This window comes from Abrus precatorius, unplaced genomic scaffold (assembly GCF_003935025.1).
Source record: "Abrus precatorius isolate BTA unplaced genomic scaffold, Abrus_2018 Scaffold6, whole genome shotgun sequence".
NCBI classification, from domain to species: domain Eukaryota; kingdom Viridiplantae; phylum Streptophyta; class Magnoliopsida; order Fabales; family Fabaceae; genus Abrus; species Abrus precatorius.
The window spans coordinates 3,992,149-4,064,237 of NW_020874406.1; the positions used below are offsets into that span (position 1 = coordinate 3,992,149).

The 72,089-nt window shown below is 33.5% G+C and overlaps 3 protein-coding genes across 3 annotated transcripts; 2 read left to right on the forward strand and 1 right to left on the reverse strand.

Moving 5' to 3' along the window:
- Nucleotides 1–11,099: 11,099 nt before the first annotated feature.
- Nucleotides 11,100–11,570, forward strand: LOC113870037. Its single transcript, XM_027506633.1, has one exon. The coding sequence runs from the start codon at nucleotides 11,100–11,102 to the stop codon at nucleotides 11,568–11,570; it is 471 nt and encodes a 156-aa protein (XP_027362434.1).
- A 16,280-nt stretch (nucleotides 11,571–27,850) lies between these two features.
- LOC113869886 (peroxidase 5-like) lies at nucleotides 27,851–29,030 on the reverse strand. Its single transcript, XM_027506392.1, has 2 exons — nucleotides 28,839–29,030; nucleotides 27,851–28,621 (listed from the first exon to the last, which is right to left on the reverse strand). Exons 1-2 carry the CDS (start codon nucleotides 29,028–29,030, stop codon nucleotides 27,851–27,853), a joined length of 963 nt encoding a protein of 320 aa, XP_027362193.1.
- A 5,646-nt stretch (nucleotides 29,031–34,676) lies between these two features.
- On the forward strand, nucleotides 34,677–47,913 carry LOC113869690 (dihydroorotate dehydrogenase (quinone), mitochondrial-like). The gene is made up of 11 exons (XM_027506140.1): nucleotides 34,677–34,923; nucleotides 35,298–35,380; nucleotides 36,061–36,384; nucleotides 39,260–39,509; nucleotides 40,421–40,501; nucleotides 40,587–40,694; nucleotides 40,775–40,804; nucleotides 41,170–41,307; nucleotides 46,976–47,013; nucleotides 47,137–47,236; nucleotides 47,611–47,913. The coding sequence occupies exons 1-11, from the start codon at nucleotides 34,798–34,800 to the stop codon at nucleotides 47,683–47,685; spliced, it is 1,353 nt and encodes a 450-aa protein (XP_027361941.1). The 5' UTR covers nucleotides 34,677–34,797; the 3' UTR covers nucleotides 47,686–47,913.
- The last annotated feature ends 24,176 nt before the right edge of the window (nucleotides 47,914–72,089 follow it).

A 72,089-nucleotide genomic window follows, 5' to 3' on the forward strand; every position in this document is an offset into this window, starting at 1 on the left:
AGTCGTATTTCTAATTTTTTTAAAAATTAAATAACCAATCATTTCTTCATTTTACTATACAAATTTTTGCAACATCAATATGTGATTTACATTGCCTTTGATTGTCTAATAAATTATAAGAGATTAATGTATAGCTTATGCTATCTTTAATTCTCTTTTAACATTAATCATAATCAAAATTAAAATTCAAATACGTCATTTACAAATAAAATATTTTTTAACGATTTGCAGTATAGTTATGTGATCTTCCTTCACTTTCTATATTGTTTCTCGTAAGGTACATGTATAACTGCGTTATCTTGTATCCTAAACATTATAATTTTACGAAAATAATTTTAATTTCAAAATAAATTTTCTTTTATTAAAATTATTTTAATCAACCAACTTTGCAATTTTTAGATAGAACTACGTGGCTTTGAGTTTCCCATTGCACCCGGAGATACGTAGTAGCAGGAACTGAACCCGTCAAGTCAAAATAATTTTCAAAATAAATTTTCTCTTTATTAAGATACTCAAACAATATCTCAATAAATAATTTTTCTTCTTCTAAAGTGAAAATAAAAAAAAAATTGTTGTTTAAGGGTTAAATAAATATTTTTCAAAATCAAGATGAATTTGCACAATTAATTTAAGGTAACTGTTTTTAAACAGACGTTGTAGGGTGCTAATACTTTCCCTACACGTAAATGACTCTCGAACTCATTTTTGGTTTCAAAGATTGTATTGTATTTAAGTTTTTCCAAGGTTTTTCTTAAAATAAACTTTGGTGACGACTCCTCTACTATTTTGAAAACATTTTTTGCCATACCATTTCGACCGCCTGGTTGCGACATGATCATAATAAGAAGTTCACGATTTAATGCTTAATTGTATGCGTAGCTTGTTAGTCACCAAAGTTAATTGACTTTGAGGATTATTTAAGCATATAATTGTGTGTTAGAAAATATTCAGAATTGTGTGATACTGTAAAGTAATATGAAATTTGGAATGAACAATTTAGCTCATTAATTATAATGTTAAGAGATCACCCAAAGGTGAATCATTGCCTATAATTAATGACATTAAGGATACATGTAAGCATTCCATAATATGTGTTTGTATTTCCAAAGATGAATTGCATATTAGTTTGAGTGACTAATAGTCTATTAAAACTTGAATGTTTTAGCATCATTATAGATAAATTATGTATTTAGGTACTCTCCAAGGTGAACATAGATGTATAATTGATGTTGGTTGATTGTTTCAATCCATTAAGTTTATTCAAAGGATAAATGTTAAGCGTGTATTAAATATTGCAATCTCTATGAATATGTTTGGCACAATCAATGGCATAGTGAAGTTTAATGGACTGAACTATGATGATTGGGCCAAGCAAGTTCGATTTCAACTAGGTGTTGGGGACTTGGACTTGAACCTATAACGTCCTTGAATTTTATATCTCAAATACGTGTAGTAATCTATAACGAAGGAAGAAAATAAAATAAATTATTTTCATATGTATAACTTAAAGACTTAAATAAAAAGGCAAAACCTACATATCTTTATTTTATCTATGAAACTCAAAAATGTTTACAATTTCAAAAGAAATTTTTTTGAAATCTTTAGATTTGTAAAAATTAGAGTGGAAACAACACTTTATATCGTATACATTTAAATTTAAACCGAAAATAACTGTTGATTAGGAGGGTAATTTTCTATCTAAAACAAAATATAAATTATCATTAAATTAACTATCAATATTACAAACACTTTGAATTACTTATCACAACAAAATTTAACTAAATATCACAAATTCAAAACAAATTTACATAAAAAAATATCTATAAACTTTTGTCAATTAAAAGTAGATTTTAACCAAAATTATTACAGTCTTCGAATTAATCTAAACATTATCAAAGTAACTCTTTCTTACAATCTCACAGAGAGTATGATTCTAGATCGAATCAACATTCCTTTACTCTTTGATGAAACTTTGATGAATTTAAATTTTGTTAATATTTTACTTATCTTTTTAATAGAAAAATGAAGTTATAAAATGTATTTAACATAAAAATGTTAATTCTATTATTAGTTTCAATTTTCTTAATTTAGTTCAATTTACATAAATTTTATAGTCATTTTTTGTAATTGTGCTAATTAGAAATTTTTTGGGCAATTATCCATGGGATTTGAGCTTTTAAGAGAAATTTGAGTGGAAGTAAGCACTTCTAGCATCCAAAGTGACTACTCCAACAAGCACCCTCTAAAGACCAAGTGGAAGTAATCACTCCCAGCATTGATAGTGAACATTTCAAAGCCATTTCAGAGAGGCGAGGCTATGTGTAATCATTTTCACCATTCATAGTATTTACGCGCAAGCCTATTTTGCTGACGAGGTTGCACATAGTTACTCCCAGCACTTATAGTAATCACTCCAGTCAGGGCAACATTGCAAGATGTTCTTCTGTGTAATTACTTTAACCATTCAAATTGATTACTCTAGGAGGGCATTAACTTTACTATAAATAGATTCTAAATAAAAGAGAGAGACCATTTTGCCATTTCTTGTAAATTTTCATTTCCCCACTTTCATAAGATTAGGGTAAGAGTTTTGGATGGTTGCCCAGAGCTCACTTTTTAGGGTTTCCATTTCTTTTCCTTTTTTCACTCTATTTTTTTGGTTTTCCAAACATTGATTGCTTGTAATGTTAGATTCCATCTTTATGGAAGGCTAGATTTTGAGGATTAATTCCTAGTATAGTTCACAATGGTTCTTAAAGTTTGGGTTTGATTGTTAATATTAATTTTCTCTTGCACATATTTTATTTTCCCTAATCTCTTGAAATCTAAGTTAGATTTGAACAAGAGTTATTTTCTTAATTCAATCCACATTCTTTTCTTAACAAGGGATTCATAGTTCAGTTTGCTTATTTTTGAATTAGGTTCTGGGTTTGCTTAATTTCAAGCACCAGAGATTAGAGATCATGTAATTTGCTTAATCTTGCATGAGAACCCAAGAATTAACTGACGCTTCTTCCAACTATGGATGAACTAGGGACTAATCTAATTTGTTGATTGATTTTCTTAATTTTGTATTTCTATTTTGAATTAATTTTGTAATTTTCTATTTATCAAACATCATGCATCAAGACCTAAAATTCTGTGGTAGGGTAGGCATATTTTAAATGTCACTAGATCTATCTTATTTCACTCTAAGCTTTGATAAGTCTGTATTAGACCATCTTTTACAGCCCATATATTCATGCTTGACCTTTATTTTATTTGTACTTTGCATTAATTTTTATGTTAATTGTGCAGTTTAGTATAACGAGGCCACAAATGAATTTATGGGTGTGTTTTGAATCCAAATTGATGAAAGATCAGAGCTTCGTAGTAGTCATCATGCCCAGACCCTTTCAACAAGCATAGGGATGCTTCGAGCCCATAAACACTCGTGCTTATAGCCTTGCACGACCGTGCTCATCTGCGGGAAGCCCAATTATGAAGAGCTTTTAGAGTTTTCAAACCCTATAAAAGAGAGACCTTAAGCATCCAAATAGACATCTTATCTTTTGCTCTTGGATAAACCTTTCATCTCATCTCTTTTGCACAGAATCTTAAGCATACTCTTGGTAGGACTTTGAGCTTCGAACGATCGTACTTGAAGACTGCGAATTCATCGTATTCAAGTTTGCTTTTTTCTATGGCTTTGTTTATGATTGTTTTAGTTCTTTTCATTAGCATGAGTAACTAAGTCTATAGCTAGGGTTATGGGAACTATTATTCATGAATTTACGGGATTTTAAAGTTTGAATCTATGTTTGATTTTCGTATGTGATTAGTGTTTATTCTATTGCACATAATTGTATAATTCTAATTAATTATATCGTTAGGCAACTGTATCTCGACTAGGTAATGGATCTATAGGATAAAATGAGACAAAAGATTAGGTGAACTAAACCAATCTTTCTCTTCCAATCGTTAGTAGATTAACAAGTTCATAGATGCTTTATGCTTTTTTTAATTAATGTCTTACATGACCATTGGAGATGTTAATTTAGAGAAAAAATTTAATATTGCATGACCATTAGATATTTATAGTAATTGTATGAATGATTAGTAATCACATGGAGCTCAAAAATACAATTTTACAAGTAATAATTACTTTAATGAAGAATGTAGCTAAATAGTCTAGACCCAATATTAAAACCTAGACTAACAAAATGAATAAAGGTACAATCTTCACAGAAGTACTTTGACTCCACACCTTCCTTAGCCAGATCTTCTAGCATGAGAAGTAGATACAACACCTGTCACTTCTGCTCACATACCACCATACGATCATTGCAACACACACACCCCAACATAGATAATATACAAGGATGAGCTTATGAAATAAAAATCATGATCAAATATATATCAGAATACGAACATAAATATTTGTACAACTTATTATTTCAACCGTTCTCAACACTTAACACAACAATACAACCCTTTATCAACTCATTTAATGCAACAACAACAACAACTCAGCTCCAACTAACATCACAGCCTTAGTAAATCCAAAAGGAACCTACAATCTTTTGGTCTAGGAGCGACCCATTCCAGTACCTGGATCTAGATAAAGCACAACTCAACTCAGCATGTTTCTCAACTATTACATGCCTACGCCATCAACTCGACATATTTTCTAATCGTCTCATGCCTACGCCATTTTTAAATATGTGACTTGGCCCTAGTATGACAACATTTCATACAATTACAACACAACCATATAATAAGCATGTCAACATATTATTTTACAATATTTATCAGCTAGTCTCAGCACTTATACTGCAGCATCAGGTATTTACTCAACCAATATCAACATTTACCAACTAATTTCAGACATTTCATTATAGCATTTCAAACATGAGCAGATTCACAAGACAGCAGAAAATCCCATCACACACACATTAGGCATTGTTACATTCATCAACAATGGTCAACCCACTCAACCGTGTTTACACTAGGTCCTATCCTAAGGTTTGTTCATACATTAACTCCTTCTCAGTTAAAACAAAATTATACATGTAATTATCTCAGCGTCTAGTAAATAAATAAGGCTAGTTTAGGCAAGCTCCCTTTAACTGAAACTAGGTTTCTTTAAATCGAACTCCACACTAGTTCTAAGGAAGAAATAACTCCTGAGGGAACATATCTTCTCACTATTAGGACAAAGGAACTTTAGAGAAGAGAAACTCAAGAAACAAGATGTAGAGTTTGAGAACGAGGTTCCAAGAGCTCATCTAAATTCACACTAAGCAGGGATTCCCACTTAGATCGAAAGAAGTTCGGTCTTGAGAAGATTTTTTCTAAGGGGAGAAGGTGAGAGAACAGAGAGAAAATGAGAGAGGAAGGTTGTCTGGTGAGAAAATGGACGTTTCTTTGCGCTAGGGTTCCTTAAATACCCCTCTAGGCCCACGCGCTCTCGCTTGAGCGGGCTAATCCTTGCTTAAGTGAACCCTACTCTCGCATGGGTGAGCTTATCTTAGACTAGGCAAGGAAACCAGACAATGAAACTCCCTAAATTTCTGCTATTCTCGCTTGACGGAAGAACGTCTTGCCTGAGCGAAATTGGGTCCAGAGAGCTACCATTTTTCCTGCGACTCCTTGCCTAAGCGAGCTTCTCTCGCTTGAGCGAGGTTGCCTCTCGCTTGAGTGAGATCCCTTCTTGGCTAGATGAGGGGAAAATTGGGGTGATAACACTCCAGAATGCTTAATTTTACACGACTCAGTCTCATTTGAGTAAGAACTACCTTGTCTGAGTGAGACACTCTACACTCAGAACTCTTAATTCTTCCTAGAATAGAGCAATACAAGTTCTTGGCTACAATCCTTAGGTTATTATATACCTAATGCACTCAATGATGTTAAACACAACAACCACTCTACAATGCAATTACTTAGCTCCTAAATCAACCATGATATAGCTTTCGTATTCATATTCCTATGGTTGAAAAATCCATACACTTAAAGTATACAACATAATTCAAAAGAAATAATACATATATGAAAATACACTGATCTGATAAAATCAAATTTAGAATTAAATAAAAAAATAACATAAAGGATTGAATGAGAAACTCATATGCCGTAGGTTCCTCTTCGATAGGTTTAACCAAGATGTGTATTGTATTTCTTGTTCTTAGTTTTATAATTGATCTTATGAATTCTTGTTTTAATCTCATATCTTTGAACCTCAAACAAATGAATTAGAAAATTCTTAGTAGTTGGAAAACAATCCTTGTGAAACGATAATTCAGGAACTTAATTTAAGGATCCTTTATTACTTCTTGACAAGTACACTTGCCCACCGAACAAGCTTCCCATGTCTTTTCGGTATGTTGTATCTCATTCCGTTCATCTTATTAATAGACTACCATCTCAAGTGTTAGTACGAAAATCACTTTTTGAAAAACAATTTGGCTTGCCTTCTACCTATAATAACTTGAGAGTTTTTGAAAGTTTATGCTAGCAAGCACTTTGTCACATAACTGAATAAAATTAGAACCTAGAGTTAGGAGATATGCATTTATCAATTTTAAATAAGGAATAAAAAGGTATATTTTACTTGATTTAAAAATCGGAGAAGGAATTTTTTTTAGAAATGTTATTTTTATGAACATTGTTTGCCTTTTCCTGTGTGTAAGGATGACTTGGTATGTAGTCAACAAAATATTGACTTCTCACAATTTTTAATCCATGATGTTGCTTTATCATATGATAATACACAAATTAATCCTAAACTCACTAATAATTCCACTAATACTTTAAATATTGATAATAACTCTAAACTCATAGAAAATACAACTCCTCAGCCTAAACAATCTAGTAGGCCTAAAGTAACACCTAGTTACTTAAAGGATTATCATTGTAATTTGTTAACTAAGTATTGTACCTAAAGTTAGTGAAAATGTCAAGCATCCTATCCAATACATTCTTTCTTATAATAAGCTTTCTTCACAACACTATCATTTTGCATTATTTATTACTACCCATTCAGAACCACAAAGCTATCATAAAGCTTTCAAGTCCGAACACTGGATCAAGACTATGCAAGATGAGTTTCATGCTCTAAGACAAAATAACACTTAGACTATTACAACATTGCCTCCTAGTAAGGTTCCAATTAGTTATAAATGGGTATAGAAGATCAAACGGATCCGACGGAACAATAGAAAGCTACAAACCAAATTAGTAGCCAAAGGTTATAGCCAAATTGAAGGTCTTGATATTTTGATACTTTTGCACCAATACCTAAGTTGACCACTATTATACTTTTGCTTGCTATAACAACTTCTCAAAACTGGTATCTCAATTAATTGTACATTGACCATGCATTTCTTCATAGAGACTTGACTGAGGAAGTTAATATGAAAATTCCAAATGATGTTGAGTGTGACGATCCTAATATGGTTTGTAAGCTTTATAAATCTCTGTACGACCTCAAATAGGCTTTTCACAATGGTTTGCCAAATTGTTCACTTTTTAAAATCACTTGATTATGAACAATCTATAAATGATCACTTTTTTTTTTACAAAACATCATAATGGATTATGATATACTCTATTGGTTTATGTTGATGACCTTATCATTGTAAAACTAACAATTTAGAAATTAATTATATTAAAAAAAATATTGATAATCAATGCAAGATTAAAGAATTGATTCATTTAAAGTACTTCTTTGATTTGGAGGTTGTTGATCTAAGGCTGGGATCACAATTTCTCAAAGAAAATACACTTTAGACTTATTATCTGACTTTGGTTGTCTTAAAGCAAAACTAGTTGTCACCTTAATGGTTAAGAGAACCAAATTACATCAATAAGATGGTGATCCTTATGCAGATGCAGCTAGGTATAAAAGATTAGTTGAAAAATTATTCTATCTAACTACTACTCGACCATATATTAGTTTTGTTGTTCAACAATTGAGTCAATTCATGTTATGTCCTACCAACACTCATTTCAATGTTGTTGCTCATGTTCTACAATATTTGAAAGGCTCTTCTGGTCAAAGAATTTTTTACCTTGCTACATCTCCTTTGCAACTAAGGCTTTTAGTGACGCTAATTGGGCATCTTGCATTGACACTCAAAAATTCATCACTAGATATTGCATCTACTAAGGCGACTTAATTATTTCATGGAAGTCTCAGAAACAAACTACCATCTAGAGATCTTTACTTCAAAGGTTGAATATCTAGTCTTAGCCAACACAATTTATGAGCTTTAATGACTCACTTACTTACTAAAGGATTTATTAGTCTTTTTTTTTTTTACCTTTATTACCTTATTATGATAGTGAATCAATTAGACATTGCAACAAATGTTGTTTTCTACAAGAGAACCAAACATATTGATATTAATAAATGAATGAGTGTTAAGTGCTAGAAATTCATGTTTTATCATTCATTTGACACTCTTTTTGGGTTAAAATGTAAATAATTCTAGGCATATTAATCTCCTAAGTAGGTAAATTAATCTAATTCAAAAAGTCACCAAAGTGGTAGTATTTTGGTTTAAAATATATCTCTTTTTGTGTAGAATTTGATGAAATCTGAAGTCCAGGGTTACAGCCCCAAATCCACAGCTGCAGCCATGAAATTATGCAACAAAATGAAAGACAATTCGTATCTCAACAACGGTAGCCGTGAATCTGTAGCTATAATGGTGGAATTAAAAATTATAAATTTCTCTTATTTTGAAGACACGTATAAAAGGGGATTTTGAGGGAGACTTAAGAGACATACATATATGGAAAGAAAGAGAGACCCAAGAGAAAGCGGAGCACAAGGAAGACATGGGGAACAAATTGCTTGGGAACAATGACCCTTCTCCATTTCTTCCTCTTCTTGTAATTTCATTTTGTATCTTGCTATGACCCTCACCATAAGTGGCTGATTTCTCTTGGATTGGATTCAATGTAACTACTAACTCTATTTCTTCTTGAGTTTATATGATATTTAGTTACCTTACTTGTCTGTGATTCTAATCTTAATGCTTATTTTGGCTTGATCACCTATTTTATGAACTAGGGTTTGGAATTTTGTTGAGAAATATTTTCTTAATTTGAACTGAATCATCACACCTAACAAACTCTCATACTAGGAATAGACTTAGGTTTGTGACTTATAGTCAAGTTATTGTTCTTAATATAAGGTGTTATTCTTACTCATAAATGAATCATGTTTTAGGATTAACTACCTTAAAGACTTAATTTTGAGGGATCTAGTTAAGTTACTCAATGAATGTGGAAGTAAGATAGTTGAAATCATATTTACTCATTAAAGATAAAGTGTTAGCAAGTGCATTTGAATCTAATCTCTTTCTTGCATAAGATTTTCTACGAAATTTTACTTTATTTTGCTTTCGTTTATTTCTGCAAATCACTATTTCAAACATGCTTTTCATTTATGTATATAAACAAGAAAGGAAATCACTATTATTACCAAATCCCTGAGGACAATATCAATTTACTAAACCGAAAGTTGGTTCACTTGTCAAGTGTTACCAAAAATGTCACTAATCAGTTAAACATTGCAACAAATGTTTTTTACGAGAGAACCAAAGATATTGATATTGATTGTTATATTCTTCTTAGAAAGCTCTAAGTAAAACTTTTTCATTTATTCTCTGTTGCTAGTCAAAATCAACATATAAATATTATGATTGCTTATAAATCTTTTTATTTTTAATTATCTTTTATCCAAATTAAAAGTAATCAATATATACTCTCCAACTTGTGAAAGAGTATTAAATGTAACAACTAAAAAATTAAATAAGTTATTTAGTTATTAATTGAGTTAAATATATATATATATATATGGAACAAGATCGTCTTACACTGGTTCTAATATTGAGAGAACTTATTAGAAAGTTATAAGTAGAAAAGATAGGTTCTAATATTGAGAGAGAAAAAAGACATCTTTCCTATGCCTTTTTTTTTGTATGTGCCAGTGTTATGGACTTATGAATTACAGGGCATAGGAAATGGCATCCAATATTCGGTCGGTTCATTTTCGATGGGTTGGGTCAAAATTTTCTCACGTGACAGCAATGATGGTGAAAGAGATGAAGCTAATTGAGGAGTTTCAAGACATTAACTTGGTTATGAAGGTAAGGCCAAGGAGTTTGCATTTCGGAATGACAACAATTCATAACAACTTCTTGGTGTATGTCCGAGATGCGCAGCAAAGAGATGTTTTCCTCCAAGACATGATGAGACAGAAGGGTGAGGGAAAGGACTTAGAGTTCCACTATTATGAGAATTGGGTGATCAAGTTTTAGAACCAAGTGTACGTTCCCCAAGGGGACGAGTTGAGACAGATGATACTTGAGGAAGCGCATAAGAGTAGAATGAGTTTTCACTCCGGTGCAACCAAGATGTACTAGAACCTCCGAAAGACCTTTTGGTGGAATGGGATGAAGAGGGATGTTGCAAAATATGTGGCTAGATGCCTAACTTCTTAGAAGGCAAAAGTAGAGCACCAACGTCCACCTGAGTTATTGCAACCATTGGAGCTCCCTGAGTGGAAGTGGGATAGCATTTCCATGGATTTTGTTTATGGGTTGCCAAGAACCAGGAACAACCATGATGTCATTTGGATGATTGTGGACCAGTTGACTAAGGCTGCACATTTTCTCCCGATCAACATGAAGTATAAGTCAAAGAGATCGGCAAACATATATGTGAGGGAAATAGTCTGACTGCATGGAGTGCCAACTAGTGTGGTATTCGACAGAGATCTTAGGTTTACCTCGAGGTTTTTGGAGATCCTGCAGAGGGCATTGAGTACTAAGTTAAGACTTAGTTTGGCTTATCATCCACAGACCGATGGTCAAACAGAGAGAACTATCCAATCCCTAGAAGACTTGTTGAAAGCTTGTGTGATTGAGCAGTAGGGAAATTGGGAAGAGTGCTTACCGTTGGTGGAGTTCACGTACAATAATAACTATCACACCAGTATTGGGATGGCACCATTCGAGGCTTTGTATGGGTGGAAGTGCAGAACTCTTCTGTGTTGGTATGAGACTGGAGAGGCGACTCTATATGCACAACAAAACAAATAGATCAAGATGATTATGAAGCAGATAAAGGCTGCACAAGATCGGCAGAAGAGCTACTATGATAAGAGGAGGAAGTCTTTAGAGTTCCAGGTTGGTGACCATGTGTTCTTGAAGGTCTCATCTATGACCAAAGTTGGGAGAGCTCTAAAATCTCGGAAGCTATCTGCTAAGTTCATTGGGTTGTTTGAAATGCTGAGTAGAATTGGTCCTGCAGCGTACCAAATAGCACTACCTCCGAATCTCTCAAATCTACATCCAGTGTTTTATATGTCACAACTCAGGAAGTATGTGTCGAATCCTTCTCACGTGATCGGCCTTGACCTGGTTCAAGTAAGAGAGGATTTGTCTTATGATGCATACTTGGTGAGGATTGCAGACTACCGTGTTAAGCATTTAAGGGGCAAGGAAATCTCATTGGTGAAGGTAATTTGGAGCTCAAGTGATGAGGAAGATGCCATAGGGAAATGGAGAGTAGAATGAGGGAGTTGTATCTGGAATTGTTTGTATAGTTTAGTTGAATTTCGAGGACGAAATTCCCTAAAGAAAGAGAGAGTTGTAACGCCTCAAATTTTGTAAGGATATTTTATATATTAATATAAATTGTGGAATTCTATTTGAATGTGTATTTGATGTATATGATGATGTGAACATATATGATGACATGGATGTGTATGAATACATGAATATCCGTATAAGTGTAAATGTTGATTCTGTACTGAGAATGTTCGACTGTAGTTGGCTTGGATTGATTGATAAAATAGGCTAAGTGTATGTAACTCATAATCATATTCATTTTTTTTGTTTTTTCTGCAATATTTGAGTTGCTATAATTATATCACTAATATATCATATCTTTATTTAATTTTTTTGTTTTGACTATTTCTTTAAATCTAGATAATCCGAAGCAATGAGTTGGTTATTAGTTCTTTTTAATTAATTCATATTATGAGTTGGTTTTTTTTTTTTTTGTTGAATTTTAAGTATTCTAAAAAAACTAACGAGTCGCACACTAAGCATTGCAATTATATCAATATCAAATGATTAATTGAATTTTTTATTCAATTCAATCTTAGGGGTACTCCCGCTGTAGCAAGAAGGCCTTAGGTGAGAAGCGTGATTCTATTGCGTTCTCACTAGAGTGAGTTGCAGCAAGAAGGCAATAGAAGAGGGCACATTTCTGGGTTGTAGTCTCGTTGTAGTAAGAGGGCCTCACTATAGCAAGATTTTGCAAAAACTAAAGTGCAATTTCCTCTGATATTTTTGCTGTAGTAAGAACATTGCGACCAAAGGGGTATTTGAGGGGTTTAGGGTTTGGAAAATTCATTTCCTATTCCTCTTTTCGAAATCTCTTTGATTTTCTCAACTCTCAACCCTATTTCACTGTTTAAATTGCCTCCAAAGTCGTTTGGGTGTAATATTGAAGGTTGGAATCACGTTTGGATCGTTAAGAGGTATGTTTTATGGGCTAGGGTTTCGTTCCTTCGTCACTTTCTTCGTTTTTTGGAGTTCTCATGGAGATTTTCTGATATGAACCCCATTTGCACAAGGGCTGACTTAAGATCTTTAGGGTTAGAACCTTATAGGAAAATTAGAAAATTTAGTGATGAATTTCTGGGCAAATTAGGTGTTGGATCTTGGTGTTAAAATGAATGAAAAAGGAAGCAAAAATGCTGGTTTGGTGGTGGTTGAACAGAATTTTAGAAACAACTATATCTTGAGTTATAGAACTCCAATTGAGGTGACTCCAAAGCGAGGTGAAAGTTCTCCTTCTAAACTTCAATTTAGGCTCAAGAATCACTCAATTTGGATGAGTAAAATGAAAGATATGATTACGAGATAATTCTGGACAGATTTGAGTTTTCTGGAATTTTGGTGAAGAATTGAATGGAGGAAGGAAAGAATCACTCTTTCCAAGAAAGGCAACACACAAAGGGAAGTGAAAGCCCTTTGATACAGCCAAGGTATTCTTGAATCACTCAAGAACTTAGGAGAATCACTCTCACTAAGATAAAAGAGATAAACTCTAGTATTTCTAAATAAAACTTAACTTGCCTTATTGATAAAAATGGTTTAGCTTATATAGAAGCTTTACCATCAGAATTACAAAGGTTTTCAATAAAGGAAAATAAATTCCACTTAAGCTAGTAATGATCCACTAACCTAGGGAATGAAAACTACTTAATAACTGATTTTAACTGAAATTGTGGTAACCAAAAGTCACCTAAAAGCCACCAAGTATGCGCCTCTTGGTCTCCCAAAGGCTAATGCCTAAGCTGCCAATTGGGCCCTTATTACAACTTGAAATAAAACCAAACTAAAGCCCACTAGTTGATTAATCCCAAAACATAATTTGGTCAGCCAACTTTACAAAGGATTGGGCCATTATTTAAAACAAAATAAACACTTAAAAACTGAAGCAAAGTGGCGCATTAGTCCTCCTCCATTTGGGCCATGATGCAATTCACAACCTTGGTCTTTTCTCCTTAAAACTTGGGCTTGTATTCAATTAATATGGATAGCACTTGTTGAGAGCTTCCTTTACTCTCTTTGCTCTAGCCCTTGTTATAGGTCCTCCAAGTCCTTCAAGTGGATCCTTGCCCTTGCTCATGGTCATGTCCTCATCATTCTCTTCCCCTTGAGAAGGGTTTGTCCTCAAATCGGATTCTCCATCTAAATCAAAAAGAGATAAGTCAGACACATTGAAGGTGAAATTAACATTGTACTCATCGGGCAGCTCAATTTTGTAAGCATTGTCATTGATTCTTTCAAGCACTTGGAATGGACCATCTCCCCTTGGTTGAAGCTTTGACTTCCTTTGTTCCAGAAACCTTTCCTTTCTCATGTGCACCCAAACCTAATCTCCGGGTTCGAAGATAACCTTCTTTCTCCCTTTGTTGGCTTGTTTAGCATAGCTTTCATTTCTCCTCTCAATTTGATTTTTGACTCTCTCATGAAGCTTCTTTACATAGTCTGCCTTTGCTTGACCTTCTTTATGCTTAAAAACTGAAACATTAGGCATAGGCAAAAGATCAAGAGGAGTTAGTGGGTTAAAACCATAAATAACCTCAAAAGGAGAACAATTAGTAGTGCTATGAACAGCCCTATTATAAGCAAACTCAACATGAGGTAAACAAACCTCCCAAGTCTTTAAGTTCTTTCTTAAAATTGTCCTAAGCAATGTTCCCAATGTCCTATTAACAACTTTTGTTTGCCCATCCGTTTGTGGGTGACAAGTGGTTGAAAATAACAATTTAGTGCCCAACTTGCCCCACAAGATCCTCCAAAAATGGCTTAGGAACTTAGAGTTCCTATCACTAACAATGCTCCTTGGCAAACCATGGAATCTCACAATCTCCTTGAAAAAACAAATTAGCCACATGAGAAACATCATCCACCTTTTTACATGGAATAAAATGAGCCATTTTAGAAAACGTATCAACAACCACAAAAATTGAATCTTTGTCACTACTTGTTTTTGGCAGCCCCAAAACAAAATCCATGGATAAATCAATCCAAGGATACTCCGGAATTGGCAATGGAGTATACAATCTATGAGGCTTTACCTTTGACTTTGCCTTTTTACAAACAATGCAATGTTCTCAAAATTTCTGCACATTCTTTTTCAAATGAGCCAATAAAAATGCTCTTGTAATGTTTTTAGAGTCTTTTGGACTCCAAAATGCCCCATTAAACCTCCTTCATGTGTTTCACCAGCAAGCAAGTTTCTTGTAGAACATTTAGGCACACACAATTTGTTTTCTTTGAAAAGAAAGCCTTTATGTCTAAAAAAACCATTTTCTAAAATTTTTTCGCAATTTTTAAAAATTTCACCAAAAGTTTCATCACTTTCATACATGTTTTTCAAACATTCAAGACCAATCAATTTTGTTTCAAGCATAGAAAGCAAAGCATGATGCCGAGAAAGAGCATCGGCTACAATATTACCTTTCCTTTTTTATGTTTGATAACATAAGGGAATTGCTCTAGAAATTCCACCCATTTGGCATGCCTTTTGTTAAGCTTGCCTTGTCCCTTGATATATTTGAGGGACTCATGGTCACTATGAATGACAAATTCCTTCGGATAAAGGTAGTGTTGCCATGTTTTCAAAGCCCTCACTAAGGCATACAACTCCTTATCATAAGTTGAATAGTTAAGGGTAGGACCACTTAGCTTTTCACTAAAATAAGCAATTGGATGGCCTTCTTGCAACAACACAGCCCCAATCCCAACATTTGAGGCATCACACTCAATTTCAAAAGATTTTTGAAAGTTTGGCAAAGCAAGTATAGGGGCATTAGTTAGCTTTTGCTTAAGAGCATTGAAAGCTTCTTCTTGTTTCTCTCCCCATTTGAAACCAACATTTTTCTTGAGCACTTCATTGAGAGGTGCTGCCAATGTGCTAAAATCATTCACAAATCTCCTATAGAAACTTGTTAAACCATGGAAACTACTCACTTCGGTCACGGACTTAGGTGTAGGCCATTCTTGAATAGCCCTAACCTTTTCCTCGCCACTTGTACTCCTTTTGAACTCACAACAAAACCAAGAAACATAACATGGTTAGTACAAAAGATGCATTTTTCAAGATTGGCATACAATTGTTCTTCTCTAAGCACACATAAGACATATTTTAAATAATGAACATGCAATTCAAGTGAAGTGCTATAGATAAGAATATCATCAAAGTACACCACAACAAATTTTCCTATGAATTTTCTCAAAACATGGTTCATTAATCTCATGAAAGTGCTAAGAGCATTAATTAAGCCAAAAGGCATAACCAACCATTCATACAAACCATATTTTGTTTTAAAAACGGTTTTCCATTCATCCCCTTCTCTAACCCTAATTTGATTGTATCCACTTTTTAAATCAATTTTAGAGAAGTAACATGCACCATGCAATTCATCAAGTAAATCATCAAGCCTAGGTATAGGATGCCTATATTTAATGGTGATGTTATTAAGGGCTCTACAATCGGAACACATGCGCCATGTCCCATCCTTTTTAGGAACCAAAATTACCGGGACAGCACAAGGACTCATGCTATCTCTTACCCATCCCTTACCAATGAGTTCATTCACTTGTCTTTGGATCTCCTTGGTCTCTTGAGGGTTACTTCTATAGGCTGGCCTATTAGGCAAAGAAGCTCCCGGAATGAGATCAATTTGATGCTCAATAACTCTTAATGGTGGCAACCTACTTGGTACACTTGTTGGAAACACATCTCCAAATTCCTACAATTCACACTAGAAGGCAAATCAAGGTTATCAAAAGTGTTAGTGGTCAAAACATAGTTTTTGCAAATTAACAAAAATAGGGGCTGTTTAGATAGAAACAACCTCTTAACCTCACTTTTTGTAGCTAAAAAGCTTTCCTTCACCTCAAGTGTTTCACTCTTCTTTTTCCTCTTATGTGTTTCTCTCTTTTTGTCCTCACTTTTTAAGTTCTCAAGTGTTTGGCTTTCTTTTTCTTTCTTTTCTTGGACAATCTTTTCTCTCATTTTTCTTTGATCCTCACACACCTCTTGTGAACTCAAAGGTTTGAGCACTATCTTCTTGTCTTGGTGCATGAATGAGATTTTGTTGGTGAAACCATCATGATTGGCTCTTTTATCAAATTGCCATGGTCTCCCCAAGAGTAAGTGGCTGGCCTCCATAGGAACAACATCACAAAGTACCTTATCATTGTATCTTCCAATAGAAATATCCATCTCCACTTGCTTCCTTACTTGCACCTCTCCATCCTCACTAAGCCATTGAAGCCTATATGGCCTAGGATGTGGCTTTGTAACTAAATTCAATTTAGACACAAGTCTTGCGCTCGCCACATTGGTGCAACTCCCTCCATCAATGATCACCATGCAAAGTTTACCATTGATCAAACATCTAGTATGGAAGATGTTTTCTCTTTGGCTCTCCTCCAAAGGCTTCAATTGGCTACCAAGTAACCACCTTATCATCAACAAGTCTCCCTCTAGTGTTTTCTCCACCTCCTCCTCCACGTCCTCATTCTCCTCTCCCTCTTCAATTTCAGACTCACTCATATACTCTCCATCTCTAAGAATCATGATTTTTTGTTAGGGCACTCATATGCATAGTGTCCTAAGCCTTGGCACTTAAAGCACTTCACATCCTGACTCCTTTTAGAGGGTTGCTCTTGAGTTTTTAGAGGAGTTTTTATTGGTGTAGGTGCTGCATTAGAAGTGGCAGCCCCTTTTCCCTTATCCTTCCAACTAGAAAAACCAAAATTAATAGAGCTCCTTTTGGCCACACCTTTCCTCTTCAATTGTTGCTCCACTTGGATTGCTTTATGAAGCAAGTCCTCTATTTCAACAAATTCCTGCAGCTCAACAATATCACGAATATCATTATTCAAACCACTAAGAAATCTAGCCATAGTTACCTCCTTATCCTCTTCTATCTTGGCTTGAATCATGAGCATCTCCATTTTCTTGTAGTACTCCTCAACGCCTTTGCTACCTTGGGACAATTTTTGAAGTTTGAATTTTAAGTCCCTAGAATAGCTTGCTGGCACATATCTCTTTCTCATGATCCTTTTCATTTCAACCCATGTATCCACCAATGGCTCCTCATTCCTAGCTCTCTCCTCATCCAGGGCTGCAAATTTTACCTTTTGGGCCTCTTCATAGGTATTACAAGTGAAAATATGCTCTTTTTTCATCTCTCACTCCAAATAAGCTTCCAGATCACTTCTTCCTTTGAATGGAGGAATAGAAATTTTGACTCCATCGATTCGATTTTGTCTAGGAGCACCGTCATTCCCTCCTCTCCTCCTTTCTTCTTAATCACGACCTCTATTCTCCAATTGGTCCAATCTTTTATGGAGCTCATCATTTTGTTGCCTCATCAATCTCTCCAAATGTTGTGTCAAGACTTGCATTTGGAACTGAGAAAGGCCTCCCCTTGATTAGGATTTCCTTCTGCCATCACAAACAAACAAATTCAAACATAACAAGCAAATAGAAAGTAGAATTTGAAACCTCACCACACTCAAGTGTATCACACAATACACTCAAGTGTATCACACAATTATGGCTTTTTTTCTAATGACAACACTCTTGCCTTTTACCACTCAAATTCTCCTTGGGTTCTTAGGCAATTCAAGAGATTATGGCCACAACAAAGAACAATTCACCAATATGTGCTAGGTAAGGCTACGTAGACAAAGAAAAGGCTAACAAATCACAAAAACAAAGGGGTAAAGGAAAATTGGTAAACAAGAGAATTAGAAACAATCCTTTAAGAACACCAATATATTACCTTATAACAAATTGTTCAAAAGCATGAATCATTCAACCCAAAATTTCTTCTTTTTTTTTGTTGTTTTTTTATACGATGTTTTTTTTGAATTTTCACAAGGGCCTAACTTTTGCAATGGTTCAGCACAATCACAAATAATATGAACAATAAGGTAATCAATTGGCAAAAAGAGAATGAAGGAAGGATGTTACCAATTTGACGTTCAAACCCTTAAACTGGAGCTCTGATAACCAAATGATATGAACCCCATTTGCACAAGGGCTGACTTAGGATCTTTAGGGTTAGAACCTTATAGGAAAATTAGAAAATTTAGTGATGAATTTCTGGGCAAATTAGGTGTTGGATCTTGGTGTTAAAATGAATGAAAAAGGAAGCAAAAACGCTGGTTTGGTGGTGTTTGGACAGAATTTTAGAAACGACTATATCTCGATTTATAGAACTCCAATTAAGGTGATTCCAAAACAAGGTGAAAGTTCTCCTTCTGAACTTCAGTTTAAGCTCAAGAATCACTCAATTTGGAAGAGTAGAATGAAAGATATGATTACGAGATAATTCTGGGCAGTTTTGAGTTTTCTAGAATTTTGGTGAAGAATTGAATGGGGGAAGGAAAGAATCACTCTTTTCAGGAAAGGCAACACACAAAGGGAAGTGAAAGCCCTTTGGTACAGCCAAGGTGTTCTTGAATCACTCAAGCACTTAGGAGAATTACTCTCACTAAGATAAAAGAGATAAACTCTAATGTTTCTGAATAAAACTTAACTTGCCTTATTGATAAAAATATTTCAGCTTATATAGAAGCTTTACCATTAGAATTACAAAGATTTTCAATAAAGGAAAATAAATTCCACTTAAGCTAGTAATGATCCACTAACCTAGGGAATGAAAACTACTTAATAACTGATTGTAACTGAAATTGTGGCAACCAAAAGTCACCTAAAAGCCACCAAGTATGCGCCTCTTGGTCTCTCAAAGGCTGATACCTAAGTTGCCAATTGGGCCCTTATTACAACTTGAAATAAAACCAAACTAAAGCCCACTAGTTGATTAACCCCAAAACATAATTTGGTCAGCCAACTTTACAAAGGATTGGACCATTATTTAAAACAAAATAAACACTTAAAAACTGAAGCAAAGTGGCGCATTAGTCCTCCTCTATTTGGGCCATAATGCAATTCACAACCTTGGTCTTTTCTCTTTGAAACTTGGGCTTGTATTCAATTAATATGGACAACACTTGTTGAAGAGCTTCCTTTGCTCTCCTTGCTCTAGCCCTTGTCATAGGTCCTCCAAGTCCTTCAAGTGGATCCTTGCCCTTGCTCATGGTCATGTCCTCATAATTTTCCATGTATTAGGGATGAAGCACAGTGTGGGAAACATTTTTCTGCTATTATTTCGAGTTGGGTCTTCATTTTGAGGTAAGGGGGCTCTACCTTATCTCATTTTGCTTGAAAATCTGTTTACATGCTATTTGTAATATGGTTGAGATAGAACATAGGAACATGTGTGTTTCAATAGATTTTTGTGCTAGAGATGACGTTTTAGACGTTGGTTGATATTATATGTGTTGAAATGGTTTGATTGTGATTGGGTTGTAAGGAAATTTCTGTGGAATGCAATGTGATTGAATATAGGCATACGTGCCATGTGCGAACATAAATATTATAATGTGATTGAGAATATGGGGGAAGTGTGTAGACATTCCATTGATTGATGTTGAATAATATGAAATGATTGAAAGTGTGTGAAATGACATGTTGAACATGAATGTGGACATGTTTGAATATGTTGGAAAACTATGAATGGTTCAGCGATACACTGGGGTGTGGAAGATAGGGGCAGTAGAAATACCTTGGGGAAGAAAGGGTGGTGGTGACACCAACAGTGAGCATGGATACACCACAGGTTACACACTCTCCTCCTGACTCAGCCTCTAACTAACACCTTCGCTTGGGCTCTCAATACCGCACATGTTGTATCTGTGGAGCAGGAGCTATCTAGCAATCATCCATGGTGTGAACTGAGTAAGTCCCTCAGGTTGAGGATGTCAGGACTCTGTGATTACAGTGCCATAGTGTGCGTGGCTGCGTGCAGTGAGCACACGTGTGTGTGAATTGTTTGATGGTACAGTGAGCGCACCTGTATGTGAATTTTGAATGAAATGATAGAAAATGTTATTTTGCGTTTGTCTGATGCACATTTTGAATTATGTTAGTAAACGGGTGAAACGTGTGAGGTGAGTCTCTGTGCTTGTGTGTGATAGTGTAGAGTACTGACCTTTGCATTTATTTTTCAGGTAACCAAGATGATCAGCACCGAGCTTAGTGAAGGAATGGATGAAAATGCTATAGGACTTAGAAAGTTATTTTGAAAACTCTAATGTATTTGAAATTGTCCTGTAATAGTCATTTGATATAAACTTGTAATCCATCCTTATTCTGAATTACTTTATTGAACTATGTATTGGGAACCGTTTAAATTAAAATTTTTACTATTCCTGATTTTATGAAATTTAGTTATTTGAAAATTAAATTAAGGTGTTACAATTTAGACATCCAGGTGCTAGGCAAGGACGGGGAGTGATCGCTGATGCATGATAACACGGACAAAGAGCGGCTCTTGGCAAGTTTCCATGTGAGGGCAAAGAGTGATCGCCGGTGCAATGTGGCATGGACAAGGAGTGGTTCCTGGCAGGCTTGTAGCAGTAAGGGACAAATAAATGAATCAAACTTACACCGGAATGAGAGGGATCCAGAGACTGTATATATAGTTGAGGATAGCTTAAAGGAATTGATTAGGACTACCTATACCAACAAAATGCATTTACTTTTTGGTGGCCAATCACTTAAGAACTCCAAAGTTAAGTGTGCTTAACTTGGGAAAATTAGGAGATGAGTGACCTTTTTGGAAGTAATCGGGAAGTGTATGAGTGAGGACAAAGCACACTGAAAAGTTTTATGTTGGTTTGTGGGGACAATCATCAATCCTATTAGTTTGTGGGGACAATCATAAATCCCGAATAAGTTACCGGTGTCACGACTTCTTCTTTTTTTATAAAGGGTTAATGACATTCTACATTAATTTTTCATGATTCAATTATTTACTTATAGAATAATGTACCTATAGAATAGGGGTATAAGTTTTTTTAAAAGTTGAATTTCAGTATCTCAATCAACAGGATAATAATACTCCGATCCTCATATAATTTAAGAATTTACATGAATATGTTTATACATATACAAAGGTTGCTCTACGAGGAGCTCAAAATACAAGTTTTTGAATAATAATAATTACATTATTGAAGACTGTAATTAAATAGTATAGACCCACTACCTAGACCTAGACTATCAAGATAAAAATTACTATCTTCACAAAACTCTTGACTCCATGCTTTCCTCAGCTAGACCTTCTAGCATGAGAAGTAGCTACAGAACCTGTCACATCTGCTCACATAGCACAGTACGATCATTGCCAAACACACACCCCAACATAGACAAAATAGCAAGGGTGAGCTTACGAATTACCAAACATGATTATAGAAGAAAGTGGTGAGTATAATTGTTCATACAACTTATTATTCTACGATACAACCTTTTTATTAACTCATTGAGTGCCAACAATTATGACGATGACAACAATAACAACTATATCAACAGCAATAATAACAACAACTCAGCTCCACTGGTACCACAACATTAATAAGTCCAGAGGAAGCCTACCACTCAGCACATGCCCTACTACTCATCATATTGACCTACCACTCAGTATATTTACCTACTACATTTTCATACAATTTCAACATCATCACATAATTAACTGTTTCAACATCATAATACTCGTCAATCAATCTCAACATATTGTGCAACCACTCTTTCACAGTTTTCTCATCTTTATATTTACCACATACTGAAACAGCATAAAACTTCATCGCAAGCACATCCAACTCATCATACACATCAATAACAATAAACGGCTCAACCATATTTACCTTGGGTTCTACCCTAAGGTTTTGCTCATACATCAAACTATCCTTAGTCAGAATGACATCTTTATATATTTACACATTTCTATATTAGATGGTTAAATCAAGCCAGTTAGAGTAAGCTCCCTTTACCTGGAATGAGTTTTCCTCATATTAAACTTCTTATGGATCCTTCATGAGAGAAACAATGCTCGCAATTATAGATTTCCTTACTATCAAGAGTTTGAGACTTTAAAGAAGAGGAACCCAAGAAATAAAACTCAGAGTTAAAGATTAAGGTCTCCAGATTTCACCTAGATCCACACTAAATAGCAGTTCCCACTTGGATCGAAAAGAAATTTAGTCTTAAGAAGGTTTTCTCTAAAGTAATGTGGTGAGAGAATAGAGAGAGAATGAGAGAGGAAGTTGTCTAGTGAAAAATGAATATTTCTGGGCGTTGAGGCCCCTTCAATATCCCTCAAGATCCGCGCACACTTACTTGAGCGAGCTAATTCTTGCTTGAGCGAGCTCTACTCTCTCTTGGGCGAGCTCATTCTCGCCTGGGCGAGGAAACCAGACAGTGGAACTTCTCAGATTTCTACTATTCTCACTTAAGCGAGCAACACGTTGCTTGAGCGAGCTACATCTCTCCTGGGCGAGATTGGGTCCAGAGAGCTACTCACTTTTCCTGTGACTCCTCGCTTGAGCGAGAACCTCTCGCTTCAGCAAGGTCGCCTCTCGCTTGGGCGAGAGGACAATTGGGGTGATCCTATTTGCTCTCTCTTGATTATTATAACCTTTTGACCACATTATAACCTGTAAAAGACCTTATGATTTTTAATTGCATTCAATTGACTTGGTGGAGAGTTGGTTTGTCGTCAAGCCTATAGTAGTATATTTCTTCATAGAGGGACTGAGCGTTCTTTATTTTTGTCCTTATACACTGAAAGAGAGAGAGAGAGAAGAGAGTAGAGTTTCAAAGCTTGATGATCAAGCAAGAAGATAGAGAATATAAAATTATAAATGCCTTTTAATTACTTGAACTCAATGATATTAGTGTTGTGTTATTTGTATATCTGTTATTTTGAGTTTTTTGTTTTGATGATATGTTTCAAATTGTTCCTTTATTCTTTAGCCAAGACTTTTGCTTGAGGGCAAGCAAATCTCAAGTATGAGAGGGTTGATAAGTTCATATTTTGATATATTTTATAGCTTATATTTATATACTTAAATTCTATTTTATATATATTTACATTAATTATGTTATTAATTGTTGCAGTTTAGCTTGAAGTTGTTATTAGTGCATTATGGAGATATTCTAAATAAAAATTATATATTTTTAGTCTTTGGCTGTGCTATGTGAAGCTGAGTTTGAATTTTGAATTTAAAATTTAAACTTAAATATGAAGATTTGAAGCGATTCTAATTGTGGATAAAACTAATTTGAAAAGATAAAGCTCAACTGACTAGAAACTCAGGATGCAGCCTATATAAAGAGGCCTTATGCTCCACACTTGGGATACTTTTTCACTTCTCTACACACCTTCTTTCCTTTCTTATACACTTCTCATCTCGTTTCTCTTATACGGGATCTTTTGTATTCTCTTAGCAGGACTTAGAGTTTCGAGCTATCATACTTGAAGATCAGAAACTCATCTCACACTCTAGTTTGCTAATTTTTTTTATTATGGATTTACTTATGATTGTTTTAATTCTTTCCTTTAGCATGAGTAACTAAGTCCATATCTAGGGCCATGGAAACTATTGTTCATGAATTTATGAGATTTTGAAGTTTGAATCTATAGTTGATTTCTGTTCGTGATTAGCTTTTATCCTATTACGCATAATTATAATCCTAATTAATTATATCATTAGGCGATCGTACCTCGATTAGTTAATGGATCTATAGGGTAAAACGAGACAAATGATTAGGTGGATCAAACCAATCTTTCTCTTCCAATCGTTATTAAATTAACAAGTTCATGGGTGCTTTATGCTTTCTTTACCTGATGTCTTGCATGATCATTGGGGATATTAATTTAAAGAAAAGAATATTAGTATTGCATTATCATTGAGTATTAATAGTATTTATATGAATGATTAGTAATCACAAGGAAATTAAATTTAGAGTTAAAACAAAAAAATAACATAAAGGATTGAATGAGAAAACCCATACGCCCTAAGTTCCTCCCCTATAAGTTCAACCAAGACGTGTGTTGTGTTATTTACTTTTATAATTAATTTTATAATTAAATTCTGGTTCTTATTAAATTTCACATCTTTTAGGCTCAAATAATTGAATTAAGAAATTCTTAGTAATTGAAAATCAATCCTTGTGGGACGATATTTTGGAAACTTATTTTAGAATCCTTTATTACTTCATGACAGGTACACTTGCCCAACGAACTAAAACAAGACAATAGAATCTTTCAGATTTTTGCTATTCTCACTTGAGTGAGCAACACATCGCTTGAGCGAGCTAAGTCTCTCTTGGGTGAGTAGCATTCTTGCCTTGGTGAGATTGGGTCCAGAAAGCTACCCACTTTTCTTGCGACTCCTCGTTTGAGCGAGAACCTCTCGCTTGAGCGGGATTCCTTCTCGCTTGGGCAAGAGGATAGTTAGGGTGATCCTATCTGCTCTCATTTGAGCGAGATTAATCTCGTTTGAGCGACACACCCTGTACCCAGAACTCCAAAATCTCTCTTTCAAGTGAGATAATACCAATTCTTAATCCTACTTTTTAGATTATCCTACATACAACACACTTAATAATCATTTTCGACTCACACTGTACTTTATATTCAACAACATCACAGAGTACAACAATCACACTGCTCTTAATCCAGCAAACATACAACCCTTATTTATATACATTCCAACATATGAAAATTCATACACTTTAGATATACGCAATACAATTTCAAGAGAATAATAAACACATAATTAAGCTGATTTGACAGCCAAGCTGTTACAAGAAACTTGTAAACTTTACAAAAATTAATAAATGTTTACAAATTTAAATTTTGCCTCATCTTAATTTGATAAATTTATTTTTAAAGTAAAATAACTTAATTTGTAGAATTGATAGAATTTTTTATATTTAAAATATAAATTTTATTTAATTTTAAATAAAATAATTTAATAAAAATGATGAATAAACACATGTGTCTTTTACTAAAAAAATGAAATAATATTTATTAATTACTCTCTAAAAGATGAATAATTAATCCACCTCTAACTTTAATCTTAACCTGCTTTTTTTTTTATATATTAGAGTTTAAGATTAAAGTAAACTTACTATATATGGAGTTTAAAAAAATGGAGTTGCGTAGTGAGTTATGTGGAGTGGGCTGTAGGTTATAGCTTATATTGACAACTCTTATAATAACATGACCTTTAAATTCATTAGTGTACATTTTCGGACCACGTTTAATAATGGAACCAAATCAAAGATTTAAATAAAATTTATAAATGACAATGATAACAATGATTAGTTAAAAATGGAAGTGATATTTTAGAGTCAAAATCTATTAACGCATTAGCTGTTAAACTTAAATATTTACAACACCTAATAACTTATTAAAGAACACAAGATTCATTAATCTAAATGTTAAATTGTCTTTTTTTATAATAATATATATCAAATTTTATATAATTTGAACATTTATAAGTATGGTGTCTAAAACTTAACATTTACTTATATTTTAAAATATATTATATATTTAAATGAAATAATACAATAAAGTATTTATTATTTTTTATATAAAATTTTATAAAATTAATTTATTTGATAAATTTTTTTTAAACTTACGGTTAAATTAATTAATCTTACATTTTATGAAAAGTTATTAAGTAGTGTAATTGTTCGAATTTGACACAAAGTATATCGGATCTAACTTTTTATTTTAAATACTTAAAACTATTTAAAGTATTTGTTTTTAAAATTTATAGAATGAATTAATGATAATTTTTTTAAAATTTTTTAGATGGATATCAATATTAAGTATTAATGTATTTTGAATTTCTTAAAAATTTGTTTGATTCCATATGTTAATTTTTTTAACGTTTTATATATATACATGTGCATATACCCACACACAAGATAGGCTTTCTGAGTGAGAAAAAAAATTAATGATTTATTATGCAAGTTGACCCATGTAAGTTCATAATCCTGGGCTTTCTTTGTCCAGTCTATATGAGCATTCAACCATATCGGTTAAGTTATTAATAGTTCTAACGGCCGGATTTGTTTGTTTAAAGTCTGTTATATAAGCTTCCAATTCTCACGGTTAGAAGAAGAGAACATTACTACTGTAGTTGGCTGAACACAAGATCAGGGCTGAAGGTATTATAGATTTTGAAGACCAACGTCTTATTATTCCACTGGTTGCATAGTCTAATGAGAAGAGACAAGGAAAAAGGGTCAAACTCCCACTTTAGTCCCAAATTATGTAACTTTGAGTAAAATTAATTCTCAAAATTTAAATTTTGAAAATTTAATTTTTAGAATTAAAAATCGTTAATCGTTATTATTTTTAAGAAATATTAAAATTAAATAACAAAATTGATGATTTGTCATATTAAATAACACGTGACAGTTTATTTTGAATACAAAATTTATCTCATTTTAAAGTTTTTAAAAAATAGTTTATTTTCTTTTTAATTTTTAACATTTCAAATAATAAAGTCCTTTCTTATTTTCTGTTTCACTTTTTTTATGACGTCTTCTTCTTTCTTTTGACCACTGTAAATATGGAAGAAGATATTACGGAAGAAGGCGGGATAAAGAATAAGAATATTAAAAGTTAAAGATAAAAATAAATTATTTTTAAAATTTTTAAAATAACATTATTCTGTGTTAAAAATAAATTATTATGTGTCACTTTAACATGATAAATTATCAGTTTGTTACTTAATTTTAAAGTCTTCTTACGGCAATAACTACCTTAAAATTTCAAATTTAAGAAATTAATTTCAGCCGAATGAAACCTAGTTGAGACACACTTAGATTCAATATGGTTTATCTCCTCGCACCGTGCAACCGCTGGAGAGAATCTAGGTCTGCATCCGCTCATCGACATGTTCGACAATAAACGAAATTGTATACAGTTGCATGCACGCAAAATCACCATGGAACAAGTACATTATCTTGCGGTATAATATTAATATGTACATTGTATACATTAGTTAATCATCAGTGTCATAGTTTTGACTACTTCACTAATAAGATAATGCGAGATGCAAAATTGAATACTAATAATCAATTTACAAATCGAAGAAGCAATTTAACTTGTAATGAATCCAAACATAATTCAAATGGAAGGAAAAAAAATCATCCAATACAAAAACAAACACGTACGAAGCCAACTACATATAGAACATCCATATACACTTGAACTGGCCATAAACCTTCAAATTCGATCATAAGAATAAACAATGAAGAGGTTAAAAAACAAACACGTGTAGCAGCAAATTAATTTTCCAAATTTTCAGGGAAACAGTGGTGCAGCTTTAGACTAATTAACAAAGCTACAATGCCTCCTGATCTCACCATCAGAGCCAGTTAGCACTTCAATGGAACCCATGTGTACCATTGCTTGTGCAAACTTCTGAGCCCAACTTGCACCATAGTATGCATTTCCTACAACCATTTCCTTTGTGGATTCGCTGCTTAACAACGTTTGATCTGATGTCAACAAGCCACGGTGGTTAACAAGTCCCTCATAGTAGTTATTGTCCAAACGAATTGATGTGGAAGCATCAAGAGGCACTGTTGGATCTGTGCTGCTTGGTGGCGGAGGACATTTTATTTTCAACAATGCAGCATAAGAAGGGTCCATTGAGGGGTCTTGTGTAAACGTGTCGTTGAAAGAGTATAAGCGTTTTGAGAATGAGGAACAATGCGATACACCTATTGAATGTGCACCTGAAAGAGTCACCATTTCATCTGCTGACAACCCCTTTCGAGCAAAATTGTTAACAAGTTCACCAGCACTGAAGGTTGGTGCAGGTAGATTCGTTAGCACTTCATCACCGATAGAGATGAGACCGTCTCTGCGTCCCGATGGCACGTCATAGTTTATGCCACCAGCTTTGAGGGCACTGTCTCGTGCTGCGAATGCAAGAATGTCAGCACATGATACTGTTTGAGGACATGCAGCCTCTAATTGCGTCTTAGCATTCTCAATCACCTCGAAGCCACGTAAGCTTGGGTTGTTGATAAAGCTGTCTCTTTCAGCTATTGGGTTACCCGGTGTGGATGCTAGTAACACAGAACCGTCACAACCCTGTTTATATAGAGGACCCAACAGCTTCATCAGAGACTTGCACAGTAATTGGGTAATTAGTACTTGTTTACTTCAAGGACAAAATTTGGGTACGTATAGTCTTTTAGGTGCTTTGGATATTGTTTACTAATTAAAAAATAGACTAATAATAAAATGTGTTAAAAAGAGTGTACCGCTGACATTGTTGTGTTGAAAATTATAAATATTGTGAACTTACCCTGACAAAGCAATCATGGAAATGCATTCTGATGAGACCAGCAGCTACGCCTGGGTTGACAGAAATTGCTGTGTTTACGGTGTTTCTCACTATTGTCTCAGCAGATGGACATGTGGAGCTATAGAAACCCACTTGCAGAGATGCTGAGGCCAACGATGAAACAGATAGAATCAGAGCCACGGTAGAGAGCATCATGTGTGGAGTAACATCCATTTAATATTATGTAGAACAATGAAAGTTGCAATTTAAGGGCAAGACAACAGGAAGTCTATTGTGTTATGCTTGTATATTTGATGTTGTTGATTACAGAGGAAGAGGTGGAGAGAAGTTGTACTGAAACGAAGGTATTTATAGGTTCATCTTGAAAGAGGTGAATGTGATAATTATTGACTAATGGGGTTTTGCTTTGGCAAACAAAATGAGTGTAGTTGTAAGCAGAAAATTAAAATAGGTATTAGTTGAAGTTTTCTACCATTGAACAATTCTCTTCCGGTTCAACGTTACTCTCTTTCCTTTTATATAGCTAAATATTGTTACATATTACCATTAGGAAAAGACAATATATACCAGCTTGAGGCCAGTGGAATTTTTATACGCTTTAGTGGTTGCATATGGCATTTAGCTCTAGTACAATTTGATCAGGTGTTGACATTAATTTATAATTTAGTGTAGGATTTGGAACTGCCGCTGTATACACGTTGGTTATAAGAATAAGTTAGATTGCTTACGAAGAAAACGAATACTACTATTTCGTATAGGACATTATTAATTATTATCAAATTAAGGTAGAAATTTTCATGGTAGTGCGGAGCTATGGAATCGTTCTAATAGTAATTGATTAACATAGGGTTGAACCTCTTGTTGTATATCTATCGTTGAGAAGTGTTCAAAGTAACGAACAAAGCCACCGTACAAGACCCATCTATGTTCAGATTCATGATATTCACTTTTGTTTATTATTATTATTATTAGGTTTGAAACTTAAGGCATAAAGGTCACGTTTCAATTTCAACGCACCAGCATAAAAATTCATAATGATATTTGTTTGCCTCCGATCCGAAATCATTGAAACGATTAGAATATTTTTGGAAGAAATCAAATCATGCATCGATCCAATCTAGCCTCAAATCATATTGGATAATAATGTGAAACCTACTTGTGATCTGTGAAATGAGCAAAAGAAAGCAAAACAAAGATCGATAATGTAATGAAAATAGAAAATAGAAAATAAATAATATTAATATAAAGAATTGTAAGAAAAAGTAAATATGAAAAGTTCAAAATCTAATTCTATTAAACCAAATTTATGCCAAAACTAAAGTCAATGAAATATTTTTTTAAAATAAGTTGACTAGCATACTCTTATAATTACAAAAAAAAAAAAAAGAATTTAATCTAGTTTTCTTTTTTCAAGTATTGAATGTTCAAGTACCTAACACGTGTTTCACGGAATAATTTAAGTTTAGCTGTAACTAAAAAGCTACATATTTTTAAAAATTAAAGTATAATAAAGGTATTACCCCCTATTAGTCCTCAAGTTAAAAAATAATATTAAAAATAGTAAAGTTTTCTTACTAAGTTTTTGTGTAATTGCCTTTTTAAGTTTCACTACTCAAAATTAACACCTCACACATAGGTTATTTAAAAATATATCTTAATCTAACAAACCTATTTAGAAACAAACATGTGAAATAATTATTTTTTTTAAACAATAATATGATAAGTTTTGCAAAAATTTGACAGTTTTATACGTATTTTCATCATTTCAAAATATTATGACATGTGACCATCAATCTATAATTTATGTATCATTAATAAAATTTAAGACTTATATAAAATCAATATTAAAACATATATTGTATAACTAAATTAAAAAAGCAACTCCTTAATAATGATAGAAAATCTAAAACATAACAAATACAAAGAGAAATAAGGTCACCAAATAATAGAGGCTTAGCAATCAATATATTATTGGAATGAGTTGATGTTGCTAATAGCTTACTACTCTATTATTTGATGATATGGAAATATTATATAAATAGAGAGTAAGTCACGTAGTCTCAAAGATGGCATAATAATTATAATAAATAAGAAAAAAAAATAACAAATGAGTAGTTCACAAATATAAAACATATTTATAACACATTATTTTAAAAAAAAGTTCATTTTAACTACTATTTCAAAAGTTTGTTCATAGCAAACGTTTACAAATTTATATCGTTATTATTTCATACACAAATTAAATAATAATAATTTCTTAAAACATTATAAAAACAAATGTCAATATAATATTATAAAAATCACTCATGAAAGAATAAAATTTCAAGGTAGTTCCACCCACTGATAGCTCTCTCCAAGGGCAGTCTCTCTCTTATAGTAGCTTCATCTAACAGGTAACTCTCTTTTGTATACATTATGTTATAATTAAACTCAACAGAAGTAACTTTACCTCATTGATAGTTCTCTGTTGCATTGATAGGTGCATCTAGCTAGACCATTATATTTGCTAATGATTATGGGATTATAATATAATTTCTCCAAAAAAATATTTATGTTGTATAAAATCATTCTTATACACAAATTAAATTTATTTTCAACAATAAAAATATTAATTTCTCATAATTAAATACTATAAAATAAAATTAAAATATTTTTTCCTTTAGACTTTATAAATAAATTTATATAATTTAAAAAAATCTATTTCACTATAAGCTTTCATATGATAAAAAATAATAATTTTTAAGACTTGTTTTTCTAAACAAATAATTTATAGACAATAGCACATGATAAATAATAGAAAGTATAATTTAAAAATATATCACTATGATCATTATTCACTTATAACAGCATTATTCACTTATAATAGCAGAGAATCGCTAAATTATTTTTTAAAATTATTCCAAAATCACATGAGAGCTAATAACCAACGAATATTGACATTATCAACATTCATCAAAACTTTAGAAAATTATTTGGATCTACATTTATACTCAAAATTTTAAAATATATCTTTCTTACAAATAAAACATGTCATGAATTAATTTATCTTATATCCTAAGTTGTGAGCGTAAGTTTGGATTTCAATTTTTTTTCTGCATAAGTAATACCCCTTCTTCTTAAAGCACTATTCTTAACTCTAAAAATTTCATCTAAAGTTATCTATGTCAAATAGAAAAATAAATAAATAATAAGAGTTTTTCTAAAATCTCAAATAAATAAATAAATGAAAATTCATACATAAAGGAAACTAAATTTGAGATGAGAATGTAAAGGAAGTTTTGCAACCACGTAAAGAATTGGAAGGCACTGTCTAATGAAACAAAGAGGGGAAACAAAACTTTTCATTAAGGTTTAAATTAAAAATTATCAACTATTAAATGTTAATCAACTAGTAGAAGTGTTGTTCTAACTTAGAACGTAGTCTTGAGTTTAAATTTCAATAAATACAATTGTGTTAAATATTTAGAGAACGAGCTTTGTCTCATAGTAGTCCTATTAGGCTCAAACAAAGTTGTCTTTACAAAAAGATACTTGTAATTTACACAAAATAAAATTAAAAATTACTAATATGGGTAGTATATAAAAATATATATTAAAAGAGGAAATATTAAAGCTATAAATATATAATTAGTTAAAATTTAAAAATAAAATTTAAATAAGAAAGATTAAGAAGAACGTGTCATTCTTTAACGGAAAATAGAATAAAACTTTAAGCAATTCAGGTACTTCAATCTAATAAACATAAATTGCTTAGAACTATGAATTTGAAAGTATGGACCATTGTCACTTCTCAAGCATTTTGGCTTGCATTCAAAGTGAGTTTCAACTATAGAAATGAAATTTTTTATGAAACAAGATGTTTCAGATTTCAATTTGATGAAATAGACCCACATGATCTAGTTCTATCATCTATACATTAACTGTGAGAAAATTGTGGGGATCAAAGATGGAAGGAAAAAGGACCCCAAAAATGTGTATTATCTCAAAGGATTCAACACATTTTATATGACTATCTGCAAAGAGTAATTTCTTTTGTCTTATCATCTATTTGAGTTGTGTTGGATACTTAGTTAGAGGAAGCTTGAGATAGATAGGCTTGGAATGTTCATTGCATATTGTCCATGCCATTCTTCATTTTAACAACACAAATCAGCTTTCATGTACGTGAGTGAATCTTATACGAGACATTTATGCTGTATTTGGATGCCACGAATATGCAAAGAATAAAAGAGAAAACTAAAGCAATATGATTTTAAGAAGAAAAATAATTATTTTCCTACAGCGCTTTCGATCACGACACACAAAGAAAGTGTTACACTGAGGCGCGCAACAAACTTTTCTCTCAATAGTTTTGCGATCTTCGAAGGGGAGTGTGGACTTTTTTTTCTTTTTTTATTATAATATAAACAATCTTTAAACTAATATAGAACTTTAAAACAACTATTAAGAAAAATAATTATATGAATAATTTTATTTTTAATTATTATAATTTATAAAAATATATTTTATACAATCTACTTAATTCTTTTCACTCTTTTTTTTAACTCGTCAATAAAAGAAGATATCTTTGTTTTCATTTCTTTCTCTTTTGTTTTTACTCATCTAAATAACAATTTTAATGTAATTTGAAAACCAAACCAAATTAAATTACAAAACATTAGTTTATTTTGGATCAATTTTTCAGTTTTTGTTTATTATTAAATTATTTTATTTTTAAAATTTTATTTATTATTATATGACTTTTTATTTATTTTTACTACTTAAAAATTAAAATGAGTTTATTAAAACAAATAAAAAAATAGAGAAAATAAATAATGACTAAAAATATAAAATTATAAAAAGTTATAAATTATTGATAGAGAAATAAAAAATCTTTAATTAAGAAAAATGAGAATTTAAGGAAAATAGAAATGATGCACTATATATTTATACAATGATGATAAAATTGAGTAAAAAAATTTAAAAAATATATAATAAAAATTATAAATATTTTTAGGTTTAGTTTTAAGAAGGAGAACAACAAATTTAATCAAAACGCACGATAAAATGTAATTTTTAGTTTAATCCATTTTTAATTTTTTTTATATTGTTTTAGCAGTTTGAAAACGGTTTGTTTCAATTTTCAACACTCACTAGCAAGTATGTCATATTAATTATTACTTCATCAGATTTAGGTAAAATTTAAAGTATAAGAATTGAAAAAAAAAATATATATATAAGAGATGTATACATACATAATTCAGGTTGAAGATAAAAAGAAAAAAAATGACAGGTCTCATTATTTGAAGGAAAATAAAGAAAAAAAAATAGTTTTGAAGATAATGTACTTTTTGGTGGTACGAAAATAGTGTACGTTAATATTTTAAAAATTGGTACAACTGAGATTTGAGAAAGTAAAACTAAATTTATGATAAAAATAAAAAATATTAAAAATGTAAGTAATTGAGGTTTTTGAAATGATATAAAAAATTTTGAAATTATTAATGTGAAAGTATAAATAATTGAATTTTTTAAAGAATAATATAAAAGAAAAAATAAGTGAAAATGACAAATATTTTTATAAAAAATAATAATTATAAAGCAAAAACAAAGATCAACTGGCAAAAAGTTGTTTCAGTTTAAATTGCAGAGAATATCTTTAAAAAATAAAATAAATGTGTTTCTCAAAAGAGTTTTGAGTTACTTTCAAAACTAGGGAGGCTCTTGCATTGAAGAAGGCAGAGTCCACTTTAGATTTGAAGTTACGAAGGGCAAAGTTTGACAAAGACAAATAGTAATAGCATGTTGGATTGCTTGAGGGGCCCAATGTTGTTACGAGAAAAAGAGAAGGCTTTGCTTTGTTTCATTCAACCGGACAACAAGGGGAAGCAAAGCAAGTGGTGCCGCTTTATTACGCCAACACAACCCATTTAGAATCAATCGCATTCAGTTTCTGTTCTGCTTATAGAGCCAGAGAGTGATGGCCACACGGTCTTCTAGAAAGTTCCTCAGACACGTTTTGTCACTGCGCTCAACTCCACTTCATCGCTTCACGCACTTTTCTTCTTTTTCTTCACCTCCTAAAGTTCCTCACTCTTCCAAGAAGGTACGCATTTTCTCCTCTTGCGTTCTCTTCAGTAGTCTCTTTCTTTGTTTCCATGCTGATACTTTGCAACATTGATCCTAGTGACTTGTTGCAGAAATTTTGTGTTGCTTACTCTCAGTTAGTTCTAGATTGACTTTACTATTGTTGCTAAATATACAGTATTGTGATTAAATCTAGACTAGTATTCTAATCATTATGTTTTACGTCAAACATGGTCTAAGCGATTTGATTTTGGCTAATCATGTTGATTTTTTCTCTGACCTGTTGAATTAATAACTTCGTGGTATCTTTTAATAATGTGATGTTTGTTTATTAGTTGATGTCATTTTTTCTTATCCAGAGGGACTTGCCTTGATTATCAATTTGATTTGTAGGGAAGATTGTTGACTGGAGCTACCATAGGCCTTGTTATAGCTGGTGGAGCTTATGTGAGTACTGTGGATGAAGCTACTTTCTGGTAATTTTCTTTTTAAGTTAGAATTTTTTAATGGAAAATATTAACATTAATTAGCCTTTAGGACTAATTTTCAACCATCCAAAAGTGTTACAGTTTTTTTATTATAAAATTAAGTATTTATTACATAAAAAATATAAAAGTACAATAAATACTTTATTTTTTAGTAAAAACTTTCTACTTTTGTATGCATAAAATCAGCCTTGTGAGCTGATGTTAACAAAACCATTTTTTTTTATCTATTATATTTTTCCTTTTGAATTATACCTTATATATATATATACACATACACACTACAACAAAGATTGAACTCTAGACTACTTGTTCATGGAGGCGTTGATACCATTCCATGAATCACTACACGACAAGCTAAATTAAGTTACAGGAGATTCTGATTAAACAATCAGGCCCTAATTAAGTTATCTGTGATTGATAATTTGACACTAATTTTTGGAGCTATTATGAATTGTGATAGATACCGATTTTATGAGTATGTTTTTCCTTATTAGTATTCTTGTAGTTTAGCTAAGATTGTTTCCTTTCTTTATTCACTTGGTAAATATGGAATCAACCCTGTTTGCGGTACCACATGGAGATACTCTCTTGCATATTTTTTTATCAATTTTATGAAATTGCACACCTCACAAATGAATGGTCCTAATTTGATGTTATGCTCTTTGCAGTGGATGGTTATTCTCAGCAACAAAACTTGTCAATCCTTTTTTTGCTCTCTTAGATCCAGAGGTTGCCCATAGACTAGGTGTCTCGGCTGCAGCTCGTGGTTGGGTTCCAAGGGAGAAGAGGCTTGATCCATCGAGCTTAGGGCTAGAAGTTTGGGGAAGAAAGTTCTCCAATCCACTGGGTCTTGCTGCCGGATTTGATAAAAATGCTGAGGCTGTAGATGGGTTACTCGGTTTGGGCTTTGGCTTTGTAGAGGTTGGTTCTGTTACACCTCTTCCCCAAGATGGCAATCCAAAGCCCCGCATCTTTAGGTTGCGAGAGGAAGGGTAGGAGTTTCTATTTTGTTTCTTTTTCTCTTCTCTTACTAATTAATACTTTAATAATTTTTGTATCAATTTTATCTTGTCATCATTTGTTATTGTTGAGGAGAGAAACAAGAAAACGTAGAATACATAGTGGTGCTATCTGTTTATAATGATAAGTCATAAGGAATACATGATTTACAAGTATCTAAAATCACACTAATTACATAGCTGGAGCATATAAATCTTATGCACCAGGGTTGATACATATATAACTGATATGAGGCTCCCTCCAAGATTTAGTGAAGATATATATTAGTTGATCATTATATTGACGAATTGAGTAATAATATCTTCAAATAAAATCTTTTTCTTAATGAAGTGACAGTCTTTCTCAATGTGCTTGGTCCTCTCATTAAAAACTAGGTTTGAGGCATAGTAGTCAATAGTGGGTGCAATCGCGCGGCTCCCTGCCGCAATTTTGGGGCCATTGTGTCATGGTTTAGTGTAGCAGCTTTTGCGCCATGATTCGCGGCCGTGAAAGGGAAAAATTGTGGCCATCGCGGCTGTTATGTCAAACAGTGGCAAAAGGACACATTTGCCCTTCCTTATGTAAAAGTTGGAATGCTTTTTAAGAGGGCAAATTTTGGAATTCCGTCCCGTTTTATATCACGATGCTCTGTGCTTCTTTGTCTTCACAAGTCAAGATGAAACCGTACCTCCATCCCTCGTTCTCTTGCTTTGTCCTCCATCATTGGCGTCACTTTCTGGTGCAAGTCACCATTTCTGACCAAGTTCCGGTCGTCTTCTTCATTTCTGGCGAAACTTGACTTATTTCTAACATGAGCAGAGAGTAACACAATCATTGGTGAATAAAATAACAATCAATAATACAAGTAAGAGACAATGGATATAGTGGATTAAAAGGGGATCTAAGGACATAAAAAAAGACATTATCAATAACAAAAAAAGAAGAATGGATACAGTGTCAATAACTTGAGGCTGTGTTTGATAATCATTAGTCATAGTGATTGGGAGGAAGAAAATCTTAAAAAAATTGATTTATTACCACTAATGTGATCGGTAGCTTCATAATCAAGAACCCAAAGATCAAGAGAAAGAGAATAGGAGATGCCAGCAAAGGAATTACTGGTTTGCACAACCAATACAATAGAACTAGAAGTTTGACAGACTTCACACTACTTCAGAAGTCATCATAAAAAATAGTCAGTATCTAAGGAGCAGGCAATAGACTGAAGAATCAGAAAGGACCTATGGATTAAAATGAACAACATGAGCTATGGAAGGAGGGTGACCATGGAGAGTATAACAGCAATAAATGGTGTGACTAGACTTATATGACAATGATCACACTGAATGCATGATTTTCCTGATTTGCTAGAACGAGTATAGTCACCCTATAGTCACCCTAATGAAACACCATAGAAGAGAAGTCCACAAGAGGACGAGCCACCTCAACAGATGTCTTAACCATCAGAGCAAGAACTGTTAAGAAACTTGGGCTTAACTTACTCCCAAAAGCTAGTTCATAAAAGGAGGACTGCCCTAGCCCTTATAAAAAGTATTCTAGCTTTATTCCTAACCAATTTGGGACATCTTAACACACCTCCCTCACGCCTAGAACTGAACATTTGATGCGTGAAATTTGCAGGAGTGGACATCTGCATGGGTGGACTCAACAAGATTGGACATCTGTGAGTAGCTTAACTTTCAAATTGAATAGGCTTTGATACCATGTTAAGAAACTTGGGCCTAACTCACTCTCAAAAGTTAGCTCATAGGAAGAGGACTGCCCTAGCCCTTATAAGAAATATTCTGACTCTATTCTTAACCAATGTGGGACATCTTAACAAAAACAATGGGGCACTCCAAGATTTGATCACGAACATTAGAATAAGTCACAGGCAAACCATATAGGGCCAGTAACATAAAGAATTATTGGTGTTGCTCAAGCTCCTTGCCAATTTTGTCCACAAGAAGTAAGAGCTTGTTGAAATCAAGAAAGAGACCAAAGACCCAAGCAAAGTAGGTAGCTATGCAATCATCAAGAGAACAAGCACTAATACCAATCATAAATTTATGAGACTCATGACAAACCACATATAGTCATTGAATGTTATTGGCATATAGGGACTTAGTCTATGCCCATATAGCTTACATTTCTCATGGGCATGGAAAAACAGGTGCAACAAAGTTGGCATCAATCTTCTAACAAGGGCGATCAGCTTCAGCAATAGTTTTAGCCTTTGTGGTGCATCCTACAGGCCAAAAACAAATATTAAAAGCCCAAGCAGCATAATTTTTACCATCCAATTGCTCAATAGAGAAAGGAGCAGTGACGTGGTTAGTAAAAATGGCTGGTTCAGCCTTGGAGGGGTCAGGAGCAGTTATGGGTAGTGTGGAAGAGAGAGAAAAAAGGCCATGAACAGTATCAATCAAAGAGAGAATGCACTGGAAACAAACAAAAAATTGGGAACAAAATGGTTTCTGAAAATTTTTATCTCAATGGGCATAGGTCCACCAAGAAAGCACGAATTAAGGTTGCCCTCATCAGGGTCTAGATGCTATGTTAAGGAAAGAAATAAGAAGGCATAGGATGAATTCATGTGTTTTGAATATATGGCAGAGCTATCTATTTATAATAAGTCATAATAAATACATGATTTACAATTATATAAAATCACACGAATCACATTGTTTCCCTATTTACCATATCATCCTATTTATTTTCATTAATCTCTGGCATTTATATCACCTTCAACACTGGAGGAAGTGACTTTGAGATATGAAAATTGTTAATTTTGATTACATGTACTGTTTTTAGGTTGTTTATGCTGTCTTTTCTTCAAGACTGATCAAGTTAATGTGCACTGTGCAGCGCTGTTATAAATAGATGTGGCTTTAATGGTGAGGGAATTGTTGCTGTAGCAAGGAGGCTGGGTGCTCAGCATGGTAAGAGGAAATTAGATGAAACTTCAAGCACAACTTCCAATGATGAAGTGAAAAATGGGGGAAAATCTGGCCCTGGCATTCTTGGTGTCAATCTTGGAAAGAACAAGACAAGTGAAGATGCTGCAGCAGACTATGTTCAAGGAGTTCATTCATTGTCCCAGTATGCTGATTACTTGGTAATCTTTTTCTACATATTTTTACTCAAAAATAGAAATGAAAAAGAGAAAACTAAATTTTTTAATCCTTCCCTGACATTTTTGTGTACAGTTGATTCATGTCTTACATGGTAGGGATGTCTTGAGGTTAGATAAGATAAGATAGGTTCAGTCAATGATTAAGTAACCTTCTCTGTTCCCTGGGCTTGAAATGTATGTCATGAAATTTTAACTTGTTATTTTAAAGAAGAAAGGTTTTGGTTATGCTGAATTTCTAACAACAGAAAAGAAAAGCGGAATTTTCTTCTAAATAATGGGGAAAGAAGAGGAAAAAAAGAAGATAATTAAGGAATTGATGGTAAGGGCTACCCAACCTGATATGATAGTGTGGGCTCTTATTGGGTTAAGCCAAAAAAGTACCCAATTAGTCAGACCTCTAAAATAGTAGTCCAGACCCGAGCCAATGTGGGATGGCCTGCATAACAACTCATTATTTCTTTTTTGTTTAAAAATCTATTTAGTGTATAGTTAAGTTAAGCCTATATTTTCAACATAAAGCATTCAAAAAATTAATATATCCGATCAAATAAATTTAAAACATTCAAACACATTAAAACCCAACATATTAAAAATAAAAATCCATCATCAATCCATCTAGTAAATTTAAATGTATCTAGTATCAAGGTGAAAATTCAAATATAATTACTTTTGTACTTAGGGAGAGACCGGCCCACATAAAGTGACATAAGTAGCGGACTTGATGGCAAAATCAAATGACCAATTGATTCTAGGCTAGAACAGTACAGCACATGACCCACATAAAAAGAAAGATAAATATGTGGCCTGCAAACTTGATGCACTTTGGATAATTTGGAGTCTTTGCTTTTGGTTAAAATACTATATTTGATTAGACTTCTTTTATCCCTTTCCAGGTGATTAATGTTTCATCACCCAATACCCCTGGCCTGCGCACACTTCAAGGAAGAAATCAATTGAAGGATCTTGTGAGTAAGGTAGAAACTACTATCTGAAGCTTTCTCTGGGTGCATATCTGGCATAATTGAGAGATTGACTTTAGCAAAATATGCTTTCCTGAAGGTTCAAGTTGCTCGTGATGAAATGCAATGGGGTGAGGAGGGTCCCCCTCCATTGCTTGTAAAAATTGCTCCAGATTTGTCAAAAGATGACCTTGAAGATATTGCAGCGGTAAGTATATGCTTGTTAATGGACTTGTTCCAATTTCTATCATGTCATATTCTGTATAACAATTTATATTCTGATGATAGGTTGCCTTGGCTCTTCACTTGGATGGACTGGTACCTCACATTCTCTCTGCTGTAATTTTATTTATATTCATATGTGGATATGCTGTCTATTTCTGTTGCTTTACTTTACTTTATTGATTGACCAGCCTTGTTAGGAGACAGTGTAGAAGATGCCTAAATGGATTATAAGATCCCTATACCTCCTTGGCTCTCAAATTTGTATGATAAGCATATAGAGATGACAGAAGGGAAATAATATACATTGTTTTACACTTTCACTTGTGATGAAAACTTGCTGTCAAATTTATTATTCTATCCTGCCTGTTCTAGTATACAACTCATTTATGATACAGAAACCATAGAAGAACATTGTATAATATCCATTTCGTTTTACCTTAATTTATTTTTGTTTGTAGATAATATCAAATACAACCATTTCAAGACCAGATTCTGTCAGTAGGAATCCAGTGGCTGCAGAAACTGGCGGCCTGAGTGGGAAGCCTCTCTTTGATCTCTCTACCAATATCCTGAAGGAGATGTATATCTTGACAAAGGTATGGATGTTGGTTTATATTGTAAGTTTGTTTTAAACACTAATGAGATAAAATTTCGTTTAGTTCATGCCAATGTTATCAATTGTTATCAATAGCAAATGACAAGTCATGGTGGAAAGCCAAAATACCACCATAAAATTATGGCGGGTGCCATGACAGCCATAATAAAATAATATAATATATCTACAAAAATATATATATAAAATAAAGGTGCAAAATGTGATATAAAACCGAAAACTAAATACGCGTCAAAATTAAGAATCTAATTGATAGTAAATCATCAAATAATATCTATGCCTCATAACAAGATCTCATAATAACATAATAGCATAAGTCTCAAAAGTTCAATACAAACTAAAAGCTATCATACCTAACTCACTCCCAAAAGCTAGCTCATAGGAGGAAAGAATACTCTAGAGCTCTATTCCTAACCAATATGGGACATCTTAACATATCCCCCTACGCCCAGGCTTGGACATATGGTGCGTGAAATTTACAGAACTGTACATCTGCATGGGTGGATCCAACAGGACTGGACATCTGTGGGTAGCCTAATGTTCAAATTGAATAGTCTCTAATACCATGTTGAGAAATTTGAGCTTAACTTACTCTCAAAAGCTAGCTCATAGGAGGAGTAGCCCTTATAAAAAGTATTCTGGCTCTATTCCTAATCTTAATCAACGTGGGACATCTTAACAAAAACAAAGTGATAAAAAAGAAGAAAAATAGAAAGACTAATTAGTGAAGCTTGTTGGATTAATCTGATTAGCTGCCTTTGAAGAATTTGAGGAAGCCTGTTGCTAGGCCATGTTAAGGAAAGCACTTGAAATTCTGAATTTTATTGTCATTATACATTGTAATTTACATGTATATATAGGATTCTGATCCTAATATTTACATGAGAGAATATCCTAGATTATCTTCTAATAATCATAGAGATAATGACAAATAATTACAAAGATAATAAAAATAAATAAGTACTATAAATCATAATAATTAGGAGACATTCTCAACACTTCACCTCAATATGGTGAATGAATATTTATCATTCCCAGATTGCATGAAAGATCTTGGAATTGCTTAGGCTCAGCTGCCAATCCCTTAGTGAATATATCGTTAGTTGATTTTTGGAAGGGACACAAGTGGTAGTTGAGACCATTATCCAATTTCTCTTTAATGAAATATCAATCAAACTCTATTTGTTTTGTCATATTATGTTGGACAAGATTATGAGCTACGTTGCAGGCTTGTTATCACACGACAGTTTTATAGAACCACTGAACTTTTAATTTAAGGTCATCAAGAATGATCTTCATCCATAGATGTTCACACACACCTTGAGCTATAGCTTGGAATTCAGCTTCAGCACTTAATTTGGCTACAACACTTTGGTTCTTGTTCCTTCATGTCACTAGATTTTTTCCTAGAGATATTTAATATCCTGAAGTGGATCTTCTGTCTACAATGAAACCTGTATAGTCAACATCTATATATATCTCCAAGGAGAAAGATTCTCCCCTTTTAAAGAGAATGTCCTTTGCAAGACTTCTTTCAGATATTGGAAAATTTTGTTCACTGCTTGTAAATGTCTTTCATGTGCATCATGCATGAATTGATAGACAATGCTAACAGCATATGTAATGTTAGGTCTAGTATAAGATAGATAGATTAGCTTTCCTACTCGTCTTTTGGTATTGGGCTTTGTCTAAAGTAGGACTCTCCTATTCTCTTGTTCAATGGTTTTGTTTTATAGGTACTCTAGACTATAGTAGCCTTACATTCCAATTTTCCAATTTTCCAATTTCTGAGAAAATCTAGAACATATTTGTTTTGAGAGATAAAAATTCTCTATTTTGAGTAAGTAACCTCAGTTCCCAAGTACTTCAGTCTTCCTATATCTTTCATCTCAAATTGAGCAGCTAGTTTCTCCTTTCAAGTTCTATTTTTCAATCTCATCTCTCTTGCAATGATCATATCATCCACATAAATTAGCAAGTTTTAGTTCACCATCTTGTGAGTGTTTATGAAAAGAATATGATCACCTTGCTGTATCCTAAGGACACCATAGCTTGAGAAAATCTCTCAAACCAAGCACGGGGAGATTGTTTAAGCCCATATAGAGCTTTCTTCAATTTGTACACTTTGTTTCCACCATCAATAGTGGCAAATCCTAGGGGAATATCTATATATACTTCCTTTTCTTAGTCTCCATGCAAGAATGGAAATTTTATATTAAGAATATCCCCACCAAATAATCTTGCTCAATTCCCTTCAACAATCCCACATATTACTCAAACTATTCTATGTAATCCTCTATGGTACCCATTTGCATCAATTCAATCTGGTTTTTCATCCTAGTAAGTTGGAACCCCCTTACCATTGTCATTTTGAAAGATTCCCAAGTCGAATTTGGATTACAAGATTCCCCCACTGAAACTAGTTTAGGGCCTTTTCTTCCAATGCTATCATCACCGGTTGGATCCATTCCTCCTTTGTCACCTCTTTGAAACGGAAATATCTCTCCGATTTATTTGTCCACCCATATCCCTCTCTTTGAAATGGAAATGTCTCTCCAATCTATTTGTCCACCGATATGCCTCCTCCCCTGCAAAAATGGGTATATCGAGTTTTTGCCGTCGAGAATTGTGGCTTTGTTGTAGTCATTTGCTCTCTAACCCTGCACTCAAACCCTCGTCATCAGCATTTTGTGCACAATTTTGTTTCTATCCTTGTGACAATACTTGTAGGTAGCACATGTGATATTCCTGATTATATCTTCGAGCTTTTGGAAGCACTCATGTTGGATGTTCTCTTGATGCTCTCTCACTATTTGCCTTGAAGTGTTTGCTCCAAGATCTCAATCCTTGATTCCATCCCTCTATTCACCATAGATTTTGACCGGCACCACGGTACCAAGATCGGCGCTATGATACAAGTTGATAGATGATGACAAACACGATCTGTATTGCCAAATTAAATGATCTTGAATTGAATTGTAGACAACAAAAAAAATAGAATTATTAAGATAAGAATAAGAATTGAAATAAGAAGAAAATAATAAAGCGAAAATAGAATAGAGATGAAAAATGATACCATAATTGCAAGATTGATAAGTTAAAAGAACAATCGCCACAAGAGTCTTACCCTCTTGTTAAGATTAAGAAAAATTGGCTCATTGAAAATTTAGAGTCACATACTCTCACAATAGTGTTTAATCTCAAATTGTATTCAAAACTAATTAAAAGTGTGTCTACAAGAGCATATGTATGTCTAACACTCATAAATCAACACAAATACAACCCTAACGGCTTCTTGTGCTAACAAGCCCAAATCCAAATAACTAAATTAAAATAAGATTTTATTCTAAATGAAAGCTCAAAGCAAGTCATAATGAACATTAAAATAACTAAATTAAACATAATAATTAAATTCTCATGAGACACATTGGAATCTAAGTTCTTTTAAGTATATGTAATTGACTATTTTAGGTTCTTTTAACACTAAATTGGGTTTACTTTTAAATATGACAACAACTATCTTTTCTAGGTTTTCTTTTATCTTCTTTGTCTTTACCTTTGTCATTAGTCCTTGAAGTCTTTTCAATGCTTTCAAGCTTTTTTCTTCAATGGTCCATCTTTGATTTTCATCAATCCCTCCTTCAAGAGAATTTGTCCTCAAATTTGACTCTTCATCACCATTCTTTGTCCTTAACAAACTTACAATGAAATTCATACAAACATCAATTTGGAACAGGTAATGGAGTAGATAAACCATGGGAATTTATCTTCGATTTAGCCGTCTTGCACGCAACATACCTTTCATAGAATTTATAAACACAATGTTTCGTTCTAGGACAAAAAAAGTGTTCTTGCAAGATTATTAAGGTTTTAGGTATACCAAAATATCCCATCAAACCACCTTCACGAGCTTCCTTTACAAGCAAGTCACAAATTGAGCATTTAGGCACACAATTTATTCTTCTTAAACAATGAGTTTTTTTTTTTACAAAACGCATATAATTCAGCAAAGTTATCACGCCCATAAAGTTCTTTTACATGTTCAAATTCAAGCAATTTTGTATCAAATATAGAAGGCAAAACATAACGTCTAGATAATGCATCAGCCACTACATTCATTTTACCTTACTTATGCTTAATAACATAAGGAAACTGTGCTAAGAACTCTACCCACTTAGCATGCCTTTTATTTAATTTCCCTGGACCCTTAAGATACTTCAATGATTCATTCATGGTCATTATGGATCACAAACTCTTTAGGTAAAAGGTAATGTTGTCATGTTTGAGTGTCCTAATCAAAGCATAGAATTCTTTATCATAAGTAAGATACTTCAAACATGCCCCATTAAGTTTTTCACTAAAGTAAGCAATAGGATGTCCTTCTTGCATCAAAATAGCCTCTATTCCAACATTAGATGCATTATACTCCAATTCAAAAGATTTAACAAAATTAGAAAGTGCAAGTATGGGTGCATACATAAATTTATTCTTCAAAGTATTAAAGACTTGTTTCTTTTACCATTTAAAACTCACATTTTTCTTGATAACTTCGTTTAAGGGTGCCGCAATGATACTAAAAATCTCATAAAGCGCCTATAAAGCTTGTTAACCCATGAAAGCTCCTCATAAACCAACACAAACACAATCCTAACAAACTTCTTGTACCAACAAGCCCAAATCCAAATAATTAAAGAAAATAACAATATTTTATCCTAAATAAAAGCTCAAAGCAAGTTATGACTAACATTAAAATAATTAAATTAAACATAGTAATTAAATCCTAATGGAACTCATTTGAGTCTAAGTTTTTTAAGTATATGTAATTGACCATCTTAAGTTCTTTTAACTCCAAATTGGGTTTACTTTCAAATAAGACAATAATAATTTTCTCTAGGTTTTTCTTTATCTTTTTTGTTTTTATCCTTGTTATTTGTCTTTGAAGTCCTTCCAATGCTTTCAAGTCTTTTTCTTTAATGAACCTACTTTAATTTTCATCAATAGAACTAGATAAAAAATACAAGAAAAGAACTTCTGATTTTATTGAGAACCCTAATTCCCAAGTCAGTATCAGAGTGATAGTGATTTAGAATTAGGTGAAAGAATTACAATTGTTTACCACGAGGTTATTTGAGAGAATCCCACTCTCCAACGCCTACTCAAATATCAATGACAGAAAACATAACTGCCCAACTAATCCATCATATGACTATTTATAACATTAATTAATACAAAATTACATCTGTCATAACCTCTAAAATTGATTAGTTAGTGAGTTTCCCACCTATTCCCTTCCCTTCTTTCTACTCTACACTCCTGGATCTATCATCTCACTGATTTGTTTTAGTTCTTTTTTATGCAGCTAGGATACAGTGTATTTGGTTTAACTTATTTTAAAGAAATACTCACTTATATTTTTAAACTTCATAAGAGAGATTTTTTGAAAAATTAGCGATCATTTCTCTAAAAATTAGCAATTCCAAACATGCACATACTATTTCCTCATTTGGCTATCTTACTAATGCCCATCTACATTAGTTGAGCTCTAATTTTCTGTGCTCTAGTGTTTTGTCGTATGATGTTCTTTCTTCAATTTGGTTTGTTTATATACATGTTAGTCATGCTTGACAACTTGATAGTTTCATATTTATCAGGGCAAGATTCCTTTGATTGGCTGTGGGGGCATTAGCTGGTAAAAGCTACATTTCCCAATCATTCTCCTTCATTGCTGTAGCTCTCTTTAGTATTCCTTATGAATAATTTTAAAGGATAAATAATAATACAACTAATTCTCCAAAGCTTTATGTCAATGTAGTGGGGAGGAGGCATACAAGAAAATACGAGCTGGAGCAACTCTTGTTCAGCTTTATACTGCATTTGCTTATGGGGGACCTGCACTTATTCCTCAGATAAAGGTATTAGCCGTACACATCTTAAATACTGGCTGATTGATGACTCTAAAATCAAATACAATTACTTATTCACCAAAATTAAGCCTCTAAAATGAACAGTATAAGAATGGAATGTTTCTATATGTTGAGTATGGTGTATGTGTGAGGTTTGTCTTGTTTCATATTGTACTTTCTACTAGACCAATTGCTACATTTTATTCAGAAATATTTTAGCACATATATGGTTACAGTATTGTTATACGTGTACTTGCGGATAAAAAAAGGTATTATTTAAAGTCTATGTGGAGGGGATTACCCATTCTTCTCTTTTTGTGATCAATGTTTTCAATATAAGATTTAACTACACAACGTGACACGTTTTCACTCATTGGTTTTAGGGTGAATTAGCGGAATGCTTGGAAAGAGATGGTTTCAAATCCGTTCAAGATGCTGTTGGTGCAGACTTCAGATGACTTTGATTCGCACGTGAATGCTGTGCTGTCAGGGAGATGCTATCCGTATACCAATGCTCCACTTGATTTGTTTGGTCTCCTTATTTATAATTAATAATACTTACCCGATTTTAATTCTCTGTCTTGTTCTAATACTGGGTTGTGTTTGGCGGTGTATTCCGCTGTGTCCCTATTGGATAAGGATTGACTAATTTTACAGGTCAGATTTTGACCAAAAAACAAGGGCAATTGGGTAATTTACTTTCTGCTCGTGGTGTCCAAACAACCATGCCTCCTCAGTGATCAAGAATTCAAAAACAACGATCATTTTATTCAAAGAATATAAGGTGATCATATGGTCACGAGGCCAATTAATCCAAGTTCATTAAATTTCATGGGTTCAAATATTTTCATTGAAAATTTACATTAAAAAAAGTTTGCATGTCCTGGGCGGCAAAGAGAAATATTAATGGAGATATCAAATGTTGAAAGAATAAGAGAACAAATATGTTCTGCAGATGATTGTCTTTTCTATTATGCATTAGCTCTTATAAAAAGTGCAGAGTCAAAATTGAAAACAAATACATTCCTTATTTTTAAGCATTACTAACAGTATTCTAAATTAATAGAAAACAAAATTAAAAGCTCCTAAAGACTAGGTTCTAAATTACAGAAAATTAAAACTTTTTAAAATTGAATTTTGGAAGACCCTTTGTTAAGATATCTCTACATTTTGATCTTCAGTCTTGCAAAACAATAGCTTGACTTCACCTTCTCTCCGCACCTCCCTTAAGAAAAACAAACATGATCTTTAAAATGTTTAAGTCTTGCCATGAAAAATATGACTGCTAGAAATTGAGATTGCAGCTTGATTGCTAGTAAAATTCTGTGTTGGTATACTCTGCTCCATATGTAAATGTGAAAGTACTTTTCTCAGCCAAATGGTTAGATTCACAGCAGCTAAATATTCTGCCTCATTATACTTTGAGCCATGACATCTTACTTTTTTTTAACACCATGAAATCCCACGAAGTTGAAAATTTTGAGAGTGAGTATACTTGACGTCATAGTTAGCAGCTCTAAAGCATGAGTATACTTCTTTCCTTTAAGTACTTGGGTATGAGTACGCAATGAGTATGTACTCAGTATGTATCCACACAAAAAAAATGTGAGTACATAAAGTGGATACACATGTACATTCGTGGTATGAGAAGGAAAATTTTTTTAAGAAAAAATTAAATTTTTAGGTTTTTTTTTTGGGCCCAAAAGTCTAAGTCGGTTCCTTTCTCCTCACATATTTGCAGTCTAGCTTCTAGCCTCCACTTCCCTATACCCATACACTAGCCTCCATCCTCTGGTGTGTAGTGGCAACGTGCATCCAACGGCGAGCATCCATTAGCAACATGCAACGGCAGCAAGCGTCCAACGTGCAGTGAACGCTTGCAGTGGCGGTGTGTAGCTCCATCTTTGCTCTATCTCTGCTCAAAGGTAAGCTTCAAATTTGAAATGAATCTCATGTGAGGTCATGGTGTGGTTTTGGGATGTATATAAACATTAAGCTTTTAACTTTTTATCCATAAAGCATATTATCAAATCTGCTCCAAACATTTGTGTATTTTAGGAACACTAAACTTGATTTGAATTCTAAAATAAATTAGTGATTCATATTTATTAATTTATTCTATAACAGATGCAATCACAACATTCTAGTAGTGGGTTTGATAGTGGTTCTGGGACATCTTTGACTAATAAATTTGCTACAGGAAGAGGGTAAAAATCTTTTCTAGGGTCATGTAACTTTACTACAAAGTAAAAAAGATGGAAGAGGAAATGCAAGTTGGCGTTAAGAATCTACAAGGGTTCTTATTTTAGAGTGAAATCCCATTTATTAAAAGAAAGGAGACATAGGATAGCTACTTGTTTATTTGTGTTAGATGAATATTTGCAAGAGATTATGCTTATGTCATTAGAAATTTTATCATGAATCATTTTATGATACTAGCCATGTTTAATCAATTTATGCATTTGAAGCTACTTGCAATTGTTGAGACTATATTTGCCTCAACCATTATTATGTTTAAAAAATTGAGAATTATTAAGCATGGTCTCTAATCTATGATTATTAGTGAAGAATGGTCTCACTATAAGAAAGAGGATATTCAAAAGACTGCTTTTGTAAAAGAAACAATTTTAAATAATAATTGGTGAAATAAAGTTGATTATGTTCTAAACTTTACAAAGTCTATTTATGATATGCATTGTTCTTTTGATACTAATAAGCCAAGTCTTCACTTAGTTTCTGATAAATGAGATTCTATAATTGAGCAAGTGAAGTTAGCAATATATCAAAAAGAGGGCAAGGAGTTGAATCAACATTCATCCTACTATGATGTAGTTTATAACATCTTAAAACTAATTTGATTCTTTGCAAGATAGGTGGAGCTTAAAACTAAAGGAATGGTTAGTTATGTATGGAGTTGCAATTCTCAAACTTTAGTCCATTGCCTTGAAGCTTCTATCACAACAATGTTCTTCTTGTTGTAATAGAAATTTGAGTACATATTCCTTTATCCACTCTTTGAAAAGAAATAGGTTTAATCCTAAAAAAGTTGAAGATTTAGTATTTATACACACAAATCTTCGTCTTCTCCTCAAGGAAAAATAAGAATTATACTGAGGGTGAGATTACAATGTGTGATATTTGTAACGCTCCGAGTTTTGTAATATATTTTTGTTTATTAATATATGTATATTAAGGATTTATAAGTAAATGTGCATTTTGATTTATATGATAATGATGTTATTATGTGTAAATACTTATGGATGTGTATAAATGTATTTGTATATGATGGTTGAAATGAGAATGTTTGACTTGTGATTGGTTTGTATTGATTGGAAAATAGGCTAAGAGTGTATTGCAGGGACATTCTCCCTGTAGCGAGAAGGCAACAGAAAGGGGTGCATTTCTAGGTTGCAGTCTCGCTATAACGAGAGGGTTTCGCTGTAGCAAGATTTTGCAGAAACCAGCGTGCAGTTTCCTCTGATATTTTTGCTGTAGCAAGAAAGGGTGTCGTTGTCTCGATGTAGCGAGAACATCGTGACCAAAGGGGTATTTGACGGGTTTAAGGTTTAAAAAATTCATTTCTCATTTCTCTTTTTGAAATCTCTTCGATTCTCTCAACCCTCAGCCCTATTTCACCGTTTAAATTGTCTCCAAAGCCATTTGTGAGAAAGATTAAAGGTTGAGATTGTGTTTGGAGCGTTTGAAGGTAAGTTTTATGGGCTAGGGTTTTGTTCCTTTGTCCTTTTCTTCGTTTTCATGAGTTCTCATGGAGATTTTCGATGTGTTTAGGACGAGATCCACGTGGGGAGCCTTTTCATTGTCGGTTTTGTATTTGGGTCTTCAATCTTAAGTAAGGGAGGACTCTACCCTATCTCATTGTACTTAGAAATCGTTTATTTGGAAGTGTATTGTAATGTGGTTAGAATGAAACGTAGGAAGAAGTGTATTATGATGAAAATGGTTTGGTTGTGATGGAATTTTGATGGAAATGTGGGGTGCAATATAATGTGATTGCTATTTGAGAAAGGTGTATGATGGATAGTGAATGTTGTGTGTGATGAAATGATGTTGAAAATTGTGTTTGAGTATAATGTGGTTGATATGTGTGAACATGCCATTTGTTAATGACGAATGATATGAAATGGTTGAGAGTGTGTGGAAATGACATGTTAATTGTGATTGTGATTATGTTTGAATATGTTGGAAAACTATGAATGATTCAGCGATATATTAGGGGTGTGCAAGATGAGGGCGATAGAAATACCTTAGGGAAGAGAGGGTGGTGGTGACACCAACAGTGAGCATGGGTGCACCACAGACCACATGTAGCGACCTTTTTAGTACTAAAACTCTGATACCAACTTTTATATCATAGTAGTTCAGAAAACACCAAAATCTGGTAAATTTTTTTTCTTATATATACAAATATAAGTATAGGTTCCCTTTTTCTAGAAAGAGAGAGTTAATATGCATATCTGAATTACATCCAACACCTTGTCACTTCATAAATGAATTATAATATCAAAATCTCCTAATCGATAGTATACTAGAGTGAAATCAATCATAATACCATGATCTGAAAGTGCCTCCATATATTATAATCATCAGTTGATCCATCAAGAAAATTAGTCATAGTTTAAAATAAGATAACATTATCCAAATATAGTAACATAACATAACTAGACTTCCTAAGAGCAGTTCCCCTAATACATAAACAAATAAAACATCAGTTATAAGGAGAGTACTCCTTAATGGGATCAAACCGCTCAGAAGAAGTAAGCGAAGAAGAACTAGAAGCAGCAACAGTAGTAGCAGAATCTTTACTACTCTCCTCAATCCATCCAGTAGTGCGAGGAGATGAACGAGTGATAGATATCTTCCTCAGAAGGTGGGATCCATACCTTCACCTTGTTCTTGTCCCTCTATATAGATAAAAGAGAAGAACGACACAATACAACACAATTCAAAGGGATGAGTTCTCCACGCACAAACAATAATCAAATAGCCATACCCCAAGGAAGGCGGCATCACAAACACAAGCACTTTCAACAATCAGCATTCACCATCATCAAGTACTCAATAATATAGTAGAGGAATAAAGAATATTCATATTCGTTACCAATTTCGCAATCAATCAATCATTCCTAGTAATAATACATATGATGCATGAATGTAGGTTTCAACCTCACTCATTATTGTCTCTCATGTTTCGATAGTATGCAATGATGCATGAGGATCCCATCACTCTATGACTAGCGACTTGCCTAGTTTTTACCATAGAGTCTCACAGATAGATAGATAGATTCAAGTCGTAAGGCGATCGGAGGACTCCATTCCCTGCATTTAGATTGGCACAGTAGAATAGAATAGAAGCAACATTTAGCTTTAGTAGAACACCACTGTTGTTTGGCCTAAGATGGGTCTCTTCGGGAATGGACCTCAACGACCATAGAATGTGCAGTTCTTGTCAGGTTTGGCTAAGGTTTGCAGTGGGTCACGACCCGCATCACTGTTGCCACTTAGGTCGACTGTTCCCCTTTTTGCCACCCCCAATAGGTCTACTCGGGACCAAACCTACAACACCTCCAAGCTGTGCCACGATAATGCCTTCAAGTCGTTCAAAGAAATAGTATGATGCATGAAATAGTATTTTTCAATTTTCTTTGATAGTTTTCTCATTTCATGTAGCCACTTTGAGGCTAAGGCACAATAGAATAGAAGCCATCATAGGGCTTAGTAGCATGGATAGATTCCATGAGTTTCACATAGTGGCATGGATAGATTCCATGAGTTTCATGTAGCAGCATGGATAGATTCCATGAGTTTCATTTAGTGGCATGAATAGATTCCATGAGTTTCATGTAGTTTCAAAGTAGTATAGTTCTATGAGCTCATAGTTTATAATAGATCTTTCATCATAGATTCATAGTCTCATGGTTTTATAGATTCATACTCATGGATAATTTTAGTGCAATATATAATATATATTGGACCATAGCTTAGGCAATTCATTCAAGCCTTTATAATTCTTTTCCTTTTTCTCACTTTACTCTTCTTCTTTCATATCTCAAGTCTAATCTCTCTTTCAATTTAGTACAATCCCATTCCTCAACTCAAGGAATCTCATCAATTAAATTCATCCTAATCATTTTATTATTCTCATCAATCCCTAGCACCTCCCTAACCATAAATCACTCAATTCAACTCTTACCCTCTTGATTTCTTCCTCTCAGTTTCCTCTCCATAAAAGAACAAATCATCAAACTTAATTCCTCTCTAAACTATCAATTAAACAAGTTAATTCACAATAATTCAAGTTGTTACCTCTCGGTTTTTCACTCTTTATTAGGGAAGATAAATCAAACTTAGGTTCTTTCTATACCACCAACTTAGTCAAATTAATTCACCAATATTCAAAGTCCTATTCTCTCGATTCATCACACTTTTTCTCATAGGTCACATGCTGATTTTTCATTCTCCATACCCAATCACTCATAACACAACTAGATTGTAACATTTCCAATAAATCCAATCATATTCATGGTCTATTTCTATCAAACAACCCTCAAGGGCACTAGATCATTAAGATCACAATATAATATAATCATTTTTGCTGCACCTTAATATAATTTATCAATTCTTTTATAGTGAAATGCAAATAATGCATGTGATGGTCTCAAAATAGTAATTCCATGGCATAATTTATAATAAATAGCAATCAACTCAAGTTTTCAGCCATGCATCACTTCAAGCTCCTTCACGGTTTTCTAAGAACAATTATCAAGAATGAATAGTACTTTATCTCACATCATTTACATTTTTCCAGCAATTCACCCAAGTAATTTTCATAAATTTCAAACACCATAACATGGTAAAATCAAGACATGCACTCACTTTCATCCAAGGTCAATCATACAAGTTTGCAAGCAACAATCAACCTTTCACACAAGCAAGATTCATCACGGTTCAATCAAATCCAGCCAAGGTAATACACTTTTCAATTTCAGTTTTGCCTCCTTACACAAAACAAGGCATACAAGATGTATTTCAAACTTTTATAGTGTTTTATATATTCAAAATCAAGGCTATCCACTAGAATTATCCTTTCCTTTTGTGTAATTTCTTATTAAAGTTCACACTAACCTTTTCCAAATAGTTTCAAGACTTCTAAATACAAAAATTCAAGTCTTTTCCTTAAAACTCAAAACTGTCCAGCAACATAGTTTATTTATTCATCAAGGTTCAAAGCATGCAAGATATTTCCCAAATTTTGCAACACTTTAAATGCCAAAACCGAGATCATCCAAGTAATTTGGCCTTTTCTTTTTATGAAATTAATTCCCACAATTCATGTCAATCCTTTCCAAATGTTCCAAGGTTTCAAAATATGTAAGTTTTAACCTTTTTCTCATAACAATCAAAACTGTCCAGCCTTACAACTCATTTTTTGTCAAGTCCAAAATAAGTAAAATAGAGAAAAATCAACATGCAAAATATAAGGTTTCCTCATCCAAGTGCAGTACTTTTATTTTCAGCAAGGGATTATGCCTAAAAGGACCAAACTGAGGCAATACAAGGTAGTTTTATCACTTAACCATTTAATTTTCCAAAGATCTTGAAAGTAAGTTGTTCCAAGAATGATTAAGCTTTTAGAATAATCAATCCGACACATGCAAGGGTAGGAAATCAACATGCAACACTTTGTCTCACCATCCAAATACAAGATTTTGGTTAGAAATAAAGTTCAAACTAAACAAAGGGAAAACTGAAACACTCAAGGGTTGAAATCTACATGCAAGTGAAGGAAATTGTCATCCAAGCTCACGGTTTCATGGTTACAAAGGGTGGATCATCATTTGAACAAGAAATCTAGCAAACTAAGTGGAAAATCGAGACATGCACAAGGAGGAATCAACATGCAATTGACAAAAATGCAAGCTTTCAAAGAAACCAACTCATCTAAGCATAGACCGAGAATTTTGGAGACCAAAAAGGTGAAGTACAAGATAAAAACTTGACATGCAAAGTAGGCTTTCTATTTATTCAAAGTTGGTGAAGACAAAGATGCAATCTTTACTAAGTTTTACACAATTTCAACCAAGGAAAGCAAATAAAAGGTGGAAAGGTGAGAACTCCCCCTTGCCTTTGAATTTTTGAGTGTGAAATGGAAGAGAAGAGGGCTAGAAGTGGTAGATCTCCAAGGAACGCTTGCTGGAATGAGAAAATAGCACCAAAGATCTTCAAGTTCCTCCTTCAAAATGAATTCCTTCAACACGAAAGTTGGAGGAATGGTGGAGGAAGATGTTGGTGATGTTGAGGTGGTGTGTTTGGGTGGTTTGGATGAAGGATTTGTGAGGTTTGTGGGGCTGGAGCTTCTCGATTTTCTTGAGAGATTGTGAGAGGTTTTGAGAGAATGGAGAAGTGAGAGAGCAAAATGGAGAGAATAAGAGAGGTAGGGTTTCAATTTTTGGATAGCAAAATGCACAAATGAGGTAAGTTGGCCAATTTATATGGAAGGTCTAAGTTTAGATTGGCCAATTGGCACTAAACACTCACAGTTGGCTTATTTAGCAAGACTTCCAAGTCCAAAACTGCACACGACTCAAATGGTGTAAAATTGAAGTGAATTTGGTGAAAAATTGGATAAGGAGGGGTGTCACGGTTTTTAAGTAGGAATAGTAAATTTTAGGGAAACTTGCAACCAAAGTTTACACATTTTGGCAAGCAAAATGCATGAAATAATTTAGGACTGCATGCACACGGTTTTGGTGGGGCATTTCCCAAAAATTGGCACAAAATTCCAAAGACAAGATTTTGGGCAGCAAATGCATGAATTTTGATTGGCCAAAAAAGAATGTGACATGACTAGGTTGACATGTGGACGAGACATTTGACATGGTGGTAATCTCAAGAAAGACAATTAATTAAGGTAATTATGGTGTTGGCATTTTGGAAGACAAGAAAAGAATGTTCCAAAATGATTATGTTTGGAAATCGGGAGACAAGAATCTCTTGCATGTAATTCTAGTGACCGATACTAGATTTTGGAAGATTCGGGTAATCATGGTGTTTGCAATTTAGGGGACAAGAATATTTTGCATGAAAATATAGTGGCCGATACTAGATTTGTAAAGATTTGGAGTAATCATAGTGTTTGCAATTTAGGGGACAAGAATATTTTGCATGAAAATCTAGTGGTCGATACTAGATTTGTAAAGATTTAGAGTAATCATTACAAGACTAAGTAATGATTACAAAATCTTTTGAAATGATTACAAAATTTTTTACAATAATTATAAAATCTTTTGAAATAAATATAAAATCCTTTGAAATAATTGTAGTATATTTTGTAATGATTATAAAATTTATGTAATGATTACAAAATATTTTTGCAGTGATTATAAAATCTTTTGAAATAATTTTATAATATTTTGTAATGATTACAAAATCTCACATTTTTTTATATGGATAATTATGATTTTTCAATAATTTAAATAAGACAAAATGTGGCTTTTTGAACAAGATTCTTAGGGGTATTTTTGGATAGTACAACTGAAAATAATCAGGACAATTCTTAGAAGATATCGAAGCCAAATGTATTACATGCAGTTACTCTAAAATGCAGAACTTAGAGATCAAGTCACTATTCTCTTAAGTGAATAAAATAGAAAATTCAGCATCTAGCTAATTATTCTGATACTAGCAAACCAAAATTAGCAAACAATCGATATCTAAGAGTCACTAGCTTAGTTGACAAATTTTGGGGCGTTATAGCACACACTTTCCTCCTGACTCGGCCTTTGACTAACACACTAGCTTAATACTACACACGTATCCGTGGAGCAGGAGCTATCTGGCGACCATCCATGATATGAAATTGAGTAAGTCCTTGAGGTTGAGGGCATCAGGAATCTGTGATCACAGTGTCACAGTAAGCGTGGCTGACGTGCAGTGAGTGCACTTGTGTGTGGATTATTTGATGGTGTAGTGAGCGCACCTGTGTGTGAATAAGAATGGAATGTTGAAATTATTGCTTTATGCCTGTTTGATGCATGATTGAGTTATGTTAGTAAATGTGTGAAACGTGCAAGGTGAGTCTCTGTGCTTGTGTGTGCTAGTGTAGAGTGCTCACCTTTACGTTTATTTTTCAAGTGACCAAGACGATCAACATCGGGTTTAGTGAAGGGATGGATGATACTACTATAGGATTTAGAAATTTATGTTGAGAACTTTGATGTAATTAAATTAGTCCTATAGCAATGATTTGATTCAAACTTGTAATCCATCCTTATTTTGAAATACTTTATCAAACTATATGCATTGGAAACTATTTAAATGAAAATTTTATTATTCCTATTTATTGCAAAATTAATTTATTTTAAAAATTTTAATTAAGGTGTTACAATATTGGTAGAGATGAATAGGATCCTCTTGAAGGTGTTAGGATTCTTGAACTTGCTAGTCTTTCTCTTGATGAACCAGATTTGAAGACTGTTATTTTTACTAATGATGGGAAAAGAAATAATGAGATTGACATTGTTATAGTTTGATTCTATTAATTATGTTTTAGTATTGTTATGTCATGTTGAACAATTTAAGTATTGTAATTTCGTATTGTAAGATCTTTTATTATCTTTATGAACAAATATATGCCTCTTTTATGTTATATAATATATGATATGCTAAAATTTGTGTGCTATTATTTTATAGATAATTTTTTAATAGACAAACCTGTACCTTATTTTTTTAGAAAATTTCATATCCTGTAAACATAATATCGGGTCTTGTTGCAATAAGATACATTAAGAAACTAATTAAGCTTCTATAATAGTGTTCATCCACCTTTTTTCTACTCCATCATTATTGCTAAGTTTCTCCTTTTGGTTCATTGGAAAATTTTGCAATCCTCCATCTATTTTTTTTTTAGCATTTTCCTTACATACTTCTTTTGGCATATGAAGACTCCCTCATGGTCCTATTTTACCTCTACTCCCAAAGAAAATGATATTAAATTAAGATTTGTTATTGCAAACATTTAGACCATTTTGCTTTGAACTCAGTTATTAGTTTCTTATTACTGTCTATCACAAAGAGGTCACATAGATAAAAACAATAATAAAATCACCAACTGTCACTTTCACATATAATGTAGATTCACTTGGACTTTTAACAATACAAGATTTTGAAAATGATCACCAATTTTGCCAAGCTTGTTTAAGAATATACAAGGCTTTTTTAGCTTGTGGACCTTCTCCTCTTGTCCCTTGACTTGATAACCCCTTAGGTTGCTCCATAAAGATCTCCTCCAAATAGTTATTTAAAAAGGCAAATTTTACATCTAAATCATAAACCTTCCATCCTTTATGTGTAGATATGTTAAGTAGCATTCTAATTGTATCGAGACGTGCAATCAGAGCAAATGTTTCTGAAAAATTCACTTCAAACACTTAAGCTTATCCTTCACCACCAATTTGGTCTTGTATTTATTTATGAAATCGTCTGCATTTAGTTTAGTTTTATAAACCCATTTGACTCCTATAAGTTGCTTGTGTTGAGGTCTATCCATTAGCTTGGAAGTGTCATTTTTTTAAATCATCTTTAGCTCTTCCTTATAGCACCTCTCCACTTGTCAAACTTCTTAGCTTTTTAAAAATATTCAAGTTCTAAAATTGGTAAATTACTTCATTCATAAATTTCAGATAAAGGTCTTGTACCTCTAACTGGAATGTTATCTTACATCATCATAAAAATAGGGAAATTTTTGGCAACTACTCCTTTATTGGCTACTTCTAATTTCATTGTTTGTCTTCTATGAATTTGGCATCTTTACTTATACAAATTCTTTCATTTTGTGGTTGGAAGAGTCTGTATGCTTTGAAAGTGTTGTTGTATCAAATGAAAACTTCAAGCTCTACCTTCTTATCAAGTTTGGCCCTTTTAACTTGTGGAACATAAGAGAAACACACACAACAAAAAATCTTTAGATTTTGTAAATTTGGTTTGTAACCAAACTAGCCTTCAAATGAATTTTTTTTTATTCAAAACTTTGGTTGGAAGCCTATTAAGCAAAAATACTACAATGACTATAGCCTCTACTCAGCTTTTTTGGCAACTCCTTTTCATGCAACATACAACTTGTCATCTCCTTGGAGTGACTATTGTGGGGTTTAAGGTACAATGAGTTTGTGCTCTATGTCAGCTTCACAAAATTTGTCAAAGGTGTCATTTGCATATTCCTTTTCATTACCCTATCTTATGGTGTGTAACCTACAACAACTTTGATTCTCTACCAATGCTTTATATTTCCAAAATATATTAGCAACCTCATCTTGGATTTAAAAAAAATACAATTACAACAACAATCAAGCTTTATCCTACTAGGAGAGGTCAACTACATGGATCATACGACACCATTAAACTTAATCAAAAACCAAATTTTTGGAAATATGGTTAGTCAAAAAGTCTTTTTTAATAAATTCGTCTAAGATTTTTTTAGGTCTCTCTCGACCTTTTTTTACCAGACTAAGAGTCATGTAAACCATCTTAGACAATTTTCATTAATCTTTTCTACTATAAGTACTACTCAAATATTTTCTTGTATATTATCATTTCATATTTTGTCCTTTCTCATGTGTCCATTCATCTACCTTTAATATTCTTATTTCTGCCACTCTCACTTTTTTCTTGTATTATTCCTTTAAGGCCCAACATTCACTACTATATATGATAGTTAGTTGTATTTCAGTACTATAAAATTTCCTTTCAGCTTGATAGTTACTTTATAGGTGCAAATAATTCTTGATGTGTTTCTCTACTTTAATCACCTAACTTGTATTCTATGAGTAAAATCTTTATTAATTTTTCATCATTCTGTATAGTTAATTCGAAGCACCTAAATCTATAAACTTATGGTATAATATCATCTCTAATTTTAATTTCCAACACATGATCCTCATCTATTATTAGCTAAAATTACAATACACGTACTTTGTCTTACTTTTACTCAAACAAAAATCCTTAGACTCTAAAGTCTCCCTCTATAACTCAAGTTTAACATTAATCTCTTCTTTTGAATCATCAACCAATAGTATATCATCTGTGAATAACATGAACTGAGAGAGATAATCTTTTGTATGACACTTGTAAGCACATCTAAGACTAGATTAAACAAATAAAGGCTCAAAGTGAAGCCTTGATGAAAACATATTCCTATTGAGAAGTACTTAGATACACCTCTAGAAATTCTAATACATGCAATTACCCTCTCATACATGTCTTGTATAGTTCCAATATATGCTTATACATACTCCTTTCTTTTCTAAAGTCTTCTATAGCACTTTTTGTAGATTTAAAAAAATTCAACAAAATAAAAAATAATCATAAATGAATGTAATATAGTATTTATTATCATTTAAAGATGATATTCTATAAGGTCTTCCAACATCTATATTTACCAAATGCAGCTTATGTGCTGCTCTCCAAGCTGTTTGGGGATACAAAAATGGTCTTCGAATTTGCTTGCCGTATTGACAAGCCATGCAATCAACCATCTTGTCATCAAGCAATGTCACACTTTTCACCAACCCATGCTTTTGCATGTATAAAAGTCCAACAAGGTGAACATGTCAAGAGTCTTTTCTACCATAGTTCAACATTATTGGTCATGCATGAAAAAGATATTTGCTTTTCCTCTATCATATTTAGAGCATAGCTTTTGCTCTCACTTTCACTTTGAATATGTGTAACACCCTCGATTTTATGAAAAAATAGGAATTTTGGTGTAGGGTATCTCGTTGTAGCGAGATATCTCTTACTATACGAGAAAGAACGTCTAGAATCAAGCTTTCTGATGCTCTCTTACTATAGCGAGAATGACAGAAAGCAAAAGAAAATTTTGTCTATTTTTTTACTGCAACGAGAAGAGGGCTTGTTGTAGCGAAAGTTAGCTCGCTGTAGCGAGAATATCGTGAGTTAAAGGGTATTTAACATGTAGCGACCCTAAATTACTCTAACTCTGATACCATCACAATATAATATAGTAACTCAGAAAACACCAAAATCTGGTATAATTTTTTTTATATATATACAAATATAAGTATAGGTTCTTTTTTCTGAGAGTGAGTTAACATGCATATTATTTCCACACTTCACAATTCCATAGGTAATTATCATTCCACATTTCAATCTCATTGCTAGTGGCATAGTAGAGTAAGATTAATCACAGTCTCATAGTCTGAAAATACCTCAATATATTAGATATCAATTGATCCAACTAGTTAAAAGTCATAGTGCTTAGTCATAGTTCAAGACAAGGTAACATTATCCAAATACAATAACATAACATAATAGGACTAGACTTCTTAAGAGCAGTTCACCTAATATATAAACAAATAAAACATCAGTCATAAGAAGAGTAATCCTTAATGGGATCAGACTCCTCAGAAGAAGTAGGGGATGTAGAACTAAAAGCAACAGCAGCAACAACAACAGAGTCTCCATCGTTCTCCTCCATCCATCCAACAGTGCGAGGAGATGAACGAGTAGCAGCATTGGGTAACGGGTTAAATAGGTAAGCAGGATGCATATAGGACAGCATAGTAGTGTACCTAATATAGGATTCAACAACATGGACATCTCTCTCGGCTGGTACAAGTGGGGAAATAGGGTTCATAGAAAGAAAAGGAACAGGTGTGGAAACTGGTCTAGAAATAGGAGTGGGGATCAATTGACATAGGAGATGGGCACAGACAAGGCAGGGTAGGGTAACTGAGTGTCACCAGGAGGAATAGAAAAGACAATCTCTATGAAGGTATCAGTAGCAAACTAGGTGATCTATGAGCCTCCACTCTCAAATCCATAAATCACTTGAGCTATTCCGCGAACGATACTCTGCTAAGTCGCGGAGTTGAATACCCGCATGTCCTTCTTAGAAGGAAGAATTCATACCTTTACCTTGTTCCTGTCCATCTAAATAGATAAGAGAAAAAGCAACACAATGCAACACAAATCAAATGGGTGAGTTCTCCATACACAATCAAAAATCAATTAGCCATACCACAAGGAAGGCAGCGTCACAATCACACACCAATTCAACAATGAGCATTCACCATCATCAAATATTCATTAGTATAATAGAATGATAGACAATATCCATAGTCATTACCAAATTCACAACAATCAATCATTACTATTAGTGATGCATATGATGCATGAATGCAAAATTTTAATCTCATCTGTAACGCTCCAATTTTTGTAATATTGATTATTATTATATATGTATGTAAATGTCAATGGATGTTTGAGATACTTAAGTGCGTGATGAATATTGAATGGTGATGTGTATGAATGCGTATGGATAAATATCCGATTATAAGAATATATATATATATATACATACATACATACATATATGTATATGTGTGTGCTGTGAATATTGGGCTGTGGCTGGTTAAACTGATGAAAAATTGGCTGTGTCTGGTGCAGGGTGTTCTTGCTGCAGCAAGAGAGTGACATTTTGAGGTGCAATTTTGAGTACAGTCTCGCTGTAGCGAGAGGGTCTCAATGTAGTGAGATTATGCAGAAACCAGATTGCAGTTTTCATCTGAGATTTTTGTTGTAACAAGAGAGGGTGTCGCTACAACGAGGGAACCTCGCTACAGCGAGAATATCTTGCTATAGCGAGAGTGTCGCGACCAGAAGGATATTTGAGGGGTTAGGGTTTGGGAAAAATCATTTTCTCACTTTTCCCTTTGAACACTCTCTCATTTCCCTCGATCCCCAAGCCATTCTTACCGACTAAACTGTCTCCAAAGCCTTTTGGGGTACAAGATTGAAAATTGGAAACACGTTTGGAGCTTTGGAGGTGAGTTTCCATGGTTAGGGTTTATGGTTTCTTGCCCCCACTCGTTGTTTTCTTAATTTTCCTTAGTTCTCATAGGTTTCTTCCATGTATTTAGGACGAAATTTGGGTGGAAAGCATCTCCTTGATTGAGTTTGTGCATGGGTCTTTAATTTGAGGTAAGAGGGGACTCTACCCTATCTCTTTTTATTAGATTTCGTTTATTTTGCTGTGTGTGACAATATGATTGAAATAGGAGGTCGGAATATGTATGTTTTGATAGCAATTCCATGTTAGATATGATGAAATGAACATTTAATGATGATTGTGGTTGGGTTGTCATGCCCTTGATTAGTGAATGTAGATTATGTTGATTGTTGTGTGCGTAGAATTGTTGTGCGTTAAAAGTAATGCAAATAAATGTGGGCATTTGTGTTGTGTACTGTGAATGAATAGGTGTCATGTAATATGAATAAGGGCCTATGCACCGTATACAAATATTAATGTTGTATGCAATTGAAATTATGTGTGAATAGGGCATGTTAAATGTCGTAGTAATGATACTATGAATGGTTCAGCGATACGTTGGAGGTGTGGAAGATGGGGATGGTAGAAATACCTTAAGGAAGAGAGAGTGGTGGTGACACCAACAGTGAGCGTGGGTGCACCACGGGCCACACACTCTCCTCTTGGCTAGACCTCTTACCACTACCTTTTTCGAGCGACTCGTGACCGCGCACGTGGTATCCGTGATGCGAGGGTAACTGGCAACCATCCATGATGTAAATCTGTGATTACAGTGTCACAGTGCCACAATGAGCGTGGCTAAGTGCAATGAGTGCACTTATGTGTGAAATGTTGTTGATGGCGCATCGGTTGTGAAATGAAATGAGTTGCTTGTGATTATACTTGTGTGACATGTATTAAAAATGATGTGAATCATATGCAAGGTAAGACTCTATGTTTGATTGTGTGTTAGGTAGTGTAGAGTACTCATCCTTACATTTATTTTTCAGCTGATCAAGACGATCAGCACCGGATTTAGTGAAGGATGGATGGAACTGCTATAGGACTTAGGGATTTATTTTGAAAATTTGATGTATTCATTAAGTCCTGTCATAATGATTGATACAAATTGTAATCTATCTCTATTTTGAAATATTTTATTGAACCATGATTTGAGAACTATTTAAATGATTATTTTTATTGTTCCCAATTTTGCGAAATTAATTTATTTGGAAAATTAAAATCTAGGTGTTACATCATCCATATAGTCTCTCATGTTTCAATAGCATGTAGATGATGCATGGGGATCTCATTTCTAGACTGGCGACTTGCCCAACTTTTAGCATAGAGATAGATAGATAGATAGATTCAAGTTGTATAGCGATTGGAGGACTCCATTCCCTACTTTGCACAGTAAGATTAGAAATAGAATTAGAGGTAGTAGCACATCAGTTTGATGTGAGGTGCCATTGGCACGTGTTCAGGAATGGACCTTTACGACCCTAGGATGTGGAGTTCTTGTCAGGTTTGGCTAAGGTCTTGAAGTGGGTCATGACCCTACTATAGGGAGCTCAGCTGGCTGTGCCACTTAGGTTGGATGTTCCCCTTTTTGCCACCCACCAGAGGTCTACTCGAGACTGAACCTCTAATACCTACATCTATGCCTCTGTAATGCCATCAAGTAGTTCAAAAGATAGTATAATGCATGAAGTAGCATTTCAATTTTCTTTTGATAGTTTTGTCATTTCATTTAGCCACTTCGAGACTATCGCACAGTAAGAATAGAAATTATCATGGGCTTAGCATCACAGAATAAAGAATAGAGCAAGAAGTCATTATAGACTTAGCAGCATGGATAGATAGACTTCATGAGTTTCATTTAGTAGCATGGATAGACAGACTCCATGACTTTCATAGTAGTTTTTATAGTAGTTTCAAAGCAATATAGTTTTAGGAACTCATAGCTTAGAATAGATCTTTCATCATAGATTGATAGTTTTATAGTTTCATAGTCATGGACATTTTAGTGCATCATTTAGTAGTCTATATCATAGCTTAGTGAATTCATTCAATCCTCCTTTATTCACATCCTCTTTTTCGGTTCACTCTATTCTTTTTCATGTTTCAACTCTAGTTCTTTTAATTTAGTCCAATTTCATCTGTCAATCCATGTAATCTCGCCATCCAAGTTCATCCTAATGATTCTATCTGTTTTCATCAACCTCTAGCACCTTCTAAACCATTAAATAATCAAATTAGATTCTAACTTACTTGGTTCTTTCCTCTCGATTTTTCTCTCTCCATTAGGGAGTTTTAATCAAACTTAAACTCTTTCTAAACCACCAATTAGTCAAATTGATTCACAAGCACCCAAGGTTATTATCTCTCGATTTTTCACTCTTCATTAGAGATCTCAATCAATCTTAGGCTCTTTTAAACCATTAAATAATGAAATAAATTTTTAAGCATACAAGGTTCTTTCCTCTCATTTTTTTTCTTTTCCTCATAGAACAATTGCTAATTTTTCATTCCTTATACTTAATTACTCACAATATAGCTAGATCATAAAATTTCCATCAAGTCCATACATAATCATAGTCCATTTTCATTCAAAGAGCCCCAACGGCACTAGATCATAAAGCTCATAGAGTTTTAGAATCAGATTAGTTGCACATTAGTATAGATCATCAAGTCTTTCATAGTAGAATGCAAATGATGCATGCGATTCTAGATAGATAGTAGTTTCATAGTTCATAGCAAACAGCAAGTAACATAGATTTTTCAGCCATGCTTCACATCATGTTTTTGACATTAGCAACATAGAATTTTAGCATGTTCCCTCACGGTTTTTTAGGGGAAAAAACCAAGAATGAATAGTGTTCAAGTTCACATCATTCACACTTTTCCAGCACTTTACCCATAAGTAAATTCAGAATTTCCACAACACCATAGCATAGTAAAATCAAGATATGCACTCATTTTCATACAAGGTCAATCATCCAAGTTTACAAGCAACAAACAACCACTCAAACATGCATAGTCCAACACGGATTCAATCAATCAAGTCAAGGTGAAACTCTTTCACTTTCATTTAGCTTCCTTACAAAAAATAAGACATGCAAGGTAAATTTCATATTTATAATGTTTTAAATTAGTTAAAAACCGAGATACTCAAAGCAAAATTAGTGCATCTCTTTATGTAATTCCTTCTCATAGCTCGCACAACCTTTTCTAAGTAGTTCAAGGCATCAAAATATGAAAACACTAGCATTTTTCGTAAAGATCAAATCTGTCCAGCATTATAGCTCATTTTTCATTGAAATCCATAACATGCAAGATAGAAAAACCAACATGCAAGTACATTGCTTCATCATCCAAGTGCAGAACTTTATTTCAAGAGTTTAAGCTTAGAAAGGGCAAAATTGACGTACACACAAAGGTTTTTAGCACTCAAACACTTAACTTTCATCATCGAAGAAGATAGATTTAAATCAAAAGGAATCAAGCTTGGGAAAATAGGAAATCTGAGACATACAAGATAAGAACTTACATGCAAACACATTTTTTTATCATTCAAGTGTAGAATTTTTTATTGGAAATGAAGATCAAGGTTAGAAGAGGGAAAACCGAAACATACAAGGCTTGAAATTAACATGCTAGGAAAGAAACTTAGCATGCAAGCTCACGGTTTCATAGTTCCAAAGGTAGATTATCAATTAAACATGAAAATCAATTGGACAAAGGCAAATCCGTGACATGCACAAGGAAAATCAACATGCAAGTATCAAAAACTCAAGTTTTCCAAGAGATTATTTCATTCAAAGCAAAATTGAGCATTAAGGGGCAAGAAAAGTGAAGTACAAAAGGAAAAATTGACATGCAAGGGACAACTTCACCTTATCAAAAGTTATTGAAGAGAAAAACATAAACTTTTCAAGGATTTTCACAAAGTACAGCCAAGGGAAAGCAATTTAAAGAACAGTAAGTGAGAACTCCCCCTTGCCTTTGAGTTTAAGGCGTGAAATGAAGAAGAAAGGGATGTAACTTGCGGTCTCCAAAGAAACTTGGCTGGACCAGAAAAATCAGCACCAAGAGGGTTTGAGATCTTCCTCCAAAGCACACCTTTGCAACACAAACTTGAAGGAGAGATGGAGGGATATGTTGATGAAGAAATGGTGAAGGGTTTGTAAGGTTTAGGTGAGAAGATGATGGAGTTTTGTGGGTTGGAACCTCTCGGTTTCTTTGAGAGAATTTGAGAGAATGGGAGATTTGTAGCTCACAGTTTTTAGGGAGCAAAAGTGAGAGAGAAATGAGAGAAAAGAGTCTTGGTTTTGGTAGCCAAAGTGAGCAAATGGATCAATTGTCCCAATTCATATGAAAGGCTACAATGCAAAATGCCAATTGCAAGATGAACACACAGTTTTGGCTTTTTGGACAAGCTTTGGAAGTTCCAAAGTTGTACACGGTCCAAAATGTTAAAATTGAAGTGAAATGGGTAAAAATCATATAAGAAAAGGTGAATCACGATTTTCAAATTGAAATAAGAACTTTAAAAAAGTTTACAAGCAAAACATACATACTTTCAGCAAGCAAAATGAATGGAATGGTTTGCCAATTGCATGCACACAGTTTTTGGTCATACAAATCCTGAAATTTGCACAAAATGCCAAAGAGAAGTGTCACACTTCAAACAGAAGTTGAATTGACTAGCAAGTGTACTAGTGTTGATGTAGCAAGTTATAAAAATTGATAGAACTGTATTAGAGTCCCAAGTATCGATCTCAGGGAATAAAAGTGTTCAATTACCATTTCACAATGCCACAATTAATTGAGCTTCACGAATTTCAGAGTGTTTAGAATTAAAACTGACAAGTGTTAAAATCAGAAGAAACACAAAACAATGAACAAGCAAATATGAGAAAACAGAGATAGAAACCATAGCTAGGGAGTTGCTTCACCAAAACTCCAATGTTGAATCAATAAAGTTCTGAACTTACAAGTAATTGGAAAGAATGACAATCAGTTTCACATTGTATTATTCAAGGGTTAATTCCTTAACTCAGTGAACCTAACATTCAATTAAATCACTTTAATTCCTTAGATCTGGTTCAATTCAATGTTACTTTAAGTGTGAGAAACCAAAAGATTGCAAGATCAAGTTCTCTTATCCCTAATAAAGCTATAATCCTGGTGATTGATTCAGATTTGAAGAACAAATTCAATTTCCATTGACAAAAGTTCCTCTGAAGCTAATTAATCAAATTTCCATTCAATCACTACATAAGGTGCAGAATCAATCACTCAATCCATTCCAAAACTTGAAATCAAGTTCCAGAATCAATTCAATATGTTCGTTTTGGATCTACAACCCCTAGCTATGAAGAAATCACACAGCCATTTCAGCAGAGAAAGAAAAAGAAAGAGAAGAAGAGGAAGAACACAGAAGATCCATCTTCAGTCGATCCCCAATCTGAATCCTCTAGGTTGGATCTCGAAGTTTGTCCCCAATCTCTCTCTCATACTCTCTCCACACCAAGGAACAAGGTGGCAATGAAAAATGAACAAAAGATCCTAAAATCTGAGCGTTTCTGCAATTTATAGATTTTTCTGCCTCCGCGCGTTATCACTTTCATTCATAAGAGTGGCCACGCAGAGGCTTCTATGGTGTTCTGGAAGACTGGAACGATCACTTTCATTCATAAGAGTGGCAACGCTAGAGGTCGAGTTGTGCGCGTGTTCACTTTCATGAGTAAAAGTGGCCAGCCCAACTTGCAGAGCTGAAGGTCTCTCTGGAACGTTCACTCTTGCTGGCGAGAGTGATCACGTGTTACTCGCTCTGAATGGAGCTTCTCTGGAACATCCACTTTCACCAGCGAAAGTGGTAACGCACTATTGGGCTGAGTTTGAAGTCTTGTGGAACACTCACTTTCGCCAGCGAAAGTGACAACGCACATCATGCAATGTTTGGAGCTTCTCTGGAACGCTTACTTTCACCAAGGAAAGTGACAACGCACACTGTGTTCTTTTAAGAAACACTCTGGAATACTTACTTTCACTAGCAAGAGTGATCACGCCCAGCCCAAACTCCATAAATCTTGTTCTTTGAGTCCAGACTTGCTACTTTTCTTCTACCCCTCTGTTGATCTTCCATCTTCATGAACATTGCTCAGGATTTTCTACAAAAACATGCTTGAATTATTAATTTCTATGCAGAAAATACACAAATGCTAAAATAACTTTGTATTTAAAGACAACCTTCAATCCTTCTATTTTTATGAGTTTTTCTGCTTTTTTCAACATATTTTCCATATCAAATGGATTAAAACTATATAAAAATATTAGTAAAAATATGGATTCATCAAGAAGATTTTGGGCACATTGCATGAATTTTGATTGGATGATAAGGAATATGACATGACTAGGTTGACATGTGGACAAGACATTCGACATAGTGCAAACTTCAAGAAATGCAATTAATTAAGGTAATCATGGTGTCGGCTATTTGGAAGACAAGAAAAAAATATTCCATAATGATGATGTTTGCAAACTAGGAGACAAAAACTTCTTGCATGAAAATCTAGTCGCCAATACTAGATTTGGAAAGATTTGGGTAAACATGATGTTTGCAATTTAGGCAACAAGAACATTTTACATGAAAATCTAGTAGCCAATACTAGATTCAAAAATCTTTAAGGTAATGATTACTAGATTTTGTGAGATTTTGTGTAATGATTACGGCAGCTAATAAATAATTAAAAATCTAGTGCAATAATTACAAAATCTTTGCAATGATTATAAAATCTCACTTTTTTGAGACAAATAATTATGATTTTTCAATAATTTAAATAAGATAAAATTTGGCTTTTTGAACAAGATTCTCAAGGGTATTTTGGGCAATCATAGCTGAAAATAATCAGGAAAATTTTGGATGATATCGAAGCCAAGTGAATTGCATGCAGTTACTCTAAAATGCAAAACTCAGAGGTCTAAGGTAATACTTTCCTTAGAGAATAAAATAGAAATATCAACATCTAGCTAATTATTCCAACACTAGCAAGCTGAAAATAGCAAACAATTAAGATCTAAGAGTCACTAGCTAAGTAGACGAAATTTGGGGCGTTACACTTCAACCTAGAAAACTTTGGATTACAATCCAAAATCTTGACCTCCCCTCTGTTTTCTCTAGTCTCTCACCCTCTCTTCTTAGAAATCCTCCTCCAAACTTCAATCTTCCTTATCCGGGCTTGGAGGTTCAACCATTCAGATCCAAGAAACCTTAACCCTTAAGAAGATATTCTCTACCGAGATGTTGTGTCTCTCCCTTGGATCTCTAGGAAAATCCAATCTGAGAGACTCATTTCCAGGTAAGGGGAGTTGATTCTAAACCCTAAGTCTTATTTATGTAGTTTAATATAGAAACCTTAACTACTTGATTCTAAGTAACAAAACTATAAGGCTTTTCTATAAAATCATGGTGTAGAAAACAGATTTCCTATGAGAAAATCCCCTTTTGAACCCTAACTTCGGTATTTCATTTTAGGTAATAGAACCCCAATAGTTCTTTAAATTGTATTACTAAAAATGAAATTTTGGGTATAAGGAGCCAATAATTTAATCCAAAGATCATTTAGATAAATTATTATAGTGAAAAGATGAGTAACTAAGTTTCTGAGAAATTTTTAAGATTTTACTATTATTTATGTATGAACAAGTAATATTGAACATTACGATAGACAATCTTATTAATGCTGAAAAAGTGTGTACGTTGGATTATACGAATGGCTGAGTCTGGAGGTTTACAACCTCCAGCACATTGTATTGATCCATGTGGTATGAAATTGTTTGAGAGTCTTCTGTCTTAGATGAATGTTTATTGATGACTGAGGTATATTGAAATGGATGAAATTAGGTTATTAATGAAAGGTGTTATATTGTTAATGAAAGAAGAGTTTTATGTATAATAGTAAATGATATGACATGATGAAGGAATTATAAGAGATGTGATTGTAATATGAGTCAAATAGATTGATGGATGTTATTAGGATACAGGTGTTGTGGTACATTGAAAGGTGTACTCATAATACATGTATTGTAATACATTAAGTTGTGTAATCAAGACTCACGTATTATGACAAGTTGATATATGAGAAGGGTATATAGAAGAATGAGAATGAGAATGAAATGAGAAATGTTGGGAAAGAGAAATGGAATAAGTATAGATAGTCACAGAGATACACTGGGTGTGGAAGACGAGGGTGATTAAGAAATCTGGGAGAAATGGGGGTGGTGGATGTCTTTCCATGATTGTGCAAAATTTAATGAAAATAGATAGAAAAGACACCACAAGCCTCATACTCATTTCCTGACCTAAACCACTAACTACACCTTTGTTAAAAAGGGCCAGGTTGACACACGTGTGTATTTGTGTTGCTGCAGCTAACCAGCAGCTATCTATTCTATGAAGTCTTCAAGTGATCCTAGGGGCAATGAATATAAAAGTGTAATGAATGTAAAATTGTGATGAACATAAAGTAATATATGCATTTTAACATATCAATTAATGCTATTATGATATATGTGTTGTAATACATTGACAAGTGCGATTAAGACACATGTATTGTGACATATTGATTGATGTGATAGAATACATGTATGATGACATGCAGATTAGTATAGAAAATGTATATCATAAAGAATTACAAAAATATTGAATTGTTGGATGTGTGCTCTGCTCTGATGATGATTTGTGTGTTTTGAGCGTGATCGTTAATCGATTTGTGTTAGAAATGTGTTAGTCAATATTTTCTATACTATATAAGTTTTATGTCAAATAAAGAGATTTAGTGGAGTCGAAAATACTCACCCTTACTAATATTTTCAGGGAATGAAAGTGAAGAGATAAAGGTAGTTGGTCCACTCTGAGTCCATAATCCAATGACCTTGTAAAAGAAAATTGCTCTATAGGGTTTAGAATAATTTGAAGAATTATAATGTTTATTAGATTTACATTTTAAGTTG

Bases quoted from the DNA above. Each gene is read 5' to 3' on its own strand.
- LOC113869690 (XM_027506140.1), top strand. From the start codon at position 34,798: ATGGCCACACGGTCTTCTAGAAAGTTCCTCAGACACGTTTTGTCACTG. The intron at 34,924-35,297 runs GTACGCATTTTC...TTTGATTTGTAG, and splicing joins TTCCTCACTCTTCCAAGAAG to GGAAGATTGTTGACTGGAGC. The intron at 47,237-47,610 runs GTATTAGCCGTA...CATTGGTTTTAG, and splicing joins CACTTATTCCTCAGATAAAG to GGTGAATTAGCGGAATGCTT.
- LOC113870037 (XM_027506633.1), top strand. From the start codon at position 11,100: ATGATTATGAAGCAGATAAAGGCTGCACAAGATCGGCAGAAGAGCTAC.
- LOC113869886 (XM_027506392.1), bottom strand. From the start codon at position 29,030: ATGCTCTCTACCGTGGCTCTGATTCTATCTGTTTCATCGTTGGCCTCA. The intron at 28,622-28,838 runs GTAAGTTCACAA...CTATATAAACAG, and splicing joins TCCATGATTGCTTTGTCAGG to GGTTGTGACGGTTCTGTGTT.